Below are 72,089 nucleotides of genomic sequence, written 5' to 3' on the forward strand. Positions count from 1 at the left end.
TACTTGGAAACTCTCAGTCCCTGAGCTGTCTAAGGGCTGGGAAGAAACAGATGAATTCAAAAAAGTGAGCTATCAACAGAACCTCTGAGTGCACTGCCATTCAAAAGTTTTCAAAGATCATTAGTGTATTTGTTGTTGTTAAGATTTAAGGTAATTTTCAGTTTAGGTTTGGGTTAAGGAAACATAATTTGCCTTTAATGTCCAAGATCCTGGAACCTATTCAGATGAGGCATAAAATGTGGGCTATCAACACAAACCCAGCATGTGCTTCCTTTCCTGGCACTTTCAAAAAGGGTTTCTGCTCATCTTGCATTTTTAGTACCTTTGATGTGTTTGATTTCTGTTCACTCTGGAAAACTTGTGCAAATCAAGCCATGATCAAAGGAAATTTATGAGCAAAGATCCCGAAATTTGCAGATTTTCACCACAGACAAAGGGGCGACTGCTGCATCCTAATGAAGGAAATTTGCACAAATTGGGTGACTTGCTCAAATCATACTGGTAATCAGGAAAAAGAAGAGCATGTGTTTCACAATCTGTAAATATTCTCCCCAGACACATGCTTGTATTCATACCTACTCTTGCATTTGGTACTTTAAATAGGGCATGCCTGTAGGATTTGCAAGCAAAGATTAAATTCTCATATATTCCTAGATGGCAGCACTTCTTACACTTTTTCCTTTTTAAAAAAGAAAATCCATATGTTTCCTTTGCATATCAAAGCAAGATCTGCAGGTAAGAGTTATGTGCATGATACAGAAAGACATTTGAGACTGCATTAATTCCCTTGCCAGCGTGTCCTCTTCTACACCAACTGGTAAAGCCTTATATCTGACTACAATCATCCTGTTCCACAATAAACCTGCCATCAGTCCAAATGGCATGCCTAGAGGTAGAAATTCTTAGAACACATGAAATATTATGCAAGACTCTGTTATCAGGGTCTGGGAGCTTCAATTAGCTTAGCCCAGATCCTTTTAAGACAGCAGCATCAAATGGAAGGGTGGAGGAGAAGCAGGACAGCACTCGGGGTCCACACTTGCACTGCAAAATGAGGGATTCTAAACTGTATGGAGATTTGAAGCAGTCATTGCTTTTGCACAGACAGGGCTACAGGGTCAAGGACATAGGAAATTTCCTTACACTTTCATGTAGCCCAGTATTACTTTCATTAATTGGGAACAACACTCTATAGCCAAAGTGTAGATTATTCACAGTGCATATCACCATTTTAAATGGAAATACCCAGGATTAAGCTGGGCCTTCTTCATATAAAGCATATATATATTACCACTGACCTACTGTCCATTCCAGGTTTATTGACCTGGACTGTTGTACCTGAGAACAGCAGAAAAAATATTCTTCAGACACTTTGAATTATATAATGCAAGAGATGTGACCATTGAAAAAATAATGTTCTATTTTAACTAATTTAACAGGGTTATGTCAGAGGAACAGCCAACACTGAAGCATCCTATGTCTCTTCATCTTAAATAGGTTTTACTGTCCTTGATCTGCATAATGTTTTATCAACTCTGTGCATTAGTGTATTCTCATGCTGCATTCATTCTCCATAAGCTCATGCACACATATGCATTGTTTCCTATATAGATAGACATATCTCTATATGTATATATAAACATATTTAACACATACTTATTGGATGAGATTATTGTCTAGTACATTGCTAGAAGTAATATTCTTATTCACAATACATGCATATTGTAATACATGCACACACACACACACACACACACACACACACAATAAACAGTCAAATGTGGCATAACAAACCTACATTGGATAAAGCATTCTCTCCAAAAATGATTTAACATTTCAGTTGTCACAATCAAGTAATTCATAGTTAGCTTAAGCATGAATACGTTTCCAGAATGGTCATGGAAAGGCTCGTTTACAAAAGCAGCCCATATTGTTGCCAGGAATGTCAATGCATATTTTGAAAGAAATTTAGATTAAGGCCAAAGACAAGGTCGTAAATACATGTGTGTACAAGCCAGCAGAATCCTGACAGGTTACGATACCTATTTTTTTTCCCTTCATCTTTGTTCTCCCCCTCCTGCTTTCTCTCTCTCTCTGTTTGTGTGTATATATATGTGTGTGTATATATATATATATATATATGTATGTATATATACAATGACTACACAATTTTTATATAATACAGGTAATGTATGTCACTCCATTGCAGATAACATAGCATCCCTTCATTTGTGAGTTTTTCATTGTCGCTGCAGAGATGAATAGCTAGTGCTGCCAAATGTGGAATGACCCCACTAGCTTTGTAACAAAATAAACACAGATAGATGGCATCTGTGTTGACCTAGTAACACAGCCATGTGCTCCAGGAACAGAAGTTGTGGCTTCTAAAACTCGGAGAGCTTTCTCATTCCAGTGAAGAGCAGAGATTCACTCTGCAAATGAAGAGGTTGGAGAGCATATATTAAATAGAGTTGTCTAAAGTTATGGCACAGTAGAAGATGAGTGCCCCCTACTGCTTTTGCTGATGAATAGCACTGTAAGTAAGTTGCAAAACTTTGCAAAGTGATGAATTTCATGACTCAAGTGCATTTAAAGCTATTTGGTTTGAAATACAATATTCTCTCCAAATATTCTGTATATCTTCTGACTAAGTTCAGAAACATGAGCAGCTGTTAGTAACCAAGCACAGATAGAGCAATTCCAGCAGTTCACTGCTTCACACAAAGACCTCTAAGTCAGGTCAACATTGTTCTCCCAAATGTGAAAACAATAAAAACCGACAGGGATTGGCTGCAGTATGAAGAGTTCCTTTTCTGGGACTGCACCAACCATTGTCCTGCTAAATAGTTACCCTCCTATTGCAAGACATGTTTGATTCTCACTGAGCTGGTCTTTTTGGTTTTGTTGCCTCTTTAATTTTCTCTTCCCCCATTTTCTGTATTTTTTCCTTATATGACATTTGAACCCCATTTTCTTCCAAGGATTGCAGGATGGTGTGTATGTTTCATTCTGTCCCTGTTTTATCCAGGCAACAATCCTGTGAGGTTGTGAGAGAGAAGTGGGGGGGCAGAGAGCGAGAGAAAGGAGTAGGAAGCCACCCAGCAAGCATCACAAAGATGCGTAGCTGGGTTTTAGACAGCTGTCATTCATTCATGTCATGCAGCTTCATGAGGGTTAATCAGACTGGATCAAAATCCCCTTCTATTTTCACAGCAACCCACAGGTGAAAAGATTTTGATCATTCTTGTTCTGTTGTTGCTTTACTACTAAATTAATTTAACTAAACAAGAAGGATGTGTATAATTAAATCCTACACTGAAGCAGATCGTTTAAGCACTTTGGAGACTTCAGAAATATGCACATATTGTTATAAGGCCAAGATGCAACATTCTTCCAACCCAACTTGGCTTATGACTGACCAATGGGTGGAGAGTGGGGGAGAAATATTTCCCTAAGTTATCCTAAAGGAGTGTCCTGTGTGGGATAAGAAGCTAGACTTCTAGCGGAAGTCCCTCAGAAGTTAAGAAGAAGAATTGAAACAATCCAATACAGTGTTCCAGTGGAACCATCAGTTGTTGTTACTTGGTATCAAGGAGACCGAGTTCAGTGAGCTTCCCTGAGTCCGTCTCTTCCTCTGGCTCTTTGTAATATGAGATTCTTGAAGAAGAAGTGAATAAGTATGTTGCTATTTGGTCTTTTTACTAAGGGAGTAATTCAAGGTTTTGCACTTCTTGAAGGCTTAGGATAGAAGTCAGAGAATTATCCATTACCTCAAAATAAGCTATAATCTATTAAAATAATAGATAAATAATATGTCAAAATCTATTAAATATATGAATCTCTATGATTCTGATCATACCCTAACCACACCCAGAGAGAAGCTGCAAATATTTTTCTCTTCTAAAGTCACTCAATTGTTGCTTGTAACATGATTTTTAGACTGAACATCTAAAAGTGGATGATGTTGCTGACAAAATACCAGAAAAAAGAGAATAGTTGTAAGGGAAATTGTCACAGTAGAAGAGATGGACAGTTGCCCTGCTATCATACTGCAGTTCAAGGAGTCTAAGGAGTAAGGCTTGTCACTGCAGCGAATGAAAACTGACCATCATGGGTGTATTGGCTAGAATGTTGGACTGGGACTTGGGAAATCTGGATTCTAGTTCTCACTCAGCCATGAAGCTCAATGGGTAATTGGGCTAGTCACAGATTTCAGACTAACCTACCTCTCAAGGTTGTTGTTTTGAGGATAAAAGGAGAGGAGGAGTCTTGCAGATTGTCTTGGGTTCCCTGTAAGAGGAAGAAAGGCAGCGTCTAAATGTAATCCTATTATCATCATCCATCCTGAGTCTTTAACATGCACATGATCCAAAAATAAAGCACTCCGAATCATCCATTCATTTATTCCATTCATTCATTCATTCAGTGAAGGGATGGGAGAGAGATGACTATCCAGACCTTCTTCAATTTCAACCACATGGAGTACTGCATGTTCCCACCATTGATTTAATGGATTGATATAATACCCCTCCAAGGTGGTTTGCACTAAGGATGGGTAAGATATTTGCTCTGTTGAGGTTTTAAATCAGATTTATCCCATTCACCAAGCCAAGCAGATCTCTGTGTCATATCCACACTTTTGTGAGCTTCCTGATGCAGCTCATTTCAGGGGCAGTACACAAAAACACATATACAGTAGGAAAAACTGGATTCCCATAGCTTTTTTTAAATTACCAAACCAAATCTTGAAAATGAGTTTAAACTCAAAAAAACCCAATCATCTAGGTGAGACAGTGATTGACAGATATGTCCTTCTTTCATTTTGATTATTAGAACTGAACAATACAATAACAGGTACACCTACAAACTCAAACTTTATTGAAAATGAAAGCAAAATACTTCAGAACTTCACATTGTACCTGGACTTTCCTTTAACCACATTTTAAGTTTTAAATGGTTGGATCTGCTGATTTGATTTGCCTCCACTTTAGATAATTGCTATCTATGTATAGCATTTGCAGAAATGGGAGGATGAATGGTGTGCTAATTTATTTATTTATTTAGGAGACTTTTATGCTGCCCCATTCGCCCTGGCCTTGTTTTTCGGTGCCAGACGAAGACCTTTTTGTTTATGGATGTGAGCTGCCCCGAGGCTTCGGTGAATGGGGTGGCATAGAAGTGCATTGGGTCAGGAAGTATAAAGATAATGCTGCATTAAAATGTGGGCCAAACAAATGCCTTCCTCATTCCTAAATGGATCTCATTTTGCATACATTTAATTTATTTAGCCAGGCAATAAGGTTGTGTTTTCTCTCTGTGTTATGCTGTTTGCCCTCATCAAAGAATCTGTGCTTTTACCAGATGTCCAGAATGCCCTGATACAAAGGAAGGCTGTGACTTTAAGTCCAAAAAAATGAAACTCTAGCAACCAAACCTGTCCACTCAGCCTTGGAAGAAGAGTAGAACAAAAATGTGATGGCTGATGACATTGCTTAAGGAATGAACCATGAAAAAGCATAGCAAAGGTAGGAAAGAAATTCAGAGTACTGAGTGAAAGCAATAATTCTCCTTCCTGCCATCCTAGCATAAGGGGGTGAATATTGCATTAAATATGAATCAGTGATATAAGCATTTCAAGAAATTTCAGTAGCACATCATATTCCATTCATAAAGGTGAGAGGCCTAATATATCCCTGGGCATGTCTAAAAGTGCGTATTAATCATACAAAAAGAATTTGATGGTTTGGTGAGAGGACATTTCTTGCCATCAATGTTCATGAAATATAACCCTTGGGGTATGTTGTTGCATAAACCTATAGGATTGTAAAGCTACTAAGGAGTAGGGAACACTTTCTACTACTTCAAAGAAAACCATTCCCGGATCTTAATGATAACTTCTGCCTACAGCATAAAATTCAGGTAATAAAGACATCAAATGCATTGTCATTTTTTTCCCTTAACACCAAGGAATATTTTCAACAGGACAAGTTACTAAAAAGTTAGAAACTTTATTAGTGCTGATAGCCACTGGCTCAGATATTCTAACAATTATGGTTCCCAGGAATGCAAACTGAAGTGTGAAATTCACAGGTAGAGGAAGGTTAAGCAACAGTCCCTCAAGGGCTGTGTCTCACCTAAAATTGCATCAACCTGACACCATTGTATGAATTGGCTACAAAAGGCTAGATTTACTCACAGGCAGAAAAACAAAATGAGAGCCAGATGACGGAGCCCTCATGTGGTGGAATGAAGTTGACCATTTCAGACTACAGTGAGAATCCCATGTTTCATGCTGTTTTGTGTGTGTTGGTTTGTTTAAAACCCTTCTGCAGGTAGAAAACTAACACTGCTAGAGAGGTATATAAAATAGTTCACTGCCCAGCTACATAGAAAAAGTGACTCCTATATTCTTCATAAATCAAAAGTAAAATTCCATTCAACCAAATGGTTATTATCAAAATTCCATGTTTACCTAAATAGCCAGCAAGGTTACTATTCTAGAATAGGTACATGTGGCTTGTTTCTTGTTCTCTCTCTCTCTCTCTTTCCCGTTCTCTCATGCATACACACACACACACACACACACACACACACACAAATAAATAAATAACACTCCCACACTGATAGTTTATAGCATTCTTCCTTACATTAGCTCAGGTCCTTATTTTAAATAAACGTCTATGTGCCATGAACTACTTGCAAATCATCCTTGACTTTCAAGAGGGCTTTTCTCTGACATAACGGGGCTTCCAGCTCACTTCAGGAGCACCTTTGTTCCCTGAGTTACTGAGTGTCGGCTTTGCCAAATCACTAATCCAGCTGCAGCAAACGCGAAGAACAAATGTTTGTGTTTCAAGTTGGCAGGCACCGAATCCAATGAATTAAGCATATCCATGGCATCCCATGAATTCTTGTTGCCATCTCACTTTACGTTCTTACCTTATAACAAATAGATTTAGGTCTGTTGAAGGCATAGAAATTCATGAATGTAAACATACATAGATGCTGAGTTCATGTTTTTAAATTTAGTTTATGGTTTAAAAACAGGGTGTGATCTGTGGTACTGTGTATATTTGCTACAATGAGTGGGGTGGGGTGGAGTCATGTTGTGGTTCTTTTATCTTGAAATTATTTCCCTGTAAAGTTTATCTGGCTTTGCACATAAACAATTATCTGCCTCCTGCAGCAAACTGATTTATTCCTCATGATTTAGCTAAGTATTTATTCAAAATAAGTGTGTCCCTCTTCTCAGATAGAACAGCTTACACTTGATCCATAAAAACAGGACAGTCCCAGCCTTCAGGCTACAATCTAAAAAGTCACAACACAATAGGGTGGGGGAGGATGGGAAGTGAAGGGGAAAACATCAAGAGGTCTTTGCAGCCCTAACAGAATGACCTTGCTTCCAGTTTCATTTCTTGCTTCTGCAGACTTCCATACATGGCACACTCCTTTTCCATAGAATGTCTGGAATTTACTAATCCTATAGGTCATCCTATAGATTTGGATGCCTACACATTTACAGGCAAGCATCTATTTTTAACCTACACTTTTTTAGAAAGTCTGGACCATAATACTGATAGAATGCTTCTTCCACTATGAATCTACCCATATATTATAATCAACATCCAGTGGAAGTTCAGAATATGGCTACATGAAGCAAGACCTTTGCAATGGTTGACTCTTGAGTATGGACTGTTCTCTCCAGTAAGACTCACCTGATGCCAAAATTTTTTTTGTCCTTCTTCTGTTCCTAGATATTTGATGCCATCCACTGGGCTTTTGAATGCATCCATTAAATTGTTTTGGTTAGTGTTGTTTTAGTTATTTTATAGGGTGGGTGGTAGCATTTTGGAGGATAGCTTTTTGTGTACATAATAGTAAGATTAACAACAACTGATAGACCTATGCTCCATAAGTGTGTCTAATCTAGGGATGTATGGCACTGAAAAAATGTTATGTGTTTGCAGTCAATGGACTTTCAATACATTTCTGACCTGATGGCCAAAGGTGAGCCATGGTAGGAATCAGTTTGAACTTCCATGAAATTGATCAAAATAGTTGTGCAGATTTGAAGTTGGGAACTGTGAATCTCCAGTGCAAGTCTACAAATTACACTTTGCACAGATCCAGGCAAACTTGTCAGATTCAAATTATTCTTGTTATTGTCCTAATTGTAGCATTTTATATGAGAAGTATGGACACATCCGCTCTATTTATGCACACACTGCACTTCAGCTGCAGTTAATTTTCTGACATTTTATTTCAGATCTGTACAACACATGCACCTTCATGCTTGTAAGAATTTGTGCAAGGTACACAATTTGTGTGAATTTGTGCAAGTTGTAGAGAGGATTCCCAAACTATGAACAAATTTCCCTGGCAGTTCTTTAAAAAATCTGAAATCATAAACCATTTAAAACCCTAATTTGAATCCATTGTGTATTTCTCCAGCATCCCTACTTACACTCCATTGAAACACACGATTAGTTAAGGAACTGTTGGAATCTGTTGGAAAGCAGCACGTATTCAGCTGCGATCAGATGTTAAAAGTAGTGATTCTACAGCAATGTCCATTCTTTATCTACCTGTACAGTGATATCGATAGGAGAGTACTGTTGCAGCAATGTCCTTCCTGTGGGATCCCAGGGACAGCTTGCTGGCCACTGTGTGAACAGAATAGTAGGCTAAGCGGATCCTCTTGCGTTCTTCTGTGCTTAGCAGCTCACCTCAAAGGCTAAGTTCTGTGCCAGAGGGAAAAAATCTCCTATTTTCACTGCACATGATAAAGTTGATTTCCAGTGGTGGAACACTTGTTTAAGCTTTCATGTTCAGTCTCTATTAGTAGAAAATGTACAGCATGCGCTCAGTCTCCCAGATCCAAGCACCACTGGTAAAACACAAGCCACACTTGTTTAGATTCCCACATTAAATCTTCCCTGGTAGAACATTTGCTGGCATGTTTTCGGTCTCCCGTATTTGATCTCTAGCTGGTGCTCCTCAAGTCATGAGAGGATGATTGCTGAGATTCTGGAGACGAGTGTCAGTCAGAGGTACAATATTTGCATCAGGGAGGGCAGATTCCAAGACAGAGGACATCATATTCCAAACAAGCCAGTACCCCAGTTCTTCTGGTTTAGGAAACTGCGTTTTAGAAAGTACTTGTAGTATTAGCTCATATTTTATGAATCACATAAACATGTCTTCTACTTCCCTCCTTACTCCCCAGTCTCATTATTTATAAATATTCTTAACGTTACACACTTGACTCCATGCCTTTTAATGCCTTGTAGATAAGAAGAGATTTATTGGATAGCCTCATAAAAAGTGTCTTTTCCATGTTTAGCTGAAGTTTTATCCTTTAAAAAAAATCTGTTGCTACTAATTGCTGAGTAATACGTTTCTTCCCCATTCTCTGTCCTTTTCTTTCAACTATCTGCCACACATATTTGGGAATTGAATTTTCTTCACAGGATTTATCCATAACCATTGAGTTCAGCAATATAGAATAGAATATAGGGTCATATAGAAACTATGACCTACAGAACAGTGATTATTTAACTGATCATTTAACATTTTTAATGGACTCACACATCTATTTTTTTATTTACTAAAAGCTTTTCTACCTCATCTACCACTAGTGTCTCGGGATGGCATACAATTGAAAAAAAAATCTATTTTTTATTGTATGCCATCTGTCATAAATGTCTTTCCCCAATTGATACATGCTAGGTTTGAATCCAGACTTTTACTTAACTCAAAGATGTGTGAACTCTCTATATACTCAGAGCTATCATCTTATCTGCAATGAGTGTCACAGCTGTGGGTTGATGGACAACACATTCAAAATTTTAAGAGTGTTTTGTAGATGCACAGGACTGGTGAAGTAAGGCTTGGCCATTCATAAAATGGTTACTAGAATGGTGATCATGGTCATTCACAAAATGCTCATTTACTAATAAGCAAAATTGTGAGACTAAAAGAAAAGTAACATGCCCAAGAACTTAAGTACAAGGCAGAGGCAGGGTCTCAGCTCAAAAACACAAAAGCTCTCTTTCAAAAGAGGTTATATTGCAGGACAGAACTTTGCTATGTAGCATCCAAGTTACAGTACTAAAGCAGAGGATACAATAGCTTTCTTAAACCTGAAAAAAACTGTTAAAAACTGTGATGTCAAGTCTTAACAACTTTCAACAAGCTATACTGAATGTGCTTCACTGTCATTTATGCAGCTGGAGTGGGGTTGCTTTAGAATCAGTGGCCTTATAGATCCCTTCCAACTCTGCTATTCTATGATTTTATGAATCCAAACAGAGACAATTGCATATTCTTCACCAATGGTACCAATTTACTGGCAATAGCTTGACATGATATAAGCATCAATGCAGCTGGTAAAATCTTTGTAAGATCCAGTCCTACTGGTCTGGTGAAGGTGTGAGTGCAGGGGGAATCCAACCCTGGATGTGTCATAACTTCCAAATGCATGAGTGGTACTAACATGAATATACTCAAGTATATGACACCCAAACCCAGGAAAGAGCTATTGGCATCTGAATCACACAAGAATTTCTCCCTTCCTGTAGCAGGAAAAATACAACGAAAGATCAAGATGGTGCCCTTTCCTGCCACCACACCAGATCAGCTGTGTGAGGAGGCCTGTCTCATTCTGCTTAATTGCAGGACCAATCCTGCAAAAGGTTTTGTGCTCAAATAAAAAGTCTCACAAAGTAGATTAAAGATTAACATGTTCATGAATTTTTCAGTGAGGTGTCTTGGTAGTTTTGTATGACCCTTTCCTCCTTCTTTCATTAAATTAAGAAAATGAACCCCTCTTGTGAATCTCTCCATCCTGTCGTGTTCTTAAAAGGGGTGAGGAGAGAATCAAGTTATGATGGAAATTGCATCCATGGAGGAAGGCAGAGGTCCGTTCACTTGTGGGGGAAGATAATTGCATTCTAACACAGAATGTGATCAACTTGCATTATGTTGCTATTCATGGTACATTCTCCCTAGTGATCCATTTCACTCCAATGCCTTGCAGAACTTTGGGCCTTAATTTAGTACTGTTTGAAAATGGCAAAGGTAATACATTTTAGTTCCACAGGAAACACTTCCATCACTCCAGCATTAACAAGATAGCTTACAAGCTCATTATCTCTATCCAATGGAAATATTTCAGGTACAGCTTCTTAGATACGTGGTTCCCCATACTTTTATTAATAAGCATTCAGAGAAGATAAAAAGTTTTTCAATTCATTCTATAAAGTTCAATACATTAAAATGCTTGGATGGATATCCATGTGATCACTGTATATTTAATACCTAAAACATTATTCAGCAAAAGGGAGATATTGTTCCTCTTCCAGAAGAAGCATAAATATTAATAAAGAGAAGCAGAGGAGGAAAACAGTAGTAGAAACAGAAAGCTACAAAAATATGTTCAAGAAATCTAGGCTTGCAACATTGAAAAAAGCCAAAGAAATGTCTTAGGGATTAGTTTCTTGTGGGAAACAGTTCTCCGAACCTTCCAGTTTCAATCCATCCATATTCTAGCTCTTTTAATATTCACATGTCTAAGCATAATATTGGCACCCTAAAAGAGTGCTATAGTGGCTAATTTTGAAGCACAGGAAAGCACAGCATGTACAGTAACACACACATCTATCACCCAGACAGCTTTGGATATGAGTGGAACAGATATGTAGTAAATAAAGAACACCAAATAGCATAACCCCCAATCTGTTGTGATCTGCATAATAGTAATTGCGTGCATAGCTCGGTGCAACTCAGTCGTCCTTTTTTATTTTTTATTTTTTGACCATGTGGGTTAAGCTTCTACAGCACATTAAGCTTTAATGAACAACCTTCAGCCAGATAAAATGCAACCTTTAGCTTTTAATATTGAATGCAACCACTCTAGCAATTAACTGTGACCATCTGAAGTGCTAGTGTGCACTAGGAAATCCACCAAAGAAAAGGAAAGAAACACCCAGGTTGTGCTAATTATTTCCCTAATTCTATGAGTTCATTTTTTATGTGTATGTTTAGAACTACATATTTGTCTCATGATGTCATAAGAATTCTGAACAGTTTACCAAAATATATGGATAGAACAACGTCTTAAAAGGTTACACAAACAGAGCTCCTAAGAGCAGGCTTAAGACCACTGCTAACTCTAACAGATTGTCAGACATGTTTAAACCCTTTAAAATAAACCATCTTAAATCTAGTGATGATATGGATTTCTATCTGAATTGGGAGTGGGGAGGGGTAGGAGACAAACAGGGGACAAGTGTTGCACTTCTGATCAGTGGAAGCTGGTTGCTCCACTGTCGGCAGGGTTACTTATCTCTTCAAGGTTTTAGTCTGAGCTTCAAAGGAGTTATCTGTGGTGCTGAACTCCATTCCCAGAGCAAGTCCAACCTTGTGGAGAGCTGCTTCACATTTCAGAGAAAAATCTGGAGCAGATGAAGAGCTCTGCCGATCCTGGCACTACCAGCCTTCTTTGCCTTTAATTGCTCCATAGAGGAGGAAATTCCATCTTCTAGGGAACCATGAAAGGTGTTGGATTCCTGTGATCTTCAGTGGTTGACCACTGCAATCTTGGTGAAACTTGGTGCTTGCCAATCATAGGAAATCCAGGGGCAATCCAAGGGCCTGGGAGCTTTGCGGAGTAAAAACAAAATCCAATTGTAGCAGCATCTCTCTCCCCTCCCCTCCCCTCCCCTCCCCTCCAATTCTACCAACTTCTGGAAGTTCTGTATAAGAACTGCATCAGGCACAAGGACACATTCAAATGAAACCACAGAGCAGTTGCAGTATAACATGTCTTGGTTCCAACACTTAATGAAAGACCTGGGGCAATCTAATCCTAGTTTCTGCCCAAGGGACCATGCCAGTTCTACTCCCAGCCTAATTATTGCCTTTACAAAGTGCTCTCTATCTGTCAAGTGACTGAAGTGTGAAGCAGAGTATAAAAATGCAATTTAAAAAGTGACTGGTTCACATGTACAAAAATCAGTGTGGCGATTGCTACACAAAAGGGATAAGTGAGAAGCAGCTTGCCATGTGGCTCCAATGGTTTTGTTCATGCCATTGCTAAACTGTGTGTAGGGAGGGGATGTTTGCTTTGCAGTGATATGGTGAAAATTGCCAGAACCATCTGGCAAATGTCGTCATACAAATAGCCTGCTATTTACAGAAACTTCAATTGAGAATTGTTTTCACCTGAGCTCCTTCAGTGCTTGGTTTTATTGCTCATACCTTGTTCATCAGCAACAGTGCATTTGTGTGCCACTTTTCCACAACAGCATGATGTTCAAATAAGCTTACAATGTTGGAAAGAATCCCACAATGCAGCCTAACATTTGTAAAAAGTTAACAGTTAAAATTGTAACAAGATTTGAATTATCACGCAGATAAAAATGTCATGCCAAATGCACACTAAGATCAAACAATGGAAAAATGATTTGACCAAGGTCAAAAACAAAGAAAGCAACACAGCAAAACAATCACAGGGTATCAGTCTTTGTCTGATCATTTTGTTCCCTGCCCTCCCAACCTGGGAGGGGACTAAGTCTTGTAGAATTCACATCTGAACACCTAGGTATCTAGGCAACTTCATGCTTTTGCATCTATCCATCACTGAAATAAATGATAATTGCCTTTTTAAGTGACCAGCTCAGTGTTGCTGTACAGTTGTGTATCACCATTCCTTAACCTGTTGCTTTCCAAAGGTATTCAGCTGTAACTTCCATCATCCCCAGTGGAATGATTTGAGTTGCAGTGAAGCACATTTGAAGAGAACAGCTTGTGTACATTATATTTTGATTACAGCAGTCATTAGTTTGAAAGCAAGCTGATCTCTACATTACTCAGAAGGAGCATTTAATGGTAGCATCCTATATAGCAGATTTCAGAGAAGAGCCCATCAATCTGAATGTTTCTCCACTTTTTAAAATAGTGTGTGAATATAATAAGCCAAAAAATGAAAGAGAAAGGCTTGCTACACTATCTTAATACGTTTTTACGAAAAGGTATCTCCTCTTGATTTAACAGAGGTTAGGGAAATGACTTCCAAATAGAAACCTGTAGATTGTGCATTCTACCTGCTCTCCAAGGTAAAGGACACACATAAGCCCTACACATGCACACATCCATGTTCAGGGACTAAGCAGATTGATCAACTCCTGCTAGGAATGGGATAAACCCATTAAGAATGTGTCCCTCTAGCACTCTACAGACTTCCTTTCATGCTAGGTGTGGTCCTGCAAAGTGAACAAAGCCAAGAGGAAGTCTGCACATGCTCAGGGACCCCTTGCTGTGGAAACCTTCCCATCAGGAGTGGCTGCAGGATGCAGAGAAGGGGCAGTGTGAGTGAGCACACTGGGCACCCTTCCTGGTGACCAACCTTCTCCCTGGTCACTGTTTCTGGTAGCACTGCTTGCTCAGTGTGGGGCCCAGATCCTGGCATGCGCCCCACCAGCACTGGCTGTTGTCAGAAACTTGGACTCTGGGCCTCTGAAAAGCAGATCAGAGCCTGGGGAGGCAGGCAAAGGAATGTGACAGCATCTGACCCCCCAAATGGATCTCTCGTACATTCTTTCCTGCCATCAGTAAATGCCTAAATGGAAAAATAACCTGTCCCAGCATGAGGCAGCTTAATATGTTCACAGACACAGCAGAGTACAAAATGCATATAAAATGCATGAGAAAAGAAGCAGGTCCTAGCTTAGAGCTAAGGAAGCAAGTAAGTGGAATCTGTGTAAACTTCCTTGGGGAAAGCGTCCCAAGGCTGGAAGCCCTGTCCTCTCCCCCATAGCCTTCCTCTGAACCTCAGACTGAGGGAGCAGCCCAAAAACAGCTTTCAGAGATGATGCTAAGATATGGGCAATTGCAGAGGAGAGAAATGCCCCACCGTCTGCTGAGGTCTTACGGCATTTGGAGCTGTGCTGTTCAAAACCAGCCCTTTGAATTGGGCTTGAAAACCAGTGAAGGTGAGAAAGGCTGCAATAGAGTGCAGCTATTTAAAATGCGAGGACCCTTTCACAATATTGAACCATCATTCAATGAAAAATAGGGGTGGGGGAGGATAAAAAACTACATAATAGGAAGAAATCCCTAATGCCACAATTGTGGATATAGCTGATGATACATCATTTCTATAATGAAATATTAAAACAGCCAGCAGGAGCCCTGAAGGACTTTGCAATTTAAAAAATAATACCTTAATTTACAAAGCTGAAAGTATATATGTAGATATCTGAAAAGTATATTGAAAATCATTCTTAACACATTCCAAACCTAAATCATGCTAATACTTCTAAAAGGAGATTACACACACACACACACACACACATATGGATTCTAAACCTGTACCACTGCTTGAATTCTTAGGATATCTTAATTATCTTATTTTATCATGAATTATTTGGTATCTACCCAGGAACCATAATAATATCTCCATATTCCAGTAAGTGTGGAAAGCTGCAGATCTGGACTTCAATACCACAGACTCCACAAGCAAAAGTTAAAGATTTTTTAACAAACAAAAATGTAATAGAGGTATATATGTTTATTTACGGCATGGAAAAGGTCAATAGAAAGAACCTGTGTATCTCTTCATATCATGCCAAAACTTGGAGTGATCCAGTTAAAGTGCAGAATCTCAAGCTTGCCCCTATAAGCCCTCCTGGAAGAGCAGAGGACATCCTTCTGCTAGCTTCATCCCCTTATCCCCAACCATCAGTCGTTGGGATGTTTTCCTAATCGGTGTGGTTTTTACCCTTTCTGAAAGATTGAAGTGTACTTCCTAAAAGTCAGTCGCTGGCTGAAACATGCCTGTGTCTGTGCCCTGTTCTCATTTGTGTTTGAGTCCATGTGCCACTGGAGGGCAGCATTTGGCAGCCTGTCCAGAATGGACTTCAGCTCTTGGGGCGAAAGAAGTTTTGCCCCTGGGTTATCTTACAATGAACAGACCAAATAAAAAGACTTCCTATAATACTACAGATACTCAAACTGTGGAATAATCTGCAGAAAGATACGGGTGCAGAGCCACTAGATTGACTAAGTATTGAAAAGCAGTTAGGCATAGTCATGGAGGTCAGCACAGTTGCTACTTATGACTTCATGAAACATTCCTGTTTGGTGGCAGTAAGCACTCAAAGATGCCAGTTGCTGGGACTAACGGAAGGGTAGGACTACAATTCATGCTTATGGAGATGTTTGTTTGCTTGTTTGTTAGAATTTTATTCCACTCTATTAGCCATAATGCTCCCTGGGTGGGTTACAGATACAAATATATATTAAGATAAAACAACAGTATACAATAAAACACTAGTATAACAGTATTAAAATCGGACAACCTAACAAATAAAATCATGCCATTATTGAACTTCACAGAACTCAAAGTGACATGAAAGGCTTAACTACAATCAATAGCCAAGTATAAAATTTAAAAACCATTAAAATCCTTTAACAGTTCAGCAATTGAAGAATGGAAAAACAAGTTGGCTGAGTATGCACTGGTGGCAAAATTAACTAATTATGTGAACAGGACACTGATTGAAGAATGTAATGATAAATGGAAATCATATTATATGCAGTTTAATAAAAAGGAAGTGCTTAAAATATTGTTGATGATTTATAATACATTCAAAGTGATTGGAAAATGTGTTGGTTTAGAGACCTATAATTACCTTTTCATAAGCCTCAAGAAAGTACTAATTGACAGAAAGATAGAAATGTTTGACTTCTTTAGGAATTTCCAGGTTATGAAGATCACTTGGCATTCTTATTTTTCTTTTACATTTTTCTTCCGTTCTGTGCTTCATTTATTTTAAGAAAACAATTTTTAAAAATTAGCAATCATTTAACAGTTAACATAAAAATAAAAAGGTCTTCACCTGGTACTGAAAAGAATACAAAGAGGGCACCAGGCAAACATCTCTGGGGAGCTGATTGCAAAGTCAGGGTACCACTACCAAAAAGGCCCTTCTTGTAGCCGCCCTCCTTATTTCCTGTAGAGGGGGATCCTTCAGAAGGGCCTCTGATGACCTAAAGAGCAGGGTAGGTACATTTGGAAGTGGTGTTCCTCTAGATACCTTAAACGTACTGTAAATCATAGACTTCAATGAGATATCTTGCTGAGCTACTGTGTGCAGAAGATGGGTATTTGGCCTTATCAGGATGGCCCTATTTAGAATTGGAAGCATATCAGTACATTCTAGACCATAGCAGTTCCTATCAACAAAACTTCCACACATTCCCTTACATCTTCGTTCTGTTCTCTCAAGAGAGATATGTTTTCCTTTTTTTTTTTTCTTCGCAAAACCCTAAGCATGAGCATGTGCTTACTGAAAAGGTTTGCAATTTGCTGGACACATGTTCATGTTCAGTGTGTGCAAGTTTCCCTGTATGATTTTGTGCAAATTACCTTTCTGACCCACTTTAGAAGAAAGCTGTGCAAATTAGGTTCCATGTGGCTGATATAGCATCATTGGTGCCTTGACATTCCACTTTAGAATAGCTGGAATCAATCCCCCAAGGTTTAAACCACATTGGTATGCTAACACAGCCCTTGAAAGCATGGGCAAGTTAGCCTGTTTATTTAAATTATAGCATGAGCTATGCAGATGCCCATCCACAGTGGTTAGGTAGTCTTTATACATTGAATGGTGCATTCAATCTGGGCATTGTAAGGAGGTCCTTTTCAAGATCTAGAATATCTCCAAGTGACCTGTGGTTACATAGGCAAGGCTTCTATTCATCATATTCAACTTTGATGAATGTGCCTGCATAATTTGCTGCAATGACCTGATTTGATGGATTACATTCAGAAATTGAAAGAATAAATGCTTTCATTCTTTAGTCTTAAAAATATTTAAAGCATCTGTGAATTAAAATCAAAACAAATCTAACCTATTTTTTTCAACCATGGAAGTAATACAATAGGTAGCTTTGATTATATTTTGCTTGGAGTGGCATTGTAATATTCTTATCCAAAGAACAAACTGCAAACATGTCAAACCTTTTCTGTTATATACAAAGATTTAAGCATGAAATGTTAAGATCCATGGTAAATAGGACATTATGATGTTTACTTTTGAACAAGGAGAATTTAATCCTCTTGGAGAAGTTAAATAAATTATCTCTTACCATCAATCCAGTCAAAATATAATAATTTCAATGCGTGTGTTTTAATCTATGCTTTCAAAAAATGGAGGCTAAATTCCATCTTTGGTATTGGTGTGATATCTGTGGATTAACCTGGTGGATGATGGTAATGGTAACATGCTTTAAAGTATGAGCTGAAATACTGAAGCTGCAAGCCAACACACCTGGAGTGAGGAAGCCCCACCACCTTCTTTTAGCCTGAGAACCAAATCCCATTTTAGAAAAGTTCTCCCATAGGGATGTGCAAGGATTCTGTGGGGTTGACAATCCAGTGGATTTTCATGATTGAGCCTTCCCCACATCCTGGTACCAACTTGAGGCTGTGCAAATGGAGCTAGCGTCTATCTGTCTTGAAGATGGGCTGTGGTCGGTGCTTTTTTAGTTTTTTTCTTTTCTTTTGGTAAACACTAAGAAAACGTGCATAGATTGTGCTAAGCAATGAAGCCTAGCTGGAAAGAAGTGCCTTTCCTTCCAGGGCAGAAGGACTGGTCCTAAGGAAGAAGCTGATAGGCTGAATGATGAACTCAAATGGGCCTTATAAAGACAGTAGGCAAAATTGCCCATTCCTACTACACAGATACAGATGGAAGTAAGTCACCTACACTACGAATGCCTTCACTTCTCAGTAGACATGTCTAAGATTGAACTGTTAATAGATTAAGGGGGAAAATCCATCTGTGTGAAACAGCTTGCCTAACACCAGCGGATGTCTGTTTTGGTCCAACCTTCTTGTTTCAAGAAGACTTATCATGAATTAAAATGAAGTATGGGTATATCCAAGAAACTGAGCCACAAGATCCAAAACTGTACCAGAATACCAAGTCTTTGGCACACAAGAAAAAAATTCCCTTATCCTTCTCCATTGCCTGACCTGTTTTCTTTCTAAGGATAACTGCTAATTGGTCAGAAATACCTCTTAAAATTTAAATCTGCTACTGATTTGGGAAATAAGAAGCTGTGAATTTTCTGCCTGATCCCTCTGCAGGACCAACACATCATTCTTTATTCTGTCTGTAAATGAACAGGATTCCAGATATGTTGCTAAAGAAGAGAACCCTGAGAAGGATTGATCATAGGACTAAAGGAAATGGTTGGGAGGAGCTGTGGTTACACATCCTCTGATCCAGCAAGTAGGCCGGCTAGATGCAAACTGGACAGGCCTCCTGACATGCAAACTTAGGCAGAGCCAAATGGGTGATGCTTCAGATTAACAGGATTCTGCAGACACCATCTCACCACTGCTCTTGTCCTTGCTCACTGTTTGTGTTTGCAATTGCTGATCATCCCGCAGCTAGTAGGAAAATGGTACAAATTGAAGTGATCACAATGTTACTCCATAGGCTAAAATAGAGCTGATTCAATCTACAGGGAAAATGAGGACATTTGCAAAAAATTGAACTGGGAAAGTTTAGTAAATTGGATATGGACACACGCTTGACATTTTGCAAAAAACTGTCAATGAAGGCTTGCAGGATTTCATACTCACATTCGGGGCTTTACATATTTGGTGAACAAAAATGCCATCTTCGTATATCCCTGTGAAAACTGCACCTGGTAAAACTCCCTCTTCAAAGGAGCCAGTGTCCTGTCAAGCTTCAATCTGTCCACCTAGTTGCAGATTTAAGAGCTGTGATGGGCAAACTCCCCTTGCCTCAGTTGCAATTAGCTTTATATGTATGAGCTTTCTTAGTTGCATCTGGGAATTGTAATTCCCAGCATCAGCCTGAAATTCCCCTCCCTGCTATAGAAAAAGCATATCTGGGCAAAATAATAACTGGCAAAAGATAAAAGGGAAACTGGCAAAAGTTTTAGATGTGTATCAGGGCAATGAGCACCTGGATATTTGAAAGATACAATCTAGAGAACTGTCAGAAATAGAGAAAGCATTCAACAAATAAAAAGCTTCCTATTCAGGTGGTTGAAAGTTAAAGAGCTATGAGAAGTTGTTGTGATTTTTCCTCAACCAATAGTCCACAATGCCTCTGAACCAAAGCTGACTTTAGATTTAATAAGCAAAATGCAATATTTAGCAGTTTTGGGAAGTTGGTAGTCCCCAGGAGTGCATCTGTCTAGCCTTTCAGCTAATTGTAGATGAAAGGAAGAGCAAAGCGCTAAAGCGTTTAGCAATCCAGCTACAACAACCTGGCTGGGTTTGCACTTCACAAGAAGCCATGATGATTTCTTACCTGTGTAGCTCTGTTATGTCACCTGGGCCCAGCTGTGGCATTTCTGTATGGTACCTGAAAACACTGTGGAAAAAGCAGCTGCAGAATGGACTGTTCAGTCATTTGTCATCTCCTTCCCTTAGCTCCCTAGAAACACATGTGTCACCACCTGCTTTATTCCTATTGGCCAAGTGATTTCCCCATGCCCCTTAGAAATAAACAGGTAGTGGGTAAATATACAGAGGAGAAATGGGGTTGATCCTGGAAAAAGTGCTTAGTACTTTGTGGGGTAGAGTGGCTAGGAGAGAGATACTCTTGGAAGGGAGAAAAGAGGAAACTTGTTTCAAAAGCACAGTGAACCAATCAGGTCATGGCTGCTGAGGTCCATGGGGAGCAACAAATGAAGGAAGGAGACTGTGTTCAGGGGGCTGCCAGTATTTGTGGTCCAATCGGAAGGATAAAGTGGGCAACAGGGAAACCATGTTGCTCTGGGAAGCATGCAAACATTTGACTGGTGAGTTTGCACAAAAATCCACCATCTATAGAAACAGCTCAGGGTTTTTTGTCATTACATGTGAATTCAGTCTTTGGACAAAGTTCTGACTAATTCCCTGAGAAATCTTCATGAGAATTAATCACAAGGAGACGGGGTCTGTTTAAGGGGAGCTTTCAGCTCACTCCTCTATAATACATTTTTACAGGCTGCAGGATCAGATTCTGATTCAAAAGAGGAAGAAGAGGTGGGGTTGGAGTTTAGGGCTGAAGTGTCAATGCCAACAGACCCAGTAATAAGCCTGGGTGGGGTAGACTTGGCATCATTAGTCCAATTATATGGTATTTGGTTAAGAGACAGACCAACTGAAAAGTGTCACACATCTCATGTTGCTCAAAAGCTGCATGATGCACTTCAAAGGTAGAGTCAGAAATTTTGGGTTTGGAAAGGAGGAGAGCTGCTTGGTTTGGAATGGGCAGTAATCTAACTTTCCTAATGGGCGAATCAGCTGTGTGTGTGTGTTATTGACTTCAGCAATGCCGTTCTTTTATATCACAAAGCCAGCCTAGCTGCTCAACTTTAATACAATAAAGACTTCAGTTAGTCTTTCATCCTGATATGCTTGGAAGGAAGGAGAAAAGACAGCAAAAAGACCCTAGGTTTGACATATCTGATGTTTATGGGTCAGGTTCAATTGCAATTGAATTGACAATTGTCAGAGAAGAATAATTATTGATGAACTTAGAAACCATGCCCCTTGCTGGTGTCAACGTCTTAACAGCTTAGAACCTGCTTGCCAATGGAGCTTTCTTGCTAAATTGACATTTGAACTTAGTGTGTTCAGGTTCCTGATTTGATTTTGTATAATGAAAACTCTGAATTTGAATCTATTTTCAAGTAGAGATCCTGCTAAGCTCCCTGCCACTGGAGTTGATGCTCATCTCCCACCCTGAACTGTGTTCAACTGGAACTTACTCTAACCCCAAACTGTGTTTGCCCAGGTTCCTGATCTTAAATGTCCTGCAAAGATATTTTCTGCCAGCCTAAGATTGTGTCTGTCTGTTCTAGTTCTGCCTGGCTCCACCATCAAACATGAACCCTTGTCTCTTGGATTGTTGCTTGCTTTGATACACATGCTGTAGAAATTCTAACGTGGAATCCATTTGTGTGTGTGTGTGTGTGTGGCTATAATGAACCTAATTTGCAACTTCTGAACACAGTCTCAGATGCAAACCATAAAGGCTCTGAATTTCTGGGCTTCAGATTTGGACTCCCAGAATAAGTAAAATAGATGTGAACATTTAAAAATATGCATGATAATATGCATACTTTTGAAAAATGCACAGAAATATGCTTTGATCAATAGGAGAAGAAGGAATGCATTTTATGATCTGTGCATGTGGAAAACTGCATGAAAATGTAGAGAGATTTTCTTAGGAAAAGAGAAGAACCCTCTGGCTCATGTCAGAAAAAGACTCGACTAAGAATTTGGAGAACTGTGTTAGTTTTTGTCTGATTTGCACACCCTGCTTTCACTGTGTCTGTATAGCTTGGTATTGTCAACTCTGAGTAGCTGCAATTCTGCAGGACGTGAGCCAGGAGAATTTCTAACCCCTATGTAGAAAGGCCTGGAATTGAACATGTGAACTTCTACATGCAAAGCAAGTGCTTGGCCACTGACCTGTGGCTCTAGCAGTTCCAAAAACTTGCATTCGCACAATCGCAGTGCAGAAAATAAAATGTGCCATGAACCAGATGTGCCAGTCCCCAGGCCACCACTTGGGCTTTCATACATTAAAAATGTGTCTGTCATCTTCTCCATAACAATGAATTTATTTTAATATATAATCCTTGATTTTAAATGTATCTAAAGCTCACCAGCGCCTGATAGGCAGCTGAACAGAAACCCATTGTCTTTATATTTAAATTCATGGATAAGGCATATGGTAAGGAAGATAAAGTGTATTAAATATTTTACAATGAAGGGATTTTTTAAGAGAAAAAGAGAGTTGAGATTAACAATTAGGTATTAAAAATCTTCTCATCCATGCTGGCAACAAAGAAATAATTAAGATAACAGATCCCTAGCCAAGATAGCATTGCCCGGAAAAGTGTTTGTGTGTGCTGTTCTAACAATAAAAGTTTTGGGGGTTTTTGTATTTGCATTATGCTTTTGAGATGAGAATTGACCTCTGTAATAATTATACTAATTACAAGAACTGAAATAAGAGTTTCTGCACTTTCAATACCTGTGGGGATCTGAAGTGAGTAATTTCTTGGTGTGTGCCCCCACATGAATGCATCAAAATGGCACAGCTGAGCTGACAGAGAACAAAACCAGAAGCTACATCAAAACAGTTACAGAGCAGCATGTGGCATGCCAGCTTTTTACTGGAAAATATTCAGTTATCTTTAGCTTTCCTCTGCTGAGGAACTGAGGCTATAATGCTAGAGTGTATCCTCGTGTGTTCTTTTTGCTCCATGTGTGTGTTTGTATGTGTGCGTGCGCATCTGTGCACTTCCTCCATGTTTTGTTTTTCTTGTGGGAAAGAAGTCTGTTAGCAGTGCCCGTCTTTCTTCTGTGAAATGGGCATGTCATGCTTTTTGATGGGTATTTGGGACTCACACTGAACTCCTGCTTCGTTTTCATGGAAGAGTTGCCAGTTGTGTGTGAGTGAGCAGGCACACCTGCTCTGCCAGTCGTTTTGTGTCCAGGTAGCTCTACATACAGATCGCTATCAGCGTAAACCACAAAGTTTTTCAAAGTAGCCCAATACCTGCTACCTCAAGTCTTTTAGAACTTTTGCCTCATTGATTACTTTAAAATGGGTCAGATTGAGCCTCCATTAACCATGTGCGCATGCAGGCCCTGCAATATAAACCTGTGAATACGTAATTAAAGTTTCACTGTGATATAACCCTGTAGGTTTGTTCCAATCGATCTTCCAGGTCCTTAGGCAGCGTGCTGCCACAAGACAGCAGGAGTCTATTATTTCCTTTTTTATATCTACTAAGTTCATTGGGGACACAGCCAGCAGCTTTAGCGAGGCAGTAACAATGCTGTCACTTTAACACTCTAATGGACTCAGAAGTCCCACGGGACTCAGTCCCGTGCACACATGCATCTGCCCAGAGTGTGAATTTCAGGTTCTCTTCCCAGGGAGAGAATTAATATCCCAGCTGCTTGAAAAGATCCTCAAAGGAAGTGCCCAGTTTTCTGTCTCTCACCCTCACTTTTGCAATGGTGGAGGAAAGTAGCTGATTGGAGCCCATCCGCAGGAATTTATTTATTTATTTATTTATTTATTATTTATTTAATTTAGGGAACTTCTATGCCGCCCCATTTGCTGAAGCCTCGGGGCGGCTCACAAACATAAATAAATAACATCCTATAAAACAATATAATTTAACAGTATAATTTAAGTCGCCTTGGCCAAAGAATAAAATAACTAAATAATATTAACAATTAAAATAACGTTTAAATAAAAAGGTCTTGGCCTGGCGCCGAAAAACAAATAATGACGGCGCCAGGCGGACCTCTCTGGGGAGCGCATTCCATAGATTGGGTGCCACCACAGAGAGAGCCCTCCTCCGGGTACTTACCCTCCTAATATACTTCACAGAGGGTTCCCGGAGAAGGGCCTTTCCCGCTGATCTCAAGGAGCGGGCGGGTACATATGGACGTAAGCGCTCCTTCAGGTAACCAGGACCCAAGCTGTTAAGGGCTTTATAGGTCATAACCAACACCTTAAATTGGGCCTGGACTTCAATGGGGAGCCAGTGAAGCTGACGGAGAACTGGAGTCATGTGAACATAATGCCCAGTCCCCGTCAGCAGCCTGGCAGCTCTATTTTGAACCAATTGAAGTATCTGGACCATCTTCAAGGGCAGCCCCACGTAGAGCACGTTACAGAAGTCAAGGTGGGAAGTCACCAATGTGTGTGTCACTGTCGCCAGGCAGACGTTCTCCAGGTAGGGGCACAGCTGATGGATCAGCTGAAGCTGAAAGAAAGTGCTCCTCGCCACCGCTGTCACCTAAGCTTCCAGTGAAAGCTCTGGGTCAAGGAGCACTCCCAAGTGCAACCCCATTCAGGACTAGGTTCAGTTCACCTTCCCCGAAGCCCAATCCACCAGCCAACAGGACCTCCGTCTTGTCTGGATTGAGCTTCAGTTTATTGGCCCTCATCCAGCCCATTACCTCGGCCAGGCACCGGTTCAGCACAGCCACTGCCTCACCTGGATTGGTGGAGAACGAGAGGTAGAGCTGGGTATCATCAGCGTACTGATGATTCCACAGCCCACACCTCCTGATGACCTCTCCCAGTGGTTTCATGTAGACGTTAAACAGCAAAGGGGACAAAATGGACCCCTGAGGTACTCCATGGCATAGCTGCCATGGCGCAGAGCCATAGTCCCCCAGCACCACCTTCTGGAATCGGCCATTGAGATAGGAGCGGAACCACTGCACAGCAGTGCCTCCAACCCCCTCCGACCCCCAATCCCGCTAGCCTATCCAGCAGAATGCCATGGTCGATGGAATCGAAAGCCACTGAGAGGTCCAGAAGAACCAACAGGGACGCACTCCCCCTGTCCTTCTCCCTGCACAGGTCATCATACAGGGCGACCAAGGCAGATTCAGTACCATACCCAGGTCTGAAGCCGGACTGAGATGGGTCCAGATAATCAGTTTCATCCAAGAGTGCTTGGAGTTGTCGCGCCACCACCCGCTCCAACACCTTGCCCAGAAACAGGATGATGGCCACAGGTCTATAATTAGTGGCCATCTCTGGATCCAGTGACGCTTTCTTCAGGACCGGTCGGACTACCGCCTCCTTTAAAGGGGCAGGCACCCGACCCTCCCTCAGAGAAGCATTAACCACTTCCAAGATCCAGATCCCAATCCCATGTTTGGCATTGTTTATTAACCAAGATGGGCAAGGAATGAGAGAGGACTTTGCTTTCTCACAACCCCCTTTGCCTCCTTGCAGTCAATAGATATGCATCAAAAATAAATAGGGCAAATCATTTCATCTTGCACCTATACAGATACAAGCAAAAGTACAGCATAGGCAAATCTATACATACATATATCATATATATAATCTACCATTTTTCCTTCCAATTGCTTTGAAGGATTCATAGTTCAGAGACAGGACATATGATTTGTATGAAAAAAAGTCCAGGGTTCAATCCATGGTATCTTCAGGCTGGGCTGAAATATATTCCATGAAGAAGATGTTGCCAGTCACTGCTGACACTGTTGAACTAGACAAATTATTATTGTTATTGTTGTTGTTGTTGTTGTTGTTGTTGTTGTTGTTATTATTATTATTATTATTATTATTATAACATTTCTATGCCGCCCCTTTTCCGAAACCTCGGGGCGGCTTACAACATGATAAAATACATTGAAATACAATAGTACATAATAAATTACCATTAAATATAAAAATACAAAAAAATACATTGATTTACATGGGCTGAGTCAATACAAGGAAACACCCTGCCTTCCTTTCGCTGTCACAGTAGCATATGAGAGACCTGGACAGAAAGTCACTATTCCAAGGAAAGCATTTCAGTTTCCAACAGGTGCTTCCATTGCAATGCAAGTCACATGAAGAATGACATATTAGAAATGCCACACTGGCAGTAACTTTCCTTTTCCATTGCATCTGCCAGTAGTTCAGGCTTCCTGAAAAGCTATTTACCTACCATTTGTGCAATTCATGCATTCATGCAACATCACACTTCATTTGGCCCAAAGATGTCAGGCATTAGTTCCCACAAATAGAACTTTTGCTATCACACAAAAACAGTTCAAAGTGAATGATCCTCATCTACCAGTCAAGAAGGACTGATTCAGCATGATGTTCACTAGCGATTGACTTACCTGCCAACATATCTGGGTTGTGCATGTGTGTGTTGACATAACATCTTCAATCCATTGCATTACAGAAGGTGAGTGTTTATCCAACTATTGTTGCAATATGAATCTTTTAGTGGTCAAAAAGACAGAGAATCCAGTAACATGGACCATAATTTTAAAAGATAGTGTGTATCAGTGAATATTAGATACTGTTCACATACAAAATGTGTGTAAACTGTATAATAACTACACTTTTGTCTAATAACTGTACTTCTGTATAGCCTGAAGTGCCTGATCCTGCCTAATCTTGAAAGCTAAGCATGGTTTGGCCTGGTTGAAATCTGGATGGGTCACTTAATGTGAACTGCCCAGAGAGCTTTGGCTACGGGTGGCATAGAAATGTAATTAACAACAACAACAACAACAACAACAACAACAGTAACTACTAGGATTGGCAAAATATATGTTTAAAAGAATTAGCTAAATTAAACTACTGTTATTAAAGAGAGATTCTGCTGTCCAACAGACGTGAAACAAAACTTTTTTGCTGAAAACTGGCATGTTAAGATCCACGCATGTTACAGACAAATGCCAAAGCAGCAATCCATCGAATAGACATTTAAAGATCATGCCCACTGCAGTTTCTGGTATTCCTAAATGTTCCCACTGGTCCAAAAAGGTTCGAATGATGACAAGGCTTTCATATATTTAATCAAAGATCTTGTTGTGTCACTTCAACCAAAATGCTTCATGGTGGACTCAGACTCTTCTACCAGTTTGTATGCCATTCATGATACCCATCTTTAATGTGGAGTTTATTACCAGTGCTGGATTGTGAATAGGACAACTAACTACACTCATTGTGTTTTACATGTTTAGCACATGTAAAACATGGTGCACTTCTGTATTTGGATTTAGTGATGCCACTATGTTCTAGGGAAAGAGATTTTTTCCTGGTTTCCAGGCTTGCTCTATTCCTGGACTACACGACTGAAAAGTTGCTTAGGTCTGCAAAGATACAGACACATGCACTTATTACTGCTATAGTATTTCAACAGCACTGTATGTATGTGCATTCCAAATATATAATGACTATCTGATAACTGGCAGCTTACCTAGAGGCATATTTGGATAGCCTTCTACATAATGAGTATGCCAACCACAGCCAAATTTAAACTATAAACTTGGTTTGCCTGAGGGGTTTTCATCTATCCATCTAAGCAACTTTCACTAAATGGGGGAACTGGTAAGTAATTTGAAATTTGGTCTCATCTCTCCACCCCTTGGTAGTTTCTGGCAGCCTGAAATGCAGGATCTTTGTCTGCAGTGATAGGATAGGGGAATGAATCGTGCTGTTCAAGCATTGAAGCAAGAAGTGTCCAATTGATTTAAAAGCAATAGTAAATTTGAGAATTATTTCCACAGATTACTGGCAATTATTTCCTACTTTCATGTGTGTTGGCATTGGCAATGTAGGAAAAAATTACCAGAATTTCTCCAGTTTGCATCTCCCAGAACTAAATGCAATCTGAACAGAAACTGTAAAGTCCATGCCTTTCCTAACTTGCTATGAAATTCATAGAACACACCAAAAACAGAAATTTATTAAAAATGCATGTGGTTTTAAAATGTGCATGGACGAAATGTGCTGCTGAAAAATGCACTCAGATGGTTCTATCATTGAGAGGAAAATGCATGTATGTCAAAATTTGTGTGCACTTGATGGGCACATTTTAGAAAAATGTACATTAATATATATTTTAATACTTGAAATACCTTGGTCCCAAATCATATAAGGCCAAGGTAGACAACCTAATGTCCACCAGATGCTTTTGATTATTCCAAAGTATCTGTGGTGTGGGATTATGGGACTAATAGTCTAATACTTCTGGCAGGCATCCAGTTGCCCAGCCCTGAACTGGGCCAGGTATCAAATTATTAAAAGGTTGGTTTTGGTGATTAAACACTGGGATTCCTGTAAGGTGTTTGTAACAGTTGAGGTGTCTGTATTCTTCCCAACACGGACAGAAGGGAAATTCTATTAGTTTACAAATTAAAGTAAACATGTGTCTTTGTAGTCTCAAACCAATAGCATAGATTTGTTAATTATATATTTCTTAATTTGCAACCCATGCAGGAAGCCTTGTGGCTAATGGGTGAGACAAAAGCCCAATCAATCAATCAATCAATCAATTTCACTTTTTTTCAAATTTGCAGTTCTCTCTCTCTCTTTTTTTTTTTTCCCAGTGGAGCTTTCTAATCCCATATAAAAATGCTTACATTAGGGAACAGTGCCTGTGAAAATGCATATGTTTCTGAAATATGCATGAGAACCTCAGAACAAAATGAGCTATGCTGGATCAGGCCGAAGGTCCATCTATTCCATTCTAGCTGCCCTTGTGAGTAGGACATTTGGAAAATTGTATATGAGGTAAAATAGTAAAAGAAAGGTTTTTTGAAAAACCCCCACGAATGCTCAATAAGGAAGTACATATCTTGCTGTTTCAAAAAAAAAAAAAATCTGAAAGTTTATCATCCACTGAACTTATGATTGTAAAAGCAAGAAACTGAAATCAGAAATTAGTATTCATCTATACCTAATTTTTAAAGGCAACCCCATAGCAGAGTGCGTTACAGGAGTCTAATCTGGATGGAACAATGTAAATGCGAGTATGCCATGCTCTTGCCAAATTGTTATGACAAGGCAAGTCATTCCATGCATCCCATACCGTAAATAGGACTTTAGGCTGAGAGGCAGCTCTTGATGGCCAAAGAAGTAGTTCATCACTAGTCCTTCTGTGGTTGTTTCCTACTTACTGCCTAGCAGTGTGGAGGGATCTCAACTGAATTGGGGGAAGAGGGGAAGTCCATTGGTGTAAATGATCTAGATTAAGACAGTGAGGAGGCAAAGGTTTAAATCTGCTCCACCCTCCCTGTGCACCCTATTGTAATCCCCTGGACAGTCTCCACAGCTGCTATATACTAAACAAACTACAAGAGCCCTTAACATGCATGGTTTGGTCTTGAGCCAAGATTTAAATAGATGACTTCTTGGTTCACAACTCTGCCTGTTAGTTTCTCCACTGCGTGTGGTTTTTCAATTCTGCTCTGGCATTTTAAAAAGACACCATCAGAGCCTATTTACAAACAGTATTAATATTGTAGGAGTCTTAAATAACATTTCACCCCTTTCTAGTTGTTCTTTGCTAGGTGTTCAACTTGTAAATGTGTGTCACTAATCCCCACGATCCCTCCCCGCAGTGCAACATCAGCTTTTTCTATTTCCATGAAGAATTCATTCAGGAAAGGAATTAAGAACCTTGCCTTTGGGGAAAGACTTTCTCTGCATGTGTGGGGTAAAGCAATGCAACTTCCTCCCATTAACACTAATGGATCGACCTTCTACACCAGCAAACTCTATAGAAAAATTCAGAGGAGAATAGCTTCCTTTGTGTACATTGTTCCCAAGGACTAGATTCTTTTAAGCTTGGGAATAATTCTAGAAGTATTGCATTCATAAACTGAAGTCCTGAACACATTGGGCTGAAAGCCCCATGACAAGGTGCATTAGGACTGGAAAACTGTAATTCCTCCTGATTATGCAAGACTGTGTAATATAGTATAATTAATATATGTTTTATAAAACTATATAATGTATTGCTAATTCAGGATGGGAGACAATTTATCCTATGGCTCCAGTAGGAAGGCAGAGGGAGAGAGGGGACTATGGTACCACAGCTCCTAGCTAAACTCATTTCCAAATAAACATGCACATGCACATACACAGCTCCTTCCATTTCTACTATGTATTTGAGAACCAGCAACCAGCTTAGGGATGTGCAAGGAATATATTTTGGGGGTGAGCATCCATTGGATTCCCTGGTCCTGGTTCCCTGGACTCTGGCCACATCCTAGTGGCCATGAGTCTGACTTGCTGGTGGGCATGCAGTCCTTTTGCATGGCACTCTCCAGGAACTGAGCCCCAGGCAGCCACTGAACAAGCCAATTTCCTCTCCTGTGCACATGATTTGCCACCTCTGTTTCTGCTGCACATGATGTGCAAGAAGATTGCCAGTGGTGCCACCATGATTTTATGAGTATTCCTGGACTTCCTCTTAGCTTGGCTTGCTTTCTAAAACAGAGCCAAACATAAGAGGACATCCATGAACCGAAGAGGAACTGATTCCGTAGAGTCTCCTCGTAATCCTACTCAAGCCTCATCAACATTCTCCAAATACCATGTCAAAGCTTGATTTATCTCATTCCTACTTCTATTTCCAACCTGTTTTTAATTTTGTACTAAACGTTTCAGGGTACACATTTCTGCATTGACTAAAGATTGAAAATGTCTGTATTCCCACTTTTGGAATATATGGGTATGGAGAGGCAGCAGGTTCTGACGAGCTGCAAACTGAAACAATTCCACTGCATCCCAGGCACCGTGCAGCACTGCAGGTCATGCTGTGTTCTCTATTATTCTTTCACATACAAGGGTGCTGAAAAATTCTTGGCCTGACCAAAGAAAACAAAAACACCAACAAAACAAACAAAGCAAACAAAATGAAACAAAAACAAGCAAAAACAAAGGATTAAAAAAGTAGTAGGTCAGGCTGAGAACTTTTCAGCACACCCTCATACTGTATATTAGATTTTAAAATATTCTTAATGTATTGTAACATTCCACAGTTTGCAATCCACGAAGAAAATGTTTGCTATTAGGTAGATTACAAAATAACAAATGCATAAATCAATCAGCAAGCCATTTATTCTATTTCCTAAGAATCCAGTCCAGGTGGACAAATAGGCAACTAGAGTGTAGAAGTCCTTTTCAGGTATTGCAAGGGAACCTGCTCTCTCCACTAACCCACTCACTGCTTGCCTTCTTTATACATAGGTCCTCCAATGTCTGAAGAGGTGAGCCACCCACATTAGTCCATCTCAGGAACTAGCTCAATTCTTCAGTTTCCACAGCTGATGAAGGTCAGCAACTAAAGGTCAGTGATGTGTGTCGCTGGTCAGCTTTGTTAGGATAGAATCCTATGCATGGTTAGACAGAAGTCATCCTACAAATCACAGAATTTTCCAGAAATCTTTGTCCGGAGCATGTTGAACATTGGATGACTTAAACGTGCAGAGGATTGCCCACTTAATTAAAGGTATTGTGTCCAAGAAGAGCTGAAGCTGTCTTGTATGACGTTCCTGCTCCATTTGGCAGGTTTTGTTTGTGAGGCAGTCATGTTCACCAGTGTGTATAACCCTATTGTTAAAGGCACCATTCTGGCAAGCTCCTCATTAGGTCATACTAAAGACCCAAAGGGGAAATGTATTAAAAGCCTATGGAGCAAGTGCTTACAATATAACTGGTTTATTGTCATAACTTGCCAGAAAGAATTTCGGTGCAGTTGACTTTTGTAATCCTTAATATGCCTGCACAAATACTAAGCAGTTTATACTCCTGTAGTCTTTGTATCATACACAGACTGTGGCTTATTCCATGAGTGTGACTCAGCTTGTGTCCCTGGAAAGTTGGGGGCCACCAGGATGATCGGGGTTCCCTAAGAATGTACAGTACTTAAAGCTGAAACTCAAAACTGAAATACTGAGAGAGAGTCTCACTGAATTATTTGGAAATGGCACTGCCCCTTGTAAATAGTTTATGAATTGCATCTGAAAGAAACCAAACAGAAGCTTTAAGCAGCTTTCTCCCAAGTTGGTTTCATAACCCAAAGTTTCTGATAATAAAACCTTAAGGTACTTAGCAGCTATTATTTATTCTTGTAAATAGTTTTGTGCAGTGCAGACTGTACCCAAAGAACCATAAATACCCATTGTAAAGCAATGCCTTTAAGGCATAAAGGAACGTTTTTGTCACATGAGATTATCTTATGGTTTCACCATTTGTTACACTGTCAAAACATATGCCTTGCCGTACAGCTCCGTTGCAATACTTTAGGATTTCCACAAGGCTGACTAATGTGATCAAGCTGAAATTTAAAGAGATTTGTCATTTACAAATCTCCCTTACAAAACAAGGACTTGCCAAGTTCTACTGAAAAATTATATTCTTTCAAGAGTGTGTGCATGTGGGTGGCGGGGAAACTTCAGCATTAGTTCAGAATGACATTAGTATTTTTCACAACAAACTGGACCTAAAACGTTAGACTAAAATCTTAGCACTTCTTGAAAGCAACTTGACATCAATGAAATAGCCACATGGCTATCTTGCGGCTGGAAGACAGCACCCAGCACTTCCAACTAGGAATGGAGAGAAATTTATTTACCTTACATTTTAACACAAACTTGCCTAATTTCATACTTTCAAATTAATTTGAGAACAGAAATTCAGCCAAATTCCTCTGAATTTTATTACTGAAACTTCCACTCAAAAATACACATAAAATGGTGCACATTGTTAAAAGTTGGAGCTGAAATGAATATTTTGTGGCTTTTCTTGTTGGCAATTCATGCAGAGGAGGGAAGAGTCTAGTGAAAGAACCTGGAGCTCACGTGGACTTCATAGTAAATCCGCATTAGGCATAAGATCAGATCTTCTGCATACATCTTAACTGAAGGAGATGGCCAAGAATTCTCCCTTTTTTTATAATTAAGTGTTTCACTGCACTTCACCCAGAGTCTTTCTGAGTAGTCTCTGAAGCTTAGTGCATAGGAACTAAGGCAGATGGATCCCCATGGTGCTGTAAGCAAAAGGGCTTTAAGGCGTGATTCTGTGCACATTTATATAGGAAAAATTCCTCTATTTCCCCACATGTCCTAGGCCTCATGGCTGGCTGGATCAGGCTGAGAATTTTAGATATGCATAGGATCACATCTTTGGAGATCTGCTTTATCTATACAAAAAAATCTTTATTCTGAATGTGCTTAGTCTTCATCAAGTTATTTCTGGGTATCTCTGCCCTTTTGGGTTTTTACCCCCAAGTACTGTTTTAATATGTTCCTGCACTTTGCAGTTTCCCCAGGCCTTCTTGCATTGCTGGGGTGGTGTCTTTGGGCAACAGGAGTGTCCCTATGCAAAGACTCGGTTTGTGATTTGTAAATAAGACATAATAACAGTAAAAGTTTTCATTCTACATACTTGTAGAACATACACAGCTGAATTTTTGAACACCATGGATATGTAGTTTATTATTTACTTACTAGGATTCAAATAGAGATGGAAAGAATGAAGGATGTTCCAAGCATGTACTCAAAGCAATTGGATGCCCAAGAAAAGTCTACCAAAGTGGCTTTTGGAGAAGGAGGCCTTGGGTGACCTTTCTTTTCAGGTTGACTTTTAACCAAAGAAGTAAGGAAATACTTGTTCCTCTTGAAGCATAAGTTTTATTTTAAACAAGTCACTTCATCTGTTTGTGTAGGAGATACTCATCCTGATTTTTTTCTTTAATGCCAAAGTGTAAAGTACCGCATAATAAAAGATGACTGAATATAGCCAGAAGGCATTTTGCTTCAACTTGAAATTAATACAGACTTAATAATGAAGTCACCGATTCATTACGGTTTATTCTCACACAATTAAAATAAATTTAAAATATTAACCTACCTTTTTTTCCTTTGTTTTCTTTTCTCAGTGTCATTTTAGCATTCTGGGGTGACTGAATCTGCCTGTTTAACAATGACTACGATTCCTATGCATGCTGCCTAGCATCATATAGTATTCATAGTCCCCAGTTATTTTGGGTATGGGAATACTGAATGCTGCCCGGGCACAAAGCACCCTTTCAGGATTGAAGCATAAATGGCTTAGCAAACAGAGCAATAAAAGCTGAACATATATTGCTCCCAGATGCTTCATCAGAGTAGTTGCCCCACTGTTGTCTACACAAATGGAGACTGTACATTTTCCAAGGTAAGATGCAGCAGTCTTTCATATCCCTGGTGGTTGAGATCCTTTTACTTGGAAATCCTGAAGATAAAACTTAGGATGTGTTTATACATGAAGAGGATGTTCTTACCACTGGGTCTATTCCATCTCCTTGATGGCAGTCCTTCTGAGGAAAAAATGAGATATTCATTGAAGTTAATATTTGTATCTTTTATGAACTTGACAGATGTAGTTTAAAAAATGTACATTTTTGTCAGATTCTGGGGTCAGGTGCTACTTTCTGACTTGCATCTTTTTTCATTTACCCTTTCTGTAAATAGGTGATACCGTTTGTAGTGATACCGTTTCTCAGTTCCCAACTTTGTTTTCTATTTTGACTTCCATATTCGAACTCAAGGTCAGCTAACAGACTATTTGTGTGGCCTGGTAGCAGAGCAAGAGAATTATATGAGATGCTACATAAGCAGTTCCCTGCCCCTTCATCAGTTTTGGGAAGGTAGTAGGATATCTTGAAAGGAACTGTCTTGATAGGAAACAATAAAGCCCAAGGCTTCAAGTGCAAGCTGTGAGACCAAACAAAAAATAGAGAGAAAGCAAAAGTTGTGTATGTGGGTGTGTGTATGTTTCTTTCAGTCTCCTGACACCTTTACTCAGTGGAATAGCTATCCGTGGTGGCTGAATGCTAGCAGCAACGGTGAACTATCTTAGTTGCATACAGAATGGGTTTGTTTTAGACAGCTAATTCAACTCTGATTTCATTCAAGCTCAGATGAATATATCTAAATTTAAGATCCATTCTAATCTACACCAACCTAATATAATCCAGCAATATTTGGCACACTAGACAATGCCACAGGGAGCATGAAGAAGGTCTAGAATTCTCCATTTTTAAATGCCTACTCCATTTAGCCAATTGGTCAGATGTAACAGAGCCAGACAGTTTTTCCAGGAGCAGAGGTCTTAGGCTTAAACACCAGATGTTCCTCCATTGCTGCCAATCCGCTGTGACATGTGATGCTGAACGCCATGTTAATCCAATGGACTGGTAAGAATTTGGTGTAGCATATTCTGTGTGTTCCAATAGCAATGGATATTCTTATACTCTTATTTCATTATGATGACTGAACAATAAAGTACCCAATGCTTACTGACTTGAACCAGAAAGCATTTGAAATGACATATTGGACACTGAGGCAGTATCCAATGTTACATGAGCAGTAAGCTAACTGATACTGCAGTAGGATAAATGACCTCAGATGCAATTCATATAGCGTTATCAGGTGCTATATGTTTTCAGAGGAATCCCACAGCACTAGTTAATGGTGCTGTTGTTTTTGCTAAAGATCCTTTCTGCTACTCAACACACTGTGGGCATTCATGAGTTGTGGGATGTACTCAAGATTTTCCTGGTGGCATCAGAGGAGTATCAAGGGCTGACCTGCTGAAAATGTACACAGAAATAAACATTCAGGTTACAATTCTGATTTGGAAAATAACATCACCAACCAGTTTATTCATCCTAGTATTTAAGTCTAGGATGAGTCTAGGAGTTTAAAAAAAAGTTTATGAACATAGCTATTATGAACTTTGAAGATACCACGTGTTGAAAGCTTGACCCTACATCAGCACTTGTGAAAGCATAATTTCTATCTCTTTTCAAAGGACCTCTTGAAAATTGTGGGGGCGGGGGGGGTGACTTCTGTAGAACATAAAAATGTTTGTGAAATTTAAACCACCAAGCCCAATATCAGCTCAGTCCTAGCTAAAGCTTACTTCTTTCAGAAAAAAAGGGATGTTTGCATCAATTCTAACTTTTATAAGAAGTCTTTTGTATAATATTTTGCAGGATGTCAAACTCCAATGGTAAATACCCAGGAGAGAAGACCTTTTATTTTAGTTATCTCTAATGTGCAGGGCCCACAAATACTGTATAAATAGCACAGTCTAAAAAGGATATTATTATACAAGACTTTTCTGCTGAAATCTGCCATTCCAACAGCTCTTGGGAATCTGTGACAGTTAAGTATGCTGTAATACCTAGATTAAAACTGAGAAAGCTTTGCAACCTGTAATATAGAAGAGACCTTTACAGAAAGGCACACTGTTTACTTAGAGAGATTTATACAGGTCTGCAGAAAATTTACACTCCAGTACTTTGTCCCCTAAGAAGCATTTCTTATAAAGATCCCACTGCTCTATTTTTCAGCAATCAATACTCTGTGAATGGATTCTTAAAATAAAATATGATCATTCCAATTTGCAAGAGTTTATTTTCTGTACGGTGGCTGCTAACTTAAAATCCACAGGAATAGGAAATCATGATTGTGTAGATCAGTGATAGCACCCATACACTCTTTAACTTCAAATAATTTTAAAATTGCTTTCTGCAGCCTATTTTTGATGAGTTGCTTTTCTGTATTTATTGTTCATTTAGAACCTAAGATTGCTGCATTACTAAGACTTGATTTACAGGCTGTACACTTTATTTTACTATAGTCAGTTGTCTGCAGGCATTCTTAGTTAAATTCCTTTCGTTCCTTCAGAAATAATAAAGTAACAGCTTTTTTATGCTCTATTTAAATTTTGAGCACTGGCCAAGATTTCCCTGCTCCTATTTTGGCATCCATTGCAAGTGCATTTTTTTAATCAGCTGCATCCTCCATGTCATAAATCCTTCCTTCACTATCTTTACTGATAACTCTAGAGATTTGGTGAGAGGGAAATTATCAGTCATGCTTCTCTAGTTACGCTTCCCTCAAGAATCTAGCCCCAAGGAAATTCTAGCTCAGCTCTCTATTCCCACATCTCAAGAAATAGAGAGCTCTTACAAACAGATGGCTAGGTGTAATTTAGAAGGTCAGCTTTCAAGGAGTTTAAAAAACGTAGGCTACATATTTTAAATGTGTACCTCTGCAACTTTTTCACCTATTGACTCCATAATGAGATGCTGGTGCTATAATGTTCTACTACTAATCTTCTTTTCCATCTAACAGTCCACAGGGTGTGCTATCAGTTTATGCAACAATCCAAAGGACTTCAAAGTCAAAAGAAGAAAACACAAAGGATGCAGTCTAGGCAAACTTGAATACTTTTAAGTCCCATGAAGTCCAAGGAGAGAATTGTGATCAACTGCCTAATTCTCCCAATGCAATCAAAGGGAGCTAAAAGTGTTTTCCATTAATTCAGGGCCACATTACACAGTACTCTGCATGCAGAATGAGCAGCCAGGTCTTACCTACTCAACAATAGGTGTGAGGGCCATTCTGGATCAGAACCCAAGTATGGGTAGGGCAAGGAGTGCAATAACGTCCTCCAAAAATGGTGAGCCATAAAAATAAGTGGAGCAGATTTAGGGAAATAAAATTATGCACATATGGGCCTAATCTGGGCTAGGACCACATTGGTATGAAAAGAATAAATCCTCCTACTCACTCACATTATGGTCCAACTCCAGATCAACTCCAGACTCACTCACATTATGGTCCAACTCCAGATCAACTCCAGACTCACTCACATTATGGTCCAACTCCAGATCAACTCCTCTGCATTTTGATGCCTGGCAAACAGAGTGTTTGAACCCATCTACTTCCTGAAAGCATCATGTTCCTTTTCAGCAACACTCGGCACTCACAAATGGCAGATGTCCATAGAAACCTAGTTTAATCATACGTGACGCCAGGAATCTGTACGGAACCTTCCAAGGGCCCTCCCTAGAAGGACCATACTTTGGGCATAAGATATTACACTTTATGTTTAAATCCACTGCATTTTTTTTTCAAAATCAACACAGAGAAAAGCATTGATTTAAATTAAAGTATTGAATAAGGGCCAAATTCAACTTCACAAGGACTCTCAGGAGCCAAGTTCCAGTGGTTGATGGGGCCATTTTTTTAAAGAAGTACCAACATAGTTCAGGTCAAAGCTCTTAATGTCAAATACGAAGGCTTTATGAAATGCATTGTAACTTTTAAAGTGGGGAAAATTGCCTAAAAATCTAGGAAATTTCCATATGCTTTGGAGATGGGGAAAAGAAAGTCAAGAGAGACTTGAGTGAGAGAGTGTCCATCTCAGAAGACTGGGCTGAAACTCTCAGAGGCCCAGATTTGATCCTTAAGTCTGATGCTCTGGATATTTGCTATATAGTTTTGTGCTAGGAATGCTGCTGAGCAGTAAACACTGGATATTATTTCATATATTTTAGGCTAAATGGAAAAGGTAAAAACAAAACACAAAACCTTCAGATCTTTGTGAGTTATCAAATCTTTTCACTTCAAAAGGATACCTTCTTCTATGTTATACAATAATATCTTCTAATGCATATTTCATAAAGCTGCTTATACTAGCACGAGACAGCATACAATGCTAGTTACCTGGTGGATAATGTTCAGCACGACTGTCTAAAATGACCGTAAAAAGCCAAAGTCATCAATCATAACTTTTTGGTTTACTTGCATCACCTTTGGTGTGTGTTTCTGACACAAACGAGGATGTATATTTATTTTAGATCATTTTTGATCAGGATTTATTCAGTCCACACCTTTCAGACGGCCATAAGCTTGGATGCAATCTGTACTCAAAGTACATTCCTGAGCATGCAATGTGATTTGTGGAAATCATTTCAAAAATATGCTCACATTTTAAAAGCATGTCCTTTTTTCCAAAATAGGCACAGGTACTCTTTAATCAATGAGACAAGAATGCATACACTTCAAAATGCACACAGTTACTGCACACATTGGGAGGAAAATGCATAAAATACAAGATGATTTTCATGGGAAAGAAAAAGAAAGACAATGCTCACAATCTGACATGGGCTCAGGGCAGAGCAATCTTTGAATGGAATTCAATGAGTTCAGATTTTGCTGATTAGTACATCCATAGACACAGAAGACCATGCAGGCTTTGAAAAGACACAGTTCTACCTGCTGATGAACCTTGAAAATGGAGGTTATTTTCTAAAGTGAACTACTAGACATTACTGTTTCTTTTTTTCCCCTCCTGTGTCTTCCTGCCCTCCCCAGCAAATATTTACTTATCCCATTCTTATTTATTCTGACCTTATTTTCATGAGTACTGTGTGATATGGAGAATATATAAATGTTGGAGCTGAGAAAGTCATGTTGGCACATGGAAGAGGCTACTTGGGAAAGCTCTATTTATTCGTTTTAAGTTTTTATATACCTTTCTTTAGCAGACACTCAGAATGGGGCACAAACAGAGATTTACAGCAGCATCTTTATAAGTCCCAGCCACACTGGTCCAACACCCACCAAAACAGGATTGCTTGCAGACATCTTAACTGTTTCTCCAAAATTGGTTAATTTGGCAAGGTGGGGAAAGGAAAGAAAGGAAAACATATAGCTGCCAATGCACTTTTTCTGAATTAATATCCCTAGTATTCTATAATATCTTAGAGGACCTGTGGAAAAGCATTTTGTTGCTATCCTCCTTTTTGTAAGCACTCAGGATAATCAATGAGATGTTGCCATTGTGATCATCATCATTGATGACAGCAGCAATAAGACTTTTATTGCCATGAAGCGTGCTTACAAGAGTGCATGTTTTATGGTTTCTGGGAGCAGATGGGCAGTTTGTGAGTGAAACCAGAACTGAGTCAGTCAAAGTGGGTAGTGCCACCTGCTCTGCTTTTTCACAAGCAATTTGTGTGAAAGCTAAGGCTCAGTCATAGAGCCATGACAGCACCTGAACTGCAAAGGAAGCCATGCATTCTTAGGAAAGAAGAGCTGAGCTCAGCTAGCAGGCAGTGTTGGCTGCATAGATTTGAGGACAGGAAACCAGCAAAGGACATGACAACCAAGAGAATCTACCTTCTCATTGGCATTGACACTCATTGCCATTGCTCTTTACCTCTTTCTCATTGCTGCCATTTGCTTGCTCAACAATCACAGAGGCATTGACAGCTACCACTCTTCATTTTCACCACCTCCATTGTCTGGCCAGACCAATGCAAGCATGTCACAGTGGTGAGAAGGAAGAGAAGCTCCAGGTGGCTTCTAGGTAAGTACTTGATAGGCTCTTTGACAAAGCCAAACTATGCCTACCCTTGATGCCAGCCCTGCTGGTTAGGATAGCCCACCGTCATAGATGTAACTAGTTATAATATTTATCCACTAAGAATCCATGTTCCAGCTATCGCTTAGAAGTAGTTGTGTTGACAGACTGAATCTTAGGAAAATTGTGCTCTGTTCAGTCAGACATCCAAGACTTTGGAAAGCTTTTCTCAGAGTGTAGCCAGAAACATTTCAAATCAGATTGGTTCAAATTAGGCTGCAGAAAACAAATCTCAATTGGCTGGCCATGCAATTGCCAAGTAATAGTTCTTATCCTTCTCTATCTTCTGATCTACTATTAGAACAATGGGGGTGTTGACTACAAAGGAAATTGCTTTAGGGAAGCTTTGCTCAGGCCTCATTCTGCTATTCCCTGAGAAGATGCTAGAAGATGAAAAGGACCTCCTATAGCTGCCATAATGTTAATATTAAAAAACACATAAAACGCACCTATTCAGAAAGAAAATCTATTTGAGAAAGTTGCAAGAGAGCAGCAAAACAAATCTATGTAAGAAATTTGGTAACCACTGGAATATATTTTACAATGGAAGAAGGAATCTAGGATTAAAAAGGTGTCTTTTTTATGGCTTAATTAGGATATTGGATTTTTATCAAGAGGAAATTTGGGTAGGTATTCTTTGAAAGAAAATATTATTTAATTTCCACACTACAGCAGTGAATAGCAACTGAATCCACTTTGAAACAGAATAAAGGAAATTATCAGATGAGTACTGTTTCTTTTGTTACTACAATGAATATTTATTAATGTAAATGGCATTTTACTCAACAAAAAATAAAAGCTAGTCCCCTGCCCAAAGGAAGTTTGCAATCTAACATCTCTCATTCTCTCTCTCTCTCTCTCTCTCTCTCTCTCTCTCTCTCTCTCTCTCTCTCTCTCTCGCACACACACACACACACACACACACACACACACACACAGCAAAAGGAGAGAGAGAATTTGAAAGAGAAATGTCAGAGGAAGAAGAGAAAAGTGGTAGTTAAGGTAAAAAGAAAAAATATCTACCTAAGGCTGCAATCTTGTCCCTATTAATATGGGAGTACGTCCTACATATCAGTGAAATCAGTTGTAGTTACTTCAAAGAAGGTATGTGGAGGATTTCTCTAGAAACTTAGTTTCAATATGTAAAGAAGAAAATGGTGCATCGTGTAGTATACTAGGGTTTTTTAAAGTACTTGTTATTTACTTTTTATATTCAAACAGACAGAAAGAAGGTATGATCAGGAGATGTATATTCTTTATCAGGCATTAAGTCCCCATCATCATCATCATCATCATCATCATCATTTCAATCAGATCAATTGTGAGTTTATCTATATTTTCTGTATTCCTGCAGCCTAAGCATCTGGTTCTGCCATTTTCTCAGTCCTTTGATGAAGGTTGCTGTAACCCTTCTGGAAACATCCCAGTTGCAATGCAATGCACATGGAAAGATTTTAATGCTTGAATTGCTCCTTTCACAAACAATTAGGTTGCCCATGGGGATCTGAAATCACAAACAACCAATCACATTTGAAGACCTATTCATGTTGATTAGTGTTGCTATTCAACATCTCTTTCTTACTGATGGTTTGGCTTCATATTGCTGTATGTAAAACAAGCACAGACCACTAGAGAAGGACTGTTCTGTGGTTATGTGGTGACATCTGATACTGTGAAGTCTGGATCTGGAAAACATCAATATCATATGCTGTTGGGAATGAATGGTACAGTGATTCTTAGTGTGCTTTCCAAGGCCAGGGTGGCACTGACTCTTTGGATGAGGACAGTGAAATGTGGGGCATGAGGTCTGAAAACAGAGATGGCAGAGGAAGAGTTGCTTATCTCAAGGCCACCATCTCCAGGTGTTCAGGCAGACCCTGGGAACTGACAGGCTTTGGAAGTGCTGGAGGAGACACAGGAAAGTAGGAAGAAGGTCCAATCTGGTCCAATCCCTGACCCCATGTCATGGCACTGGGAGGGAAGGGCTAGCCAACTAGAGGTAGTGTGTAGACCTAGGAGGCTAGCCCTTCTCCGCACCCTGAAATGAAAAGGAGGGTTCTTGAAAATAGTTTCTAGTTTGTTTTCAAGAAACCACTCTGTGCAGACATTAAGACTATTCCTCTGTTGGCTATTACTTTGCTGACTGTGCACTGGAAATACAATGCTTTTTGGAAAAGAATTGCCTGCTGTTTGAAAGTGGGAAAGAGGGAACCTAGTTCCCAAGATATGTGTCATAAGTACCCAAGATGCAATGACCTCATACACATGCACATAAGTATTTGCAAATTTATTTAGATCCTGAGTGAGCAGAGAAACTTTTTCAAAGCTTGGTAAGTAAACGCTGAAACACTGTGAACTAATGGTGATTAATGATGCTGTAAATTAACCTAACAGCATTTTTCCACAATCTTCCATTTTCCCACTTCCTACTGGGGCAGAGATTCTCTCTGATGGCATATGAATTAACCTCACTATCTGCACAGACCTTATTGTTAAAGTGATGTGTATGGCTGTAGTTCAACCCATTTGCTCGTTAGCTTTTGCTACTGCTGCTATTCAAGGCTCTTACCTTTCAAACAGATTTCCTAGGAATCTTACAATATTAAATTAAAATGAAATAAAAGTCATTTAAAAATATTAAAAACCTAGACTACATGTAATAGGATCTGCAGTCATAAAAATGCTATGCAAGAACCTCACAGTGATAAAACAATTTAGATTGAAAGCTCTGTGTCACTGAAATGACATCAGTGTATATTCCATTTCAATTTCCTTGGGGAGAAATGTCCACAGTTGGGGCATGACTAGGAAAAAATGCATTTTCTCTGGTGATCCTCTGCTCTAACTCACATGGTGGGAAGCCCTGGAGAAGTGTCTGTTACGATCTAAAGGTCTTCAGCACAAAATTTAACATCTTGGAGTATTTATCAGGCATGAAAGTGGCTAATCATGTTTCTTGAAAACTGTGTCTGTTACTCATATCCAAAGTCTTTAAAATTAAATATACACAACAGTCGGAAGGTTTCCATGCCTGTCCGGTCTGGATATATTCAACTATTAATAGATTTTAAAGCTACCAAAAGTACTGAAGGTGCCACCAAATGTTCACAGTTATGTTGTACTTCTTATGTAGACCTGCTCTTTGATTAAATCTTCTGCAGCATAGCAAGTTAGGGCTGCTTATGATGAGCTTTTGTCAGAGACATCTGTCAGCCAAAAACTGGATTGAGACAACAAACATTTCACTCAGGTTGCCGAGCAGCACTCAGACTATAATGAATTTCACACAGCTGCTAAGAGCTTCGATTTTGTATGGTATATTGAATTTATTATTCCCTTGTGTAGACATGTAATCAATTTTTAGACTCCAAAGTTTATTTCTTCATTCACTGGAGTAAAATTCCTGTGCAGAAAGGAACTTAGGGATCCAGCTGTCATGTTGTGTGCAGGAATGCTGGATTTCTGGGGCAGATCTGTCCTGGAAAAGGCTAGGGATGCAAACCAGAGGACAGCTAAACATTTCCAGTAGGCTGTACTGTGAAACTTCATGTGCTACAGTTTCCAGAATGGGTGCCAAGTTGGTTCCTTGCAATAAAAAACACAAATTTCCTTGTGGCACTTTAAAAAGTAACCAATTTATTTTCATGTAAACTTTCATGAAGATTGTCCCTAATGACCCTTAGAAGAAGAGAAATGGGCTGGAGAAGTGAGGAGAAGCTATAACTTTATTATTATTAAACCCATGCAAAGATATTGGACAGTTTTCCTGATCTTTACTTTTTTTAGAGTCCTGATTTGTACTCTTTCTAGGCTAATTGACCAAAGTTCCATGCCCGTGGTCCACTGAGCATGTCATTTAGCTCAATTTGCAGATATTGCTCTTATAATCTGCCATCCCATTGTGCATGTCAGAATAGAATATCTAAGTGCTATTAATGTGAATAAAATCCAACACCTGTTGGCTAAAATCACATTGTTACCTTGAGAACATTCAGAGATCGACTATGGTTTTTATCTGCCTGCTCTGAGGCTTATATTTGCATCAGAGGAGTTTGATCCTTGTGGAGAAAGGGAAATGGGGCAGGGAGATGTCAGAAATTCATTTTGGGGGAGGGAATCTGCCTGATTTCTGGGTTCATGAACACTGCACAAGTGGCATCCCTCTTTCTTCCTACAAGACTTGCAGTCTTTGCTTGTGCTACACACATCTGTGAGTGAAGAATTCCTCTCAGCCAGCAAACTTCCCAAGCAAGGGCCAAGCCTGAGAAGAAGTCCAATGGACAGAAGAGGGCCAGATTCTGGGGAGGACCATCACAACCCCAGAATTAGGCTACCATATTGCTAGTGAAGTGGATCACAAAAAGAAGGACACACACTCAACACAAAACCATTAAAAAGCTTAATACTGAATGCTTTATGGGAACAGACCATAAAGCAGATTGCTACAGACAAGGACAGACTCTCAGAGCACAGTGCCTGAGAATTACCGTTTCCTTGGCAAGTAGGGCCAAGACTCAGTGGGGAGGGAGTAGGTGGGATGGTCGCATTTGCTTCGTTCCATGCAATGGAAAAGGGTCAATCAATTCAGCTTTTCTAAATTAACCAACTGATTGATTCATTCCATGTACTTCATTTCTGTACTGCCCAATAGTCAAAGCTCTGTGATTAGCTAACAGAAATTCATAAAAACAGAGACCAGAGATACATTTTTTTTAAAAAAAGTGTAGAATTCTTCCAATATGAAACATCTGAAAAACAATTGAACAGCTAAAATAGAACTGCTAAAAACAGCTGACATAAATGACATGTCATGCCATTAAAAAAATTCTCCCAATAAATGTTTGGAAGATGAGAGCAACATAAGGAGAATCATGCTAGAGCAAGGGAACAACTACTGTTTTATCCTAATCAACCAGCTGCCTATAGGAAATCTACCAGTAGGAAATGAGAGCCACAAGACTCTCCTGCCCATGGTCCCCAGTAACTGATGTACATAGACCCACTGTGTTGATACAGAAGGTAGCATATAGCCATCAGGAACAGCAGCCATCAATAGCTTTTTCTTCCATGAATTTGCCTTACCCCCTCTTCAAGCCATCCAGATTGTGAGTCATCACCACATCTTGTGTAACTGAATTCTGTAGTTTAACTATGGGCTATGTGTAAAGTACATCCTGTCTAGAATCTCCCACCAATCAAATGGATGGGATAATTCTGTGTCCCAGTATCAAGAGGGAGGGAGGGAGATGCCTCACCATGTACGGTTCTATATACTTCTATTTCATCTGTCCTTACCTTCTTTCTAAGCTAAACAACCCCAGATGGTATAATCTTTAGAGAAGTTACCCTTACCCTTCTTTATTTAGTTGCCCTCTCTGCACTTTTTCCAGCTATACACTATTCTTTTATAGATGAGGTAACCAGAATTGTACCCAGTATTCTAAGTGTGATCATATCATGTATTTGTATAACTTCTACAGCTGGGTTACATTTAAGACAGAGTGTAATTGAGCACAGTGTGTCAGCATCATTCATATTATTGATGAATCATGCAATTATTCCAATTCGTAATACTCAAAATGACTATAGATTTTCTAATGAGCTTCATAGCTGGATCATATACAGTTCGTTGTAAGATGTTCATATCAAGCTTCAGTTAAATAAATTAAGCCTGAACTATTTCCTGAGCTCTACAAGACCCCAGATTCTTGAAGCCAAGTAAAAACAATAGTAAGCAAAGACCTTATCTCCAGTCTCCAAACATGTTTAAGGAGAAGCTACTTAAGGACAATCCACTGGTGTCCACTCAGAAATGTAGGTCATATGAATAATTGGACTTCTCTTTGCTGCTCATTTATACCTAGTTAAGCTCAATCGATCTTAATCTCTACCTATCTTCATGTCTAGAAGAAGAATTGTTCTTCATGTCTAAGAACTGTAAGCCGCTTAAATGAGCTGCGCAGCCTTTGGGGCTCCAAAGTGGTGTAGAATTAATAGGCTATGTCTTAAACAACTTAAGGCAGCAAAATGTCTTGTTCTGGCACTCAATGGATATTTAAAAAATCAGATGAACAAAAACTTGATCAAACATGTATGCACATGAAGGTGAGGCTTGTGTGGATTGCATATGTTGATTTTTGAGTGGGAGATATGTGCTTTAACTTGTCTTTCAATGTAACAATATTTGGTCCTTTTCACACAGAATTGTTGAATTTTACAGCTGGAAGCAATCTAGTCATCACAGGAATCTTGTTAGAGCATCTGACAGATGGCCATCCATCATCTACTTAAATGCCTTCAGCAAAGGATATCCTGCCATCTCCTGAGTCAGTCTGGTCCTCTGTCAAATATTACAAAGTTTCCTTAATATTTAGCTGAAATCCATGGCTCTCACACTTCCACCCATTTATTCTAACCTTGACTTCTTGAATAGCAGTCTGCTGTATTTTTGGTGGGGCATCCATTTGGATGTCTATCTCCTCTTGATCATTTCTATTCCAGGATAAACTTGACACAGCTTGGTGAGTGAAATCTGTCCCTAATGATGGCAAGATGATGCAGGGTATAGAGCAGCTCACATTGCTCTGTGAACATCCCCAGGCACTTTGATGATGAAGGAGGATTCCCCAGTCCTGCCATGAGGGCTTTATGGACTGGGAATAAGGGAAGAATCTCCTCTGATTCATCTTGGATCAAAATGACAAAGGCATGGAGCTTGAGAGAAGTTTATTGGATTTGCATGGGCTCTGTAGTCCAAGAAGTGGCTGTCCAGGCAAGCTGGACCCTTTGGGCTTGCACCAAGAACAGGAATGGGCTTGCCCAAAAGCTTATGAAAATGAGGAAATTTCAGCATGACCCCTGCTTCATTCCATTCCTGAACATCTATATTTGTTTCCTGTCTTCCTGTCCTGCTCTTTCTTCCAGGTGGATGTGCAAAGGTCTATGCTGCCAATCTCATACTTTTGATGTGTCATTCAGATATGGCCTCCAGCCATATCATGGGTGGGTAGAGACCTGTTCTCCCTTGCAGAGTAGGGCAGGATGCGCTCAAACAGTGCAATGCTCAAGGAACCAAGGTTCAATTTAGATGCCAGGAATTACTTCCTGACAGTTAGGACCCCAAGGGTATGGAATGGGCTTCCACAGGAAGTGATTGAGGCCCATCTGTGAAGGTGTTCAAAGCTGGGCTAGTCATGCACATGGTGGGCATGTTGTGAGTGGAACTGGCTGAAACTGAGGGTCCGACTAGATTGCCCAAGAGACCCCTTTTGAATCACTCTGTTTCTATGTTTCTCATGGAAAAGCTGTTTCCACACAAGTGTGGCTACATATGAACGGTTACCTTAGGACTGATGTTTTGACTGATGTTGTGCAATTCTGTATTTCAGTTTAAATGAATAACTCTGCTTACTATGTTAGATTCAGAATGACTTTGGTGAAGTTGGCAATGTTCATGTTTTCCAGGAATGGTGTAAAGTTGTGTATGAATTGCTAAACAGGACTTTAGTATTAACCATGTTTCTCCCTTTATGATGGCTCCTATGCTAGGTGGGACAAGTGGACATGCTTACCTTCTTTCCTTTCCTTTCTTCCCAAAATCAAAGTTCTAATCTTGTAACTTGGCAAATGCTACTTCAGCAGATCCCACAAACCAGATAAACATCCCACACAGGTTATAATACAGGATGCAGAACAACAAACACAACATTTATAGAAAGAAACAAACCATCATTAATTTAATATTTCTATTTATGAGCACCTATGCAATATTCACAACTATTTCTTCAGCTGTTTGAAACAATAACTCTAATTACTTTAACTGTTCCATAATGCTATTTTTATATGCCAGGATGTGCCTGAATTCAAGAACATTTTGTGATTCAAATAGAGAAGGAGGAAAATAGATAAACAATCGTTTATCATGCATTATTTATGTAAACACATTATTCTATCTGCTAGAGACATTCTTTCCAAACAAAGACTTATGCTAACAATAAAAATTTCGTAGAAACTCTAGGAGAGGTTTAACTTCATTTCCTGCCTATGAACCAAATTGCTGAATGTTGGCTTTTAGTGTAATGATGAGCACAAGGTCCGTCAGGATCTACTGGTAGATCTCAGATTGATTTGTACTAGTTTATCAATTGTTTTCCAATTCCTAGTTGTTTAACTGTAGCAGTAGCAGATGACATCTTTCAACTAAATTGGGCTGCTGAGATTAAAAAAAAAAAAAGAGTTGGGGTAACCATGACCCATATTTTGTGTGAAAGAACAGTGATCTTTGTTCAGTGCATAAACAAATTCCTGGGTTCAGATGTGCTTGAAGGTTCCTGTACTTTAATGGCATGTGTTGTTTACGTCTTGCTCTGGATAGTGGATTCGACAATCTTGAAATCTGTCCCCTTTTGTTCTAGTGAGGTGAGGGCGCCAACAGTAAGATGAAATGTTCAGAATACAATGCATGTATTGCATCCTGAAATCCCAAACCAGCTTCTGATGACCCAGCTGGACACAGGCCTCCCATGCATCATCCATGCTTCCTCATCACTGTCACAGCTGGCCGATTACCAGGAAGAGAAGGTTAATCATAGAGTTCTTCCTGCTATTCCATTTGTGTTGGTTTTCCCCTTTTTTGCCTATTTCTCAGCCCAGCCTGTCAGGTATCATGGGGTGAATGAGAAAACATCACATGATTAGGTAGTTAACTAGGTATGTAGCAGTGCAAAGAAGGAGAAAACTTGCAGTTGCATAGACAATGTGGGGTTATGCTCAAGAAAGTGGGAATTTATTCCCTTGATTAGTCATGCAGGGGTCTCCCATGTCTTCCTGTGGTGTAATGCACTGATTACATTGCTCACCCTTGCATCACTGCACCAGAAAAGAGAGACAATTGTTCAGTTGCCAAGGTAATGCAAGGATACTTTCCCTTCCACACCCTGCCTGGTTTCATAGAACCCCAGGAAGCATTACCAAGGGAAACCCATCTTTGCAGCCTATCAAGCTGAGCCACATATTTTCTTTTGAAAACTTTTTTGCTCAGATTTGGAGGGATTTGAAAGTGGAAATATACCATTTATCAAGATCTCTCTTACTCTCTCTTGCACATGCAGACACACACACACACACACAGAGAGAGAGAGAGAGAGAGAGAGAGAGAGAGAGAGAGAGAGAGAGAGATTTTCTCAGATATGGGGTTCTCTTCTCCGCTCCTCTTTTTAAAACTTCAACTCCTTCTCTATTGAATACGAAGAACTTTGATAAATTCTTGTCAAAATTGGGGGAAAAAAAGAACATGGAAGTACTAATTAAGCATTGATTTGGCTGAATACACAGGAATTCAGATCTAGAGTTTTAAGAGCAAAGCACTCAAAGTCTTGGGCAGACAAATCTGTTAGTTTTGTTTCTTACGTATTCTTTTTGTTGTTGTTTTGTTTAATCTATAGTTATTTGGATATGGAGAATTTTGCGGGCTTAGCTACATTCTTATGAAACCCAAGCTAAAGTGAATTGTCACCTATTCCAAAGCACATACCAGAGAGAACAGAAAACAAAAGAGAAATGCAATGTCCTTGAAGGATAAAGTTCCAGTATCATAGAAGAAGATGCTCTTTAAGGCTAAATCTGAATGAGAGGCTTGCATTACAAATCATTATAGTACTTCTTCTCAATGAATGATGTAATTTATGAGAAGGAATTTGTTAACAGGGATGCAAAAGTACTATGAAGTCAAAAGTGCATGACCTATTGTGGTGATAGCTACAAAACACAAACACAAAGTTATGCAAAGTATATCAGTTATGTAAATAACTACACTTCTCTAACTCATCAAGTATTTCCAAGGGGGACATCAGTTCTAAGTCACCTTCTTCTGCCTAAATGCATTTGATGATATACATGTATTCAATCATTATGGCTAAATTAAGTGTCCATGATAAGATTATTGAGCTGGAACAGATCCAAAACATTGTCAGGTCCAACCCCCTAATATTTTAATCTGCCCTTTTCTTGGAAACAAGCCATAAAAATCTTCCCAGGTAACTTTTATGGTTTGAAAGATACTCCTACAGTTGTTCTATGCTTTCAAGTCATTTTCGCTTATGGCGACCCTATAAATGATTGTCTTCCAAAATGTCCTGTCCTTGACAGCCCTGTTCAGCTCTTGTAAACTCAGGCCTGTGGCTTCCTTTATCAAGCTATTATCAAGTCAAGCCATTTCATATCTAGTCTTCCTCTTGTTCCTTGGACTTCCACTTTTCCACTTGGAGTTCCTTTTCCACTGAATGTTGCCTTCTCATGATGTGTCCCAAATAGGACAACTTCAGTTTTGTCCTTTTCACCTCCAGGGGAAGTTCTGGCTTGTTATGTTCTAGGATCCCCTTGCTTGTCTTTGTCAGTCCGGGGTATTTGCACACCTGCCCTCTAACATGATGTTTCCAGTGCAGCAGTTTTCTTCCTGTCAGTTTTCTTCTCTGTCCAGCTTTCACACCCTTATGCAGTGATCAGAAAAACAATAGCACGGATGATCTTGCTGTTGGCCCCAGCAGTGACATGTGAAGGATCTGTTTGGGGTTGTTGCCTTCTACCAATTATATGCATCAACTTCATACCTTAAATTATTGATGTATCTTCTGCCAGTTTTCACTCCTTATTTCATTGATCCTAATCCAGTGTTCTGTCTTATAAATTTTGAATATAGATTGAACAGAAAGGGAAATACGATGCACCCTTGTCTGACACCTTTTGGAAATATTGGAAAACATTCTCTTTCTCCATATGCTGCCCAAGTAGTATCCTCTTGTCATGTTATGCAGGTTATGCAAACATGTGACACATCAGAACAATCAAATGCTGAGTCACAGCCATTACTTTTAGAAAAATGCATAAGAATCCACAAGATCCTTCTATGATTCCCAAGAAGGAGAGTCCATTAAGAGAGGCAGTCTGGCCTCCTGCCTATGTTGCTCTTGCCTTCTCTGACACTCTTAAGTAGATCTCAGTTCCTACAATTGTGGGTGGGAGTGGCAGCAGGATAATCTATTGACACTCAACCAAAGACATCCATTTAATGCCATGGTATTGCTTGTGATTAATGGGGTGATTCTATGGAACTGAGACATCACCTGAAAGAATTCAGAACTTTGGATTTCCACCTTGAGGTCAGAAATATTACTCTGACCACAGAGCTGGGGATCCAAATTCTAGCCTGCTGTTCAGATATTTTTGACTTGGGAAAAACAATGCCAGCTGCATCTGTAAGGTGAGAATGTGACCTCAGAGAGCATGAAAAGGTGGCTGGGAATGGGAAGAGCACAGAGAGGCCAGGATATAATGTAACCTTTGTCTTCTGTAGCCTGCTTTTCCTTTCCCTCCAAAGTACCCCAACTAGAAGACTGAAAATGGTTGTCTAGCAAAAATGCAGAGCAGCAAAAGAGGGAAGATAGAGCTCCCATTTTATACTGGATAACCATAAGCTTTTGATTTCAGAGGCTTACAGGCTTCCCATCTAGAGTGTACCCTAAGGATGAACAATGTATCTTACACTGTTGCTAGTCTTACCACGCAATTCTATACATGCCTATTCAGAAGACTTATTCCCAGGAAAAAGAATTGCAACCCTAAGGAGGATATTCCATTGAAACCAATGGGATTTATTACAACAAATGTAAGATCACACTACTGTTGGTGTGTAAGAAGCCAGCAGAATTTCTAACACTCCAAGAAAAATGCAAACCAGGAACATTTTTTCCTGTGCTTCCTCATCTTTGACCTTGCTGCCCCATTTTCCCAATGGACAAGGAACAAAGCAAGGATTGTTGGGGGGGGGGGAGTATGTCTTGACACACACACACACACACACACACACACACACACACACACTTAATCCAGAACCATGTCAGCCAATACACATGTAAGTTGCTGGCTCTGCTCGGCTGTTGGTGCTCACAGATGTTATATCAAATACGAATTGCTTCTATATTTAATTTAAACATTCTTTCAAACATTTGTAGATGAGAAATGAGGAAAAACATTATTCAGTTTGCCATGGGATGTAGTTCGCCCCTCCTGAATCAATGTGTGAACCGGAACATTTTTTCCTTGTTGGAAGCTATATTTTTGTGCTTGTTGTGACGTAATTCAGTGAACAAAAATATTCATAGAAAATATGCAAACAGTGCCTGAAAATGTGCCGATTAGAGAAATAAATGTAACAAAAAATATCATCACTTGCCAAAATGCATGTCTGAAGTCACGTGTATGCATATGAATTTCTATAGAAACTGATCAGGGATCAGACTGAATGAACTGAAGGTGGTGGAGGAGGATGGGGGAAGAGAAATGGAGAAAAAAATGAAGTTGTCAGATTCACCCATCCCTGTACTTGCCAGAAAGCTAGATGTCCCTTGGTTCAATTCCTGTCTTATGGTTGTATAATAGATCTATCACTGATCGCCTCATTTATATAGGCAGAAAGGCAGAAAAAGTCCATATGGAAGAGACAACAGACAGCTGAACATGTTTACTTTCCACATTTAGCCCCTTTGCACAGTTTTTCTGATCATGCACATTCTCTGCCACTGTAGCCCCAGGCCACCTGCTCCCCTTCCTCCGACTCTGTCACTGCCTGTTCACCTGTTCATGCCGGAGTGCTGGGGAATGTAAGCAGTGATGACAGCAAAGAAAGAAGTGGCAGCCTCCCCTTGCTTGCCCTCTCCTTCTAGATAGTGTGTAAATTGGGCCCCCAGGAAGAAGACAGGCAAATTGGCAGTAGTGTGGATTCACACAAGGAAAGGAATCCACGAAGGGCTGCTTGCCAAGGTTCCTCTGAAACTGGGAACTGAGACTGACTGAGGTATTTGAAGGTGGGTGGCACAATGGTTTAAACTGCTGTGCTGGTTGATCAAAAGGCCACTGGTTCAAATCTGCATAACGGAGTGAGTTCCCGTTGCTCCGTTCCAGCTCCTGCCAACCTTGCAGTTCCAAAGCATGCAAATGCAAGTAGATAAAAAGGTACCACTTTGGTGGGCAGGTAACAGCGTTCCGTGCACTTCAGTGTTTAGTCATGCTGGCCACATGACCGCAGAGACTGTCTGTGGACAAATGCTGGCTTCCTCAGCTAGGAAATGGAGATGAGCAGCGCCCCCTAGAGTCAGACATGACTGGACTTTAATGTCAAGGGGAAAACTTTACCTTTACCTTTTGAACCCTGGTCTCTCTGATCTCAATCAAGTACTTCATCCACCACACCATTCAGGTTTCTCTTTTCCCATACAGATGCCATGAAAAGTTTTAAGTATCCATAGAGGCATGGTAGGATACTACAGGACATCATAACAGGAAGGTTTCTGCATACAGCTTTGCACTGTGCCCCACCACTGGAAATCTTCCTGACACCTTTAGCAAAAAGAAATTGGTTTGCCCTGCACTTCCACCCATCTCTCAGAATTAGATGCAGCCATGAAAGGGGAAAAGGTAACCAAAAAGAAAAAAAAAATCCACATAACTTCTGTCAATGTTTCTTTCTTATACCCCAAAGGTCCCTATTTCTGCTTGAACTACCAAACTATCAAAGGGAAAATATGTTCTAAAAAGACAAACAAGACTACAGAGAGCAAGGCATCAGGCTTTGAATTTTAGGAGAAATAATCAAAAAGACAGCTACCAAGAGCAGCTCTTGACATCTACTAATAAAAAGTGGAAGTGTGTGGGGGTGGGGGTGGGGGGAGAGTTGTTATATTCATAAGATCATCCACAATAGCTCAAATTGACAAGATTTTTAGGAAGATGTTCATGTTGCTGAATCTCTCTGCATACCTACACACACACACAACATGCAGCATAGCGAGACGCAACAAAGAGTCCTGTGGCTCCTTAAAGGGCAACACATTTATTCTGGCATAAGCTTTCATGTACTAGAGCCCTCTTCATTTGGTACAATTCTTTATAATGTACCATGCATAACATAAAGGCTAGTCTTCAAGGCACCATGCGACCACTGGGGCACAATTCTGTGGCTGTCAGGATGGCCATAGGATTCCCAGATCCACCCAAGTTCCAAGCTGGAACTCGGATCTCAGAGTGTCATCTCTCCACCCTCATAGGTGGAATCATTCTTTCTGCATTAGCTGAGGTTGCAAGATCAGAAAATCAACCTTGGAGTCAAAGGTTTGTGGGTGTTCCAGGAGGTAGGGAGCAGAGGAATGAGGCTCTTCAGTGTGATGCATCCTAGTGGCACCCAACCTGTCCCCCTTGAGAGCTGGAGCACAAGACTTAGACAACACAAATTAACCATTTAGGACTTTTGCAGGGTAGATCAGCAGCCCGAGAAAAAACTGGCAACACACTCAACTTGAAATCCAAGATAGTAACACACCAGTGCAGAGAGGGAGGACTAGGTAAATTCTCTTGTGCTCAGTGCAAGAGAGAAAAAAGGCAGGATAAGCGAGTGATGATAATTAAAAATTAAATAACTCAGTTAGTGACATGGAAGGAACGTGTTTGAAATAAGTGTGATCCCACACGTGCTTCCGTTCTTTTTAATGCATACTACTTTGAGGCAAATATTTTGGGATGACGTTGCAGTCTATAAATCCCTTAAATAAATAAGTAGGTTTTTTATATGCTTTTAAATACATAGATACATAAGCAGTAGCATATTTGACAATAACTGGCATTCTGATACCTTCTGAGACTTTAGCTTCTCTTTCTTTCACTTTGAGGAAGATAAAGCATCACTTTTCTTTGAAGACCCCAGGGGAAAGAATAATTAACTGAATCAAAACATGTTTCATCTGGTGGATTTGGCAGTTACAAAAGCTAGGGTCATTCAGGAGAATCTAAACTAGCAACAAAAAGGGTGATAGGAGAACACACAGAAAATGTGTGTGCATTTGTTGTGTCTGTTTTGCATTTTTCTAGTCTTAAATTCTGCCCATCCTGAATTTTTGGATTTTTTTCCTACAGTTAATTTTGAGAATAAATGTTCAGAGAAAAGTGTGCAAATTTCTACTTATACTTACATTTCTATATGTAATTTTGCCTCATGTACATATTTTGGCAGAGAGGGCAGAATCCAACAAGTTGCTTATGTCCCACTGAGGTCATTTTTCTAACACTGTGTTGTTGACTATAATCGTTCTCTCTATAGATTTAGGTTCTAGTGATCTAGGTTCCTTAGAGCTTGCAATTTGTCCTTGGGGCAACCCACTGTTAACCTCTTGGTCCACTAATGTTGAAACACATACAATGCAAGTGTGTTACCTATTGTAGTCTTCTCAGGAATGTTAGATTTTCTGTTGGAAAGCCACAATGCCGAGTTTGGGCTTTCAGTCATTCCACGAAGGAGGAATGCAAAACATGTTGGCTTTATTGCCAGACTCCCAGCAATGATGTCATGACCCTGTACCAAATTAGCATCTGCTACAAACCAAGCATGAAGGGGAGACGGAGGGAGGGAGAGGGAGGGAGGACTAAATAGCAGCAGTATGGGTGGAATAGCCAAGTCAGCTCCACAGCCAAAATACTGTTGGCAAAATGAGATTGTCAACACCACTAGGGAATAGTTGAAAGACAGCAAGTGAAATGGAATCAAAAGCTAAGAAAATGGGTGATGCCATCTACAAGTTCTTGAGAAAGTTTCCAGCAGACAAACTTCAAGCAGTTTTAATAGACACAAAGGCATATTCTTCGTCCCTTATTTAAGTATTAACAAGAGCAATTTTATCCTGCTTCCTGCATGCAATAGTACTTACTCCCAAGGAAATCTAAATAGGATCCCATAAAAATCCAATAAAGCTTTAGCAACACCAGAAAAAGCTTTACAACACACATCTGTGTATGTCTACTGAGAAATAAGACCCACTGACTTCAATAAAGATATCTCACGTGTTAGTGGCTATAACGTGGCAATCTACAAAAGGTAGGTGTGCATGATGAGTCAAAATATCTTCCATTTCCTATCTGGAGGACTAGTCTTCTGTTGAAGAAGAGGAGGAGCAAAGCCAACCCTGCAGCCCCCTGCTAGAGTCAGAAGTGGCTTCAGCTAACAGCCCCACTGTAGAGTTCACAGCAGTGTGACCTGGCTCCTCCTGGGCTATTCCATACTGTTACCAAATGCAAAAACCAGAGCCTGAGACAATTCATGCCTCTGAACAGCATAGGATCAAATGTGAGTAGCAGAAGCTGAAATAGAAGGCACAGAGTGGGGCCTCTTTTAAAATCAACATGCTAACTGGTTAAAACAGCTGTGCTGATTTACAGCCATCTATAAATTGAGCCAGATGGCACCACCTTGCTGGTGTTCCCAGTCTGCATTTTGTCTTTCTCTACTGGTCCTTACTGATTTCTAGAACTGTCACTACCCACCCGGACCACTCTCCTAGATATCCCTGCTGACCTAGATTCTTGATATGGTAGAACCTGTGGACTGAACGCTGCCCTGGCCTGGTTTCTTTCTATATTTATTATTCTATTCCTGCCATTATCAGGTCACTTGTTGACCTAGGAATAGCACAATATCATGTTCTCACATGTTATAGCTAGATATACCAGAGATGTGAGAAGCACCCACCTGCGAGCCTACCACTTCTCACAACACTCTCTTCAGTTCCCCTGTTTGTTCTAGCAGGAGGTGTTACTACTTCAAATTAAATCTGTGATCAAGCCCGGGTAACCAATAATGTCATCTGAAAACCAGTAAGTTCCAGGAACTTCCATACTACAAATACAGCCTGTCAGGTTTCAGTCTTATCCTGATTCAAGTTAAAGAGTCCCTGTGGAGGCAGATCCCATGTTGTCTTAAACCTCAAATTCCATATCCTCCCAGATTCCACCTCAAAACTGCTCCTAAACACTGTGAGTCTTTGGCTTACCCCGTGGATCTACTCTGACTCCCAGGAATCTTAGACACACCCATAGCTGCTTGCTTCTCTATGACAAAGCCCAACACTTTATTTCTCCAGCCCAAACAAAAGGACCCAAACTCAGAAAGACACTCATATTAATTTTCTTAGTTGCTACCCATGTGAGTGAAGGCCACACATGTCATGAGAGAGAGTTTGCAGGATAAAGTGCATAATGAAGGTAAAGAGAGCATAGTTTATGAGGGTTCTTTGAACATTTCATATGGTATCTGTACTTTGAAGAGTAGAAGATGTATCAAAAGTGCAGGCATGCAAGAGTCTAGCAGCCATACAAATACCAAGAGTAGGATCAAAGTTCCCTTATCTAACATTGTCCAGTGGGCGAACAAAGACATCAGTGACCTCAGGAGCATGTGTCAACTGCTTTGAAAGTACATGTAGTCAAAGAATTTAAAGCACCTCTTTTAAAAGTTTGCAATAGTTGATAGTGTTACAGGCATGTATGATATTAAGTATTGTCAAGGCTGAGGCAAATTGCAATCATAATTTTATCCTTTATTTTGGCAAAGACAAAAATTATGTTGCTTTTTCAGGGTCAGGTTTCTCTCTTGCTGTTGGGTTTTGGCATGACAAAAATGTTTTTGTTTTGTTTTGTTATTTACATTACTCTCTCTTGCCCCCAGTCTTAGATGGTTTTGCTGATCATTTAGCCAAAGCTGATTGGCTGCATAGCAGTGTGATGGCACTCCATTCACAGAAACTCGTTCAAGCACTCTGAACCTGAACTGGGCAAACATATGAGGAAGGGAAGCCCTTATGCACTGGCATACATATTCGTCTTTATTTGTGGAGTGTGGCAATGTGAAAAAGAAAGCCTTGCATATCTCTGCAGGCTCCCCACCTTACCTGGAATATGGAAAATCCATGTTCTGGTTCACATGGGAAATATTCTTAGATACACAATGATCTTTTCATACTGCCATGGTCTACAAATAACCAATGGCCATTCCAAAAGCAATATTGGAGAACTATAGCACATTCTCTGTGCATGTTTGCTCTGTTCAGGTCCAGAAGTCCATAGTTTTGTGGAGGTACCAATCTACCTAACCCAGGGAGGAAGGGAGAAGAAGAAGCTGGAAGGCTAAAAAAAAAAGGAGCAGGTGGAACCAAAACAGCATCAATGGAAATTAATTACAATGACCACTGTTCTTATCTTTTAATTTTGGCCTTACATCTCAGACTGTACCACTTCTATTTCATGGCTTTTTGGTCCCTTATCCTGCACCCTACCTCCACCTCTACATCTACCTCTATCTCTAATCAAGCTATATCAACTATTTTATCATACTTACGCATTTGCTTATTTCTGTTTCTATACTACCCACTAACTGGAACTCTTTGAGTACTTTGTCAACTTAGATTTGTATACATCATCATCATCCTCTCTATACTCTTCCAAAGCTCTCTGGACAGTGTATATATATACTCATCCTACATGTATGTACCACTTTATGCATCTGAAGAAATCAGTTCTGGCCCATGGAAGCTTATGGTACAATAAAAGTGCAACCACATACATGCTAGGAACAACTCTAATGTGTGAGTAGGCATGCACAGGAGTGCGCTGTACACTGTTCAAGGTGACACTTAAACTTAACATGCATTGAGTTACACTGGTAGCCAGCCTTTCCTCCAAGGAGCTTGAGTTGTTTTGCAAGGTTCCTCCCCACCCATTTCTCCTCATAACTCTTCTGCAGAGCAGGTTAGGAAGAAAACGAGACAGGGACTCCAGGTTAGCTTAATGACTAAAGAGAGATCTAATCCTGTGTTTCCTCTGTCTCAGTCCAGCACTGTAACCACTGTGCCTCACTGGTATAGTAGATGATATGGCAACCACTGAATGACAGTGATCTCTTTTAAGGGGAAATTTCTACTGTCTGTGTGCTTTTGATAGAAAGTATCTGGATATCAGACATCAAAGGGCCTTTCTCCTCCTTCATGCACTTTTTCCACATACATTCACCGTCATGTTTGATCCCAAACTAAAACTGGAAAAATATTTCATGAATAATATCATATCAAAGTCATAGCACAGGGGAGCAAGGCGCATCATTTTCATTATTCACTGCAGATGTTTCTAATGTCTCTAACTAAGTTTAAATGATACGATTTAGGACAGAAGAGCAGCCTGAAGCTTGAAAGCACTTTTTCCTGCTTGATGTGTCATACACAGCACTTCTAAGCCTAAGATCAAATGTCTGCATCTCTAGATGAAACCAGCCCAGAAATGTAGGAATTATGTGTTCTGCTTAATTTCAGATCCATTAAATAGCATTCTCAATTTGGTAAGATATGGACTGATTTGTGAGTCAGTCACGTGGAGGTTGGTAGAGACTTGTTTTCCCCTGCAGAGGAGGGCAGGACATGATCCAGTGGAGCAAAGCTAAGGAACTAAGGTTCAAGGTGGATGCCAGGAAGTACTTACTGACAGTTAGCACCCTAGGGTATGGACTGGGCTTCCATGGGAGGTGGTTGAAGTCCCAGTGGTGAGGGTGTTCAAGGATAGGCTGGACATGCACATGGTAGGCATGTCATGAGTGGAGCCAGCTGGAGCTGGGGGTCAGACTAGATGGCTCAGGAAGTCCCTTCTGACTTGCTGTTTCTATGTTTCCATGAGGAGTCAGAGTTGGGTTTTCTATACACTGTCTATATTTTTCAGGGAGAGTTGCTTTTGTTTTAATGTCATGTCTTCTTTCCTTGCATCCCTGCCCTATTTATTGGAAGGTATCTTAGATTTAGTCCTCTTTCTCTTTCAGTTTAGATTAGTTTGGGAAAATTAGGTCCAATCCAGCTTATATATATGTGGCAGTATGTGAGCCAGCTTCTCTACATGGCTTGTGTGCAGTGTGATTTGTGAGAATTTAAATTTTGCTCATGCAAGCATGCAAGGAAGTACGTCCTATTCAAAATGTCAAATACAATCACAAATACTCATCCACATTTGCTCATATTTGATTTGCACAACTTTCTCAATTCAGTTTGCAGAAATTTTCGCCAGCAGACTGAAAGACCTGCTTTAATCTATGGAAGAAAATGGCACAAATTGGGAATTTGTGCAAATTTTGGGAAATGCTAATGTTCAAGCAGACTGAAGTGCTAAATGATAATCAGGCACAAGACATTTAACAACCTCAACAACATTTACCTGTCCTTGGTGTGAAAACAGTCTTGTGCCTGTTCTACAAAGTCAAGGACTTTTTTTTTTCTTTCCGTTGTGGGGAAGACAAGAAAAGGCTCCAAATTATGCATGTCCATGGTATAAACACAACTTTCTTGAGAGTGTATGTGAGGTTAGACATCATGTCTGAATCAGCCCATAAGGATATGCCTAACCAAAAATAAATAAATTAATGAAATCTGAATCAATGCAACTGAACATTTAGTAGCCCTTCTCCTGTGTCCAGTTAAACAGATAGGCCATGTGTCCTGCTTTTCAGAAGACTAGTTTCTATTTTACAGCACTGGACATTATTATATTTGATGATCCTCTTTACTGGTTAGAAGGGGAGAGGTAGGGCATTGCTGCTGTCCATCAGCTCTTGGCTCACGGACATCAAGGTCAGTCTCCCCCAGTATGGAGACAAGTTATGTGTTACTAGTTAAATTAACACATTACATGTTTAGTTAATGTGTTACTAGTTATTTCTAAATACAGGTGCATGTTTGAATATACAAATCCTCTTTTGTCCTCTTTTTTGGTGATACATTTCCTTTTCATAGATGATTCCTATGTGTGCATCCAAGGCCTGAGCATGTGGTATGGCATATTATTTGTAAGTATCTTCCCTTCTTTTGCATAATGATCCCCAGCACAAAATCAAGGTTATTTTACCTAAATCCTCTTGAGATATTTCTCCTGGATTCTTCAGCTTATCAGCATCTTCTGTAAGCACTGTGCTGTTCTTACTGAGCGTGACCCTAGCCAGGTCCTGCGAGAGGAAGCTGCCTGTTACTTATTAATTACTTACTGTTGTTGCTTGTCAAAATAATGTTACTCATCCTAAGAGAGACAACTTTGTGCTGACTGTACAATTTGGTTCTGTCCTCCCCCATCTGCAATAACATGCCCTGCAATGTCCTCCCCAATCAACAGAAACATGTTCAAGTCATATTGATATATTTCAAAGCAGCACATTAATTCTTACACTATGTGTAATTCTGGCATATTCAAATGTTATGATCAGTGCTGCAACTGAACTTTTCCCTGTTACGGGTGGCCAGCAGCACAATTTGTTTTACTGAGGTCCTCAGCAGTTACCACTCCACGTGCTAAAGCTAATCTTTCTCCTTCTCTTTTCATCCTCTACCATAAGTCTTCACTTTGCATAGAAAGCTTCAAACCAAAATGCTCCCTGCATCCCAAATCATTTTACTGGAGACCAAAATGAAACTGTACAGAGAGAGTTGGAAAGCCATATCATTACTATCAACTGAAAGAAAAAGAAAATAACCAACATTTCTAACAATTACTACGATCCCCATCACTGAGGATCAAATCTAAATTAAATTACCCCTTCCCAGTTCATACAAGGTATTGTTTCTTAGTCATGTTAAAATACAGTGATAGTCATGTGGATAATTGACTAAAGAAAGAGAAATTTCAGCTAAGGATCTACGCAAATTTGGGTTTTACCATAACACATGCAGGCATGTCCCATTTGAAGTGGGAAAGTGAACAAGAGAACATATCAGGCAAAAAATATTAGTAAATTCTTGCGCTAATATTAGTAATTAGTAAATTGTCTGCTCATGTTCATCTTGTTCCTATTTTCCTGTTGATTTTGCACAAATGTTCTAACCTGCACAGATTAAATAGACAGAGACAGCTCTGCTTTGGTGTATGAAGAAAGACTGTGCAAACTGGAATATTTGGGGAAACTTGTTCCCATTCAATCACTTCTAGGTAAGAGGCAAGTTTTCTGTGCATGAAGAGAGGGCAGCAATTGCAAACATGAACAAGAATTAGGCTTGAGCTGAGATGAAATGTTGTTTGGAGAATCCTAGAAATCTTCAGCATCACTCATTCTCCCATCCTTAAGTTTAGTATTACCTTAATGTACTTATGTTGTTCCTTCTGAATCCACAGAGAAATGTTTTGTCCCATTGCCAGCCAAAATACAATAACTTCATTTAGAAGGCTGATGAACATTTGGTTTCAATATTTTTCATACAGTATCTTGGATGTGTGTCTGAGGGCATTCCTTGAGGGCATATGATATAGTCACTTTGATTAATCAGTGGTTTGATTAACCACTGTTAATCAGGGCAGTGCTAGTCTGTGTTAGCACGGGAGACCTAGGAACTCCATCATTGTTCCCCTGAGTGCCATCACAGAAGAAAAGCTTTATTAAAACAGTACACTGAAAATGAAATATATGTAAACCCAAGTGAAAACAATAGAATTTAAGCAATTCACTGCATACTTAAATTCCACGATTTCAAGAGATACAGAATGCTTAATTTTTGGTTAGCTGTGCCCCTTCTGTCTAAATGAAATTTGTCCTCTCAGACATAGAATGATTATTGATAGATGAAAACAATATATTCTCTCTTGGTTACTATGGCAACTCTCCTATCAGATTATTTGATCATGTAGGGAATCAGATTTCCCAGTTTTACTAATCTTACTGGAAATGTTACATTTTGCGAGGTTCAGAATACTGCCATGCTTTGGATTACCCCCTCCTTCTTTCTCTTTCCCTCCCTCTCTTATTTTCACCTCAACCACAGTGACATGGTATATTGAATATTGCTGGTAGATGGTCACATAGTGAGAAACAATCAACAAAAAGTTGTGCATTAGGATGAGTTAAGAACTGTTGGGGATTAGGACATTGTTTTTTGTTTTTTTAATGCTGTATTTAACATTTCAAGAGATAAGAAAACAAGAAGTGGGTTGACATAATAAGTACTACAGCAATCATATTATCAGCACCACCTACAAGGAATGATTGGGACATATAACATGCAAGGCTGGTGAGGCAAAATTCAGAGCATCAAGAGGAAATTGCCTGAATTCAGCCTTAAGTCTTAAAAAGTTTTATCAGCAAGAAATACTTTCTACACGGATATATTTGCAATTAACTCCAGCATATCTGCTGCCAACCAAACCTGGTTTATGGTAGCAGATTCTGGTATAAGTTGCAGGGTAGGGATAAATAGAAGTTCAACTGGCAAACCACTATTTTATTTACAGTGAGCTGACAAGGTTCTGACTTTAAAATGTTTAGCAACAGTAAGAAAAGACTGATATCTGTGTGTTTTTGTAGATGGAGGTCTGTCAGAGTATGGAGAGCAACAGTTAATTAGCTCCACCATAAGTCACCATTTTGAATATGGTTCTGGTTGTAGTAAACACTGAAGTAGAGCACACAAGTCTGAATTCAGCCTATCACTGTAGACTGAGCACTAGCCCAGCTCAGTGGAGCTCATTGGTGGCTAGTATTAACTCAAGCCTATACAGGATATGGTGAAGCCATTTCTGTTTGTACCGCTTTAGACTGACAAGGTAGAGTAATTGTTTAATTGAATTCTCTTCCTACACACAGCACAAAGAGGTGGCAATCCCTGCACTTTCAAAATGAAACAAAGAGAAGTACCATCACAAGATGTAGTCTACACCAAAAACCTTCTTAACATGCTTGAGTCTAGATGCACAAATTGAGGGGAACAAAGAGAGAGATTGTATTATTATTAGTGAACATATAGTAGTTGATGCTGCAGCAGTTGAATCTATTGGGTTGATTCCACTTAGTCATGCTCAGAATAAAGTAAATCTACTGAAATAAAGGGGGCTTAAATTAGTCAAGATTAACCTATGGAATTCAATGGGTTTGGTCTAGTTATGTCTATGTCTGATCACAACTTGGGTTGTTATTTGCAAAAGCAATCCCAACCCAATCAGCAACAGGAGGACAAGAAGATTTTGCTTTACTGTTTCTACCTATCTCTAGTCAATAAATTGCTTGATTCAGACAATCTTTCTTGCTTGCATCCTTTACTGGTTCCAGCCTTCGAAATTGTTGACCTCTTCAGTGCTGTTTATGGTAACTTTATAAATGTTATCAAAAGAATATGGCATCTTCAAGTATAAGAGGTATGAAACAAAACTTGTGTTCTTTTTTCATTTCTCCAGTTTTTCCAGTAGAGCTGCTCTCAAAATACATTTTCCCCAACCAGCATTTAAACAACTGCCAAATGTCTGATAGTAATGAATACTCTATATGACATGCAAGATACAGTTGTGTAAATCTATTCTTCTGGGGTTATTCAGTACCTTGAAACTAATGCTGTTTGCATGACTAATATTTCATGATGGAGGAGTGATACTGAAAGCAAAGTAGTGAATCCATCTTTTCCTTGAAGCCTCCAAAAACAATTACTTCAAAAGGATGTTATTACCTTAGTAGGTACAGGCTAAAAGACTATCAGTGTTTGATGTTCTCTGTAACCAAAACAGATATATTTGCTTCAGTGCTGGTCTTTTGGTCTCTGTGATAGAAGAAGCTAATCTTATATTGCTTTGTGATATCCCTTAACTCTTCTGAGCTGGGAGCAAACAATCAAACACATAAGTTATGGAAACCACCATGGAAATCACTTCCCTGTGAGCCAGTACAAATTCGGATTTTCTATTAAGTGCATGTACGAAAGTATGAAGTGTGATTCTAAGCTTGTTTGATTAAACAGGGTTAAATGCCTTCAGCTGATCAGAAGACCTTTAAAGAACAATTTTTAAAATAATTATAATGTAAGACTTATTGAAACAAAGCTACCCGGGGCAGAAAAGTTAGTGCCTTTTAATGCTGTTTTACTCATTTGTTCCTCCAACTTAGTGTAAGGAAAGGACACTTTTAGGAAGCTAAACTTCTGAGATTCTACTAATTCTATCCCTTCTTAAGTTCTCTGTGGTTTATTTCTTCTTACTCTTGCAACCTTTCTAGTTCCTTTTCTCTCCATTCATTTATTTGGTTCTCTCTCATCATTTTCCATCCACAGTCACTTGTTTCCTAACTCAGCTTTCTAACCTAATCTTCCCTGAAACTTCTGATTCAGAAGGATACCTATCCTTTCCAATCTGATTTATCATTTTACCACATGGAAGATGTTACCTGATTACCTGAGAAAGATTCAGGTTTCTGTTAAAAATATCAGCTATGAACTCCAGCCTTTCCTTGCATGACACCAAAAACACTGAAGTTACAGCTCTAAATTCATGTAATTTTTCATCCTCTGCAATTTTGATGCACTCTGACAGTCTTCATCATGTATTGTCCCCTAGTATTTGCAATATTATTAATGGTTTTTTTCCTAACAAAATGTTCCTGACAAAAATCGTAACGTGCCTGCTTGAAACAGTTCATTTGCATCCATGCTACAGTCATATGCATACTATGTTGTATAGAATGGTGGGGAAACATCTTGTTTCTTGTCTCGGGTGCCAAAATGTCTTAAGCTGGTCCTGCAGTAGGAAAACCACTGAACAGAAAGCCTCCCTGTATAACATGGTAGCATGCCTGGTCCATGTAAAAGGGCCCCAAACTGTGGCTTCTCCCAATTCAGAATGAGTGAAAAAAGTGTTCCCATCAGTTTTGATAAAAATTTACAAAACAAATTTTAAATGTAAAAGGAGAAAGATGAGAATGGGGCAAACAACAATGAACAAATTTGCCTGCTCAGGCCTAGAGCTTTTGATATGTGGCATTTGGATGTCTGGTTTTCAACTGCTTCATTAGAGTTTGCATCTGTGCCCTTGCCCCCCCGACAGCACACACCCCTACAGGCTTCTTGTCTTTAGTAACTGTACATTAGGCACGTACAGCATGGTTTACTCTGTGCTGGAAATAGCTGCACCTATTGGATTTGGCTCATGTCGTTGATTGAGAATTTCATTTCAATGCATTGCAAATTATTTACAGGGGTTAGTCTAAGCATTGCAAGAAAAGAACAAGCAAAGCTGACAGGTTCATCCATTCATACTCCCAATGCATGCACTGACCCAGTTTCTAGGGAAATTAAGTGGAGTGCTTGCTTCTCAAATGTGGGGCAGGGTTCCCCACCCGAGTGGAGCAACAGAAGAAGCAGCCACATTGCTGCAATTCCCATATAGACTGTCGGACTCTTTTTGTGAGTTTTTGTTTGTCCGTTCGTTCATTTGCTTTTTTAACTACTTCAAATTTGTACAGCACAAGTTAAATATCAGTGCATAGATTTATTAACTGAAGAGCTCCCATAGTCACTCATTTTCATTAAAAGCTTTACAGTTTCCAAACATTGCCTTTGGGCTGAAACTTTTCCACTTTCTTTTTCTTCTCTTTCCTCTCATTCTTGTGCACAGTGTCTCACTCAGAGAGAACTGGCTTGAAAAATTAATGCTTTCTTTTCCTGCTTGCTCTTTGGAGCTACGGAGGAAACAAAGTCATCTTTTTTATTATTTACTGCTACCTTTAATTTTTGATGATAGCCAAAATAAAACTTGTTGCATAAAAGTAGCAAAAATGCATTACGTAACAAGGAAGCTAATAAGAGGGTCAAAGCCTCATGTAGATGTGCCAGCACACTTGGTCTTGTAGAAGGAATCCTGTAGGAACCCTGTTTATCAAGCAAAGTACTGAAACCATAAATTCAAATCAACACCTATGGCAGGTGATGGATACCATTTTTATAATATTAAGAGAAACAAGATGAAACAATGCTCTGTCCAGTAGGGGATACTTCAACACTTAGATCCCAAAGCTGGCTTTTTGTTTGCAGGGACTTTTAAATCTAGGAAAACATTTATCCTGTTAACTTTCTCAGCTGCAGTCTGAGGTGGTGTGAATCATTCAGCTGCCTCATTTGGTGCCACAAGTCTAGACTGCCCCAGAAATTTCTTCCTCCTGCTTTTGCCCTGTCTCTTTCTAAGGTTCGTCTCCATCTCAGTGCTTCTTGGCGTTTCCTAGACCAAAGTGCCTTCAGCTACCAGGGTGGTCACAGTCAGCACATCACCGCTAGTCAGTTTGTCAGAAAATGGGAGATGGGAAGACCACACCATGAGACTGCAGATCCAACCACTAGTTAAATGAGAGAAGGGGACAGGGGGTATGGTGTATACATTTCCCCAGTTGTTATTCCGTTATGCAGCTGATTTATGCAATGAGAAAATTAATTCAGAAGGCTATGTTGGAGGTTAGACTGACCATGCTACACACCTGGGATTGCTTGAGCAAGGTCCTTTCTCCTTCAGCCGGGCTTTGGTATTCACTAGGCTAAACTCAAACATGAAAAACAAATTTGAATACAAAGTTAGGCTTCTTTATTTAATTATTTATTAGATGTCTATCCCGGCTTTTTCTTTTAGAGAAATCAAATTTGCTTACATCAGTCTTCTCCTGCTGCTCTCAATCTTATCTCCACAAAAACAACTTTGTGAGGTAGGTTGAACTGAGAGTCTGCAGCTGGCCCGGTTATCTCCATGGCTGAGTGGGGACTAGAACCCAGATCACCTGAGTTCCAATCCCATGCTATTAACCACTGCACCACACTGGCTCTCTCCAACTTCTCTAAGGAGTTGTGGGAATGTTTCTGTCTAAACAGAAAAAAATAGGATTGTGTCCTCCATAGAGCAAATTGCTAGTTATTCTTATTCTTATTAATTTTATTTCTATACTGCCCATAGCCAAAGGTCTCTGGGCAGTTTAAACAAAGTATAAAACAATAAAATACAATTGATACAAACACAGGGATTAAAAATCAATTTAAAATAGTAATTTAATAGAACAAAGACAATTACAAAGATCCAGCCAAGAGTACAAGAAAGGCACCTGACTAATTGTTTCATGCCCCTGAATGACTGGGCAGGAAGCTGGTAGAAAGCACTCTGAGTCACCAGTGCCACTGGAGCCATAAGTGACAAAGATGGATCAAGAAGCACCCCCAAGCTATGAATCACCTCCATCAGGGGGTGTGCAACCTGATCTGGTCAAAAGAATCACCCACCAACCACATTTCAACCAGGACTGTGCTAGGGCCTGGAGGAACTGAACTAAAATGGTCTGTTTGTCTAAAATACTACTTTTAGCTGTGAGAAGTTCTGCATGTTTCTACTTTTCCCAAATCATTCCTCTGAATAATGAATCTGCTAGAATTTTAGATAAATAAGAGACTCCTGTAGGTAACTTAACCATATGTTTTATGTTATTTTTAAAAGTGGTATTATCGCATCAATAAATAAATGTCAAACACACAGCATATTATTTACAGCATGGGCCAATGAAACATACTAAAATTGATGAAAACATTAAGGGAAACTTAAAATTATTAGCTTATAAATGAAATGAATGGGAAAGGTGGCAAAGAAAATACACAAAGCAACAGCACAATTATTTCTTACTCATAGCCAGTAAAATAGGATGGTGGAGCAAACTTCATCCAGAGAATCATTTCAAGATACATGGTATAACTCTATTTTGGAAGTTTGAAGAAACAGCCTCTTAACTTTCTTTGATCAATTCAGTTCAAGGAATCGCATTGGAGTGGAGGCAAATCATGTCTCATATTTGTATATGCCACCATGCCCATATAGTGTATACAATAATGAGGCCACTCACTATGAATTATCATAATAGAAATCAGATTTGTTAGTGAGAAGCAAGAGGGACCTACAATAAAATGGTTATCTCCACCAATATAAGATCTAAACTGCTATTCTTGTCTTCTGCTAGGATAGTATAAAATATAAGGGACTTAAGCAGATCAGTTCCTTGTTCCTCATTTTGGTCAATCATTATCTCATCTTGGCAATAATTCATGTACAAAGCCTACTAATGGTCCACTGTTCAATGGTGTTACATGATGGAAGATACCATACAGAGCACTTCAACTGAAGATGTAGCTGTATTCTAGAAGAAAGACCAAGTAACCAAGTCCATTCAATTCTGGGAAAGCCTAGGAAAGCTTCAGGACCATGGACAGAACACAATAGAACTGGAAACTAACCCCACAGAAATTGACATTAGAAAAAGCTTTCTGGGATAGCTTCCAGGGGCTCCACCTTCAGCTTGAAAGCATGATGGGCCCATTCAGGAAGTAATGTATCAGAATGCCTTTTTGTTTCATTTGTGACCTGAATTTGCCCTATTTATACCCCCAAATGAGTTCATTTTATGAGTAAAATGCATGCATTCCCAAGCTTGCGATTCTTGCTTGAAAAGTGTAAATTTTGAAAATGTGTGCACTTTTGAAAGTATGAGTTTATAAGGTGTAAACTTTGACCTTTTAAAATCGGTTTTCCCATATGTGTTTTTTTTCAAATGAAACAAAACACAAATAGAAAGTTAAAACGAGGTGGACCAGGTAAAACTTGGCAAACTCTGATGAGCTTCAGCATTGTGAATTCCTCCATCCTTACATTCAGTAAGGAGTCATCTGAGGATTTACATGTGGTTTTCATCCTCTTGTATTTCTTGTATCAACAAAGCCTAGTGATATCACTATGGCAGCACATGTGTGAGATTCAGCATTACCTTGGAGACAAGTACCCCCCTGTTAATTCTGTGTGGCTGAACTTCCCAGATAGAATATCAGGAAGGGACACTCTTGAAAGCATATAGTGGTGGTGTGAAAATCAAGAAATCAGGGAGTATTTTAGAAGAATTCATGACTTTTCTCATGCTAAGAGTTTGTAGACCATTTTTCTGCTAACCTTGCATAGGATTACACCCTTACAGGGCCAAAGTATCAGTTCAAAGCAAACCACCCAAACACACTAGTGTGTCTGTGGTATATATACTTAATACATGGGTGTGTATACAGGCATAACAGGCAAATAAATTAAACATCATAAATACTGAATACCTCAACATAGGCATAGACTAAAATTTGTGAAAGTAATGTTCTGAAAGACGCCTGTGCTGTTCAGAGCAATAAATGGACCATTCCCCATGTTCTCCATAGCCAACTGAAATTAATCATTCCCGTGTGCCTCATAATTCAGTTTATATAAATGGAAAATCTGCTTATATATCATCTCCTAATTGTACTTGCTCTAGCATGTTGTTGAAGAGATCGGTTTACCACCATAAAACAATCAAATGCCTATATTTGAAGAGTTTTGAGTTTTCCTTCCTTTTTCCTGAATGGGTGCAAAATCCAGGGTGTCATCAAACAATTTACAGGGTGGCACCAATGAGGTTTATTCATTTGCATGCATATACCCCAATCAGTATTGATAGCATTGAGGGGAAGTCAGCTGGAAAACTTTGCAGTTTTTCTTCCCTCCTTGAGAAAGCATGTTCATTCAATCACCTGCTTCCTTCCAAGGAAACAGAATCCTATTACTTTATGCAGATCTTCTTATATTGGGTCTCGAGAATAAAGGAAGAAAATATTTAGATGCTATATGTAAGTGAGCAAAGCAGACTCATTTTTCATAAACCATGCTGAACCAAGATATGAAATACTTCCAGGAAATCTGTAGGAGGTGGGGAATTATTCTAAAGTATGGAAAATCTTAATAAAGTTTGAAAATCCCGAGAAAGAGTCAATGAATGTTTTGTTTGCACCATAATTGTTTTTAGCATGCTTCTGTCCACTTGGAGTTGGGGAGCCCTAATTATCCATCTATCCCTGGCAGGGATATGAAGACCAGGCTAGAATCTGGCTCTCTTTTGGTCACCAGATTACCTTCCCATGTTCAGCCCTGACCAGACCACATCAAGTCTGCAAACTCTCTGGAACGCTAGTAGATGCTTTGTGCAAAGTACACAAGGTATTCAAAGCCCTCAAGTCATGTATGCAGAAGCAGAACTTTGCTTGCACGGTGGGCATGCAGGCAGTCTTTGCATGGGCTGTCCTCATGCGCTTCCTTGGCCTCATCCTGCCAGATACCTACACAGATCAGCACATGACAGACTTGGAGCAGAGAGAAAGCAGACCGTTCTCTGGGAACCCAAATCAAAGAAATCCAACAGATTCCCACCCAAAAACTGGATTTTTCACACATTACTAGTTGCTAGACCAGCCTCAAATGCCTCCTTGACAGATTTGCTGCAGAGTATTTACTTCCATTGGCACTTTCTGTCAGCTCAGACTGGTTATTATGACATAGATATTGGCACCTTTGGAAATTATGTTGGTCTAGTCCATCAATTTCTTTGTGGAACTGAGCAGCTGAAGCACTCGGTCAGTGAAACAAGCACATCTTTTACTCATGCATATATTTTGTCTTTGTGTTAAACTAAAATGTTGCTATTTATTGTCATTAGCAGTATATTAAGGTATTGGCATTAGGTCTGTGAACTTTCTGGGGCCTTTTAATAAGGAGCAGCTGGGAGAATTTCGACTGGATCTTCTCCATTCAAGCCTCCACAAATCACACATCACTCTCCCTTATAGCTTTTCCACCTTTCTCTCAGCTGTTCCTTATAAAGGCTCTATGATTGTATCATTTGCATACTAGACAGCAATTCTACAGGTAAAACATTGGCATTACTACACTTCATGTAGGGTAAATGATACTCTTCTTGTTAAAAGCATTGGCCATACTTATTTGGAAGGGGAAATCCCCACTCTTAATTTTGGA

Source organism: Varanus komodoensis, unplaced genomic scaffold (assembly GCF_004798865.1).
Source record: "Varanus komodoensis strain SLA01 unplaced genomic scaffold, ASM479886v1 scaffold28, whole genome shotgun sequence".
Lineage (NCBI taxonomy): Eukaryota > Metazoa > Chordata > Lepidosauria > Squamata > Varanidae > Varanus > Varanus komodoensis.